The sequence below is a fragment of the Oryctolagus cuniculus genome, chromosome 6 (genome assembly GCF_964237555.1).
Source record: "Oryctolagus cuniculus chromosome 6, mOryCun1.1, whole genome shotgun sequence".
Taxonomy (NCBI): Eukaryota; Metazoa; Chordata; class Mammalia; order Lagomorpha; family Leporidae; genus Oryctolagus; species Oryctolagus cuniculus.
The window spans coordinates 51,623,859-51,695,947 of NC_091437.1; positions in this window are offsets into that span (position 1 = coordinate 51,623,859).

Below are 72,089 nucleotides of genomic sequence, written 5' to 3' on the forward strand. Positions count from 1 at the left end.
TGTTCCAGTTTTCCTTAAATTTGGTTTTGAGATTATATATATGAGTTGAATAATATGGTAAGTTGGATATTTTGACTTTTCTAGTAAATACATACAAAAACCTTTTGAAAAGTTTTCTTGTTCTACAAAGAGATCATTTTGTCCCCTTCCTCTAAGGTCATTTACCATTATTCATTGATTCTTCAGATAGGTTTCAGAACCAGCCATGTTTCAGGAATTGTGTGGCAAAAATGAAATGTTTTCTTCAAGCACCTTTTGACATTTCACTACATCTTAAAAACTTATGGGTAAATTTGAGTTATGAGAATGCAACCACATCAATCCTAGAGAGCTGAAGTGTAAACTAAACTTCAGAAACTCCTTTTCCAATTTTCAGCATTATTCAGAATATATGTCTAAATTCCCACTCATTGAAATAATTGCTCATCCATCTTTTCTTTTGACAGAAATTGAATTTATTTTTCTTCAAGTGATTTTTCCAACTATAAAGCAAAAAAAAAAAAATATCCTTGTCAAACATTCCTCATTCCTCCTCGAGCCCTAATTTCTCACTAGTTGCCAAGCCTAGGAAGTTACTAGGAATGGGGTTGGTTAATTGCAAAGGTAAATTTACCTTTAACTCTTGTACAGTATGGGAATTCTAACCCACAGATGTCACTTTTTATATTAAGCTATTTAATTTAAAAAAAAAAAAGCATTTCCACACAGCTTCTATTTTCCTTTGTCTTGTAATCTTGTTTGTACTGTGCTATTGACCTACTTTAAGATATTTAGCATATAGTTTAGCTCTCTTTAACTTTATACCTCTGTTTCCAGTCATTCATTAAAACATTGTTAATCATACTATGGTAAACAAAAACAGTTTTTTTTCCTAAGTCCCATATATGAACATAATAAAGACATTAATGGAAGATACGTTTCTGAAGATTTCATTTGCATTAAAAATAGGGGGGAAAGGGTCTGATGTGACATAGTGGGTTAAGCCACCACACTAGTCCCAGCTGCTCCACTTGCAGTCCAGTTCCCTGCTAATGTGCCTGGAAAAGCACTAGAAGATGGCCCCAGTGCTTGGGCCCTTGTACCCACATGGGAGGCCTGAACAAACTCCTGGTACTTGGCTTCTGCTTGGCCAACCCTGGCCATTGCAGCACTTTGGGAAATGAACCAGTAGATGGAATCTCTCTCTCTCTCTCTCTCTCTCTCTCTCTCTCGTCACTCTCTCTGCCTCCGTAACTCTGTCTTTCAAATAAATCAAATAAATCTTTTTTAAAAAATGGGGGAAAAGTTAAAAAGAAAAAAAATTGTGTGTCTTTACTCGCACTCTGTGAGAAGGAGAAAACAGTGAGAAGACTATGTGTTATTTGCATTAATGTTTGGTGGCAGGCATTCAGCATAGCAATTACAATGCCTGCCTCCTGTATCAGAGTATGTAGATGTGACACTTGGCTCACTGACACCACCTTCCTTGTGTTGCACACCTTGTGTGGCAACAGTGTTGGCTTAAGTAATGGGGTTCCTGCAACTCACCAGGAGACCTAGGTTGCAACTAGACTCCTGGCTTCACGGGTAGCCAGCACTGCTTGCCATTATAGGTATTTTGAGAGTGTACTAGCAATTAGGAGCATTCTTCCTGTCTGTTTCCTTATATGTCTCTTTTTCTCTCAAATTAATTAGTTAATTTCATAAAGTTATTTTTTGATTCTGCTTATGCCCCATAACACTGTGGGATGTTTGAATAACATATTCTAAGTTGGAATCTTTATACAGCTGTAAATTTGTGGTTAATATAGTGATCTCAGACTCTTAACTAGCCTGTTCCTGGTCCTTAACGCTAACGTGTGCACTAGGCTTGGACTACTGTTGTGTGACCCTGGTACTGGACAGTGCTCTGAAGTGCTATCAAACCTTGATGAAAGATCAATGCATGTGTTTGAAAGACTACTAATTGGTAAGCCAGAATAGAGAGGATGCAGTCAGAGTATCTGATTTATAAACGTGTATATTAATTTGGAATAAGGTAAAATACCTAGATTAGAATTATATGAGAAATGGAAATTGTGGACAACATTTCAAAGTAAAATTAATGCTCTAGCAAATAAAAAGTTCAAGAAATAAATAGTTAACAGAGATGGTACAGCTGGAATATAGGCTAAAGAAACAATGTTCAACGTTTTACATGAAACTTTAAGGGCAGCAGTTGAACTCTGTAGTCAACCCATGAGAGTAAGATCCGATGGGAAATGGAAGGCGGCCAGTAAGTGATTCCTGAGACCTAGTGGATTAAAGAAAGTCCAGTCAAAGGGAGAAGGATGATTCTGCAGGGCTTGACAGGAAGTGCAACTACATGGGAGATGAGATGCTTAGAAAACAAAAAAGGAAGCCTTGGAGCTTCACAGTGGCCAAAAAAAGAGAGGAAAACTCCAAATGGACATGGCTCAAAAGAAGGTAGACTGACAGACAAGTCAGAACTACTTCCATCAGTTAGTGTAAAGCTGCTACTTCGGTCAGAGTTTACTTTTTTCTGCCACACGTTTAATTTTTCATCTCTATGGTTTCATTTCTTTCATTTGAAATTCCTTCCTTTTTTCTTTCTATGTTACAGTTCTCTCCTTTTAAAAATATCTTTAAAAGCTTTTATCTTTTATAACTGTTATCATTGGCTAAAATTATTAGTGATCTATTCTGTCACCAAAACACCTTTTATCATACAAATTACATCGCTTTCTTCTTTAGCTGTCTTTCAGTAAAGAGTTTAGATAGAAAAGCTGGAATTTATGTTATTTATAAAAAAATTTCAATAATGTCTCTCTTTTCTTTTTGGAACCAAATATCTGACTCAACAGCATGAAATGTATCAAACACCATAATGCCAAATATGATGTTTTCTTACATTTATTTCCATGATATACCAGGGTACTTGAAAAAGTTCATGGAAGCTGGAATTCATGTTTATTTGGGGACTCTTTTTTTAAATCCATGGATATAGGAAGCCTTCAAAAAGTTCATAAAAAATTTAGTTATGAAAAAACTATGGATCTCCAAATATTTTCACCAAAATAAACTAAGCTTTTAATTCCATTTTTCCACAAACTTTATGAAGTCCATTTGTATATACAATGGAAATTTCACTGTAATCTAATATATTCAAGATGAAAATATTTAAGGGGAAAACTGACTGGACACATTTAAGCGGTGCTTGTTGATATGGAGTTAACCTTCACGTGTGCAAAAAAAAAAAAAAAAAAGTAGCCTCTAGTGATTTCTCAAGTGTTACACTGACCCAAATATAATCTTAAAGTAAGTTGGGAAGTGTGTGCAGTGAGAAAGGAGGTAGTGTGCGTGAGAAAAGCAAGATTGATTTTCTTTGAAGTAGTTTCAGAATGCTTTAACCGGTGAGGTTTTTCTTTGCTTCATTGATTGGTACAGATGGTTATCTCACATAATCGGGGCAATACCTGGCCCAGACAGTTAAGCATACCGCTCTCAAGTATGCTGTGCACTTCCTCAGTTGACTCCACAACTCCCTTTTGCTTTGTTGAAGCTTACAATGTTAGAATATAATTCCAACTTGAAAGCTTTTCCATTCTGGAACTGGGATATGTTCCATCATCTGATGAGTGATAGTAACGTGAGCTGGAAAAGGGAAAAGCATATCATCTCTACTCTTTAATCTTGAGACATTCCTTGTGGAAAATCTAGAAAAAAATTTAACCAAAAGTTGTAAATAACAGCAAACATAAAGGAACCCTATAAGAGAGATAACATGTGAACATGTTCTTAGAATCCAATTTGTGATAGTTAATTTAAGTTAGCCATTTATTAACTAGACTGAAGTAGGGGAATAACTTAGAGAAAAATCTGCCAACACTAATTTTTTTCATTTATTATATATTTGCACAGAGTTCCAGTATATGTGCATTTCTACCTTACTTTCACATAATTATGTTTGAATTTCAAATATTGACCAGCTGCAAGAAAATTTAGAACATTTTCTAGGGCATTTCCTTTTTTAATATTCTTAAAATTATTAACTCCAGACTCCTGTGATAATCATGCTACCTCATCCTATAAATTATTAAATTTTCAACCAGTTTACTGGTTTCAAACTATAAAGAGGTAACCTACCTGCCTCTTCCATCTTTGCTTAACCATGCCAAGTTATTCCAATTTCTAGGCATTTTTATATTTTATTTCCTCCAAAAGCATTACTTCTGTAATTCCAGCTTTCCATGGCTGTCTGCTTCTTGTCATTAGGTAAAAGCTCAGCTCTTTCCTCCTGACTTGTATATTGCATGTGAACACAAGCAAACATACATGCACAATATTTTTCTTTGTAATACTCATCCTTAGGTGAAAATATCATGCCTTCCTATTAGTACTAGTGGCAGGATTCTGTCTATTCAAAAGACATTTGTGCAGAGTAGTTGCCTCACTTGTCCTTGACTATACAAGATCATTGTCTACTTGTAGTGGGAACTCAGTAAGAATTTATTGAATGCATGTAAGCTTTTACCCAAGCAAAGGGCAAAACAGTATGTGCAGATCCACAAGAAATATTTAACATTTGTATCTTAACTGTTTTCATAATAGTTTGTTATTTTGTTTGGTGAATATTGCCATGCTTTGATTTGCTAGTATTACAGTAAACAGAACTTAAGTAGCCATATATCATTTCTATAGAGAGTAGCACCTGACAAAGATTATTATAGATACTTAACTAAGAGGGAAGCAAATTTGTGTTACAATGAGGTATATGCACTCTTTAACTCTTGAGTACTGTATGATTTGCACATTTGTTATTAACTTTAGCTTAATTCATTGTTGCTATTCAGTAAACATATTTAAATGAATTCCTAGATTTTTGTGACTGAAGATAAATGTTTATATACATGTACATAGCAGAGTTTTAGAGGGCAGAATATTTACTTCTGAATCACTCCATATTTAACTGTCAATGATTTGTATTTATAAAGCATTTATATTTAAATATGTTCTATATTAGACAACTACCAAATGCCTAAGCCCAACTGCATATTTTAAATTTCCCAAGGATGGTTGAAAGTGTAAGATGGTAATTATCTTTTTCTGATGTGTTGGTGCTATTAAAATCATATCATAAAAACTTATCATTTACATATCAATCTTGTTAAAATTTCAAAGCCCTCTGCTGAAAATATAAAAATAAGTATATTTAATATAATTGACATAAGATTGCTATTTTCCACAATTTTTCTGAAGGTAATAAGTGAGATCCACTTTTGCTTGCCTCTTCAAACAGCATTTTGAATTCTATCAACATCATACTCCTTTTATCCCCAGTAGTTGAAGTCCCAAAAGACTATCTCACCACAAAAATAACATCTGAAATATCAACTCTATGCATATAAATTCAGTTGGAAGGAGAAAACTCTTCATAACTTTGGAGATGTCAATTTTATTACAAAGTGTTTCTACTATACACAGCTTTCTGAGCATGTGAATATATGTGTGTATATTAGTGTATACTGCATTTCTTTCATTTGCTATTACAATGCACAGTCTAAAAATATATAAATGCAAATATACAATAAAATCATGAGACTATAAACCTGTTTACATGTAAATTCATTATATTCTAACTCCTAAATTTACTATGAAGAACTTAGGTTAACAAATAATATGAAGGTACACATCATCCCTATGGTATACCCTTATTTTTCTCGTTTTTCTCTTGAAATCTTCCAAGTCATTTAAGAAAATAAGATAAAAGTGAAATGTCCCTAATCCTCTCTGTTTTCCCTCCTTTACATCACATTCATATAGCATTCTTTTAATCAAGGTCTCTAATTACCTTGTATTTCTTTTTCTCTTAATTAAATTATCATTATATTCCTGATCATTCACATTTAAAGCCATGATTATATTTAGATTTGCTTTTGCTCTTACCTTACATACTCATTTTGTAACAGTAGTGATGGAATGCCCATCTATGGCAAGCACACATCCTCTGAGTCCCAATCTCAATATTATCCCCTGGATCAACACAATTTACCTGAATTGTTTTATCTGCTTTTCCTTTCTGTCATTCTATCTAATTCTGCTCCCTAGGAAAAAGAAAATAGAGGACAATCGTCATTACAACTTGCTTTTCCTTCTTGTCAGTCTATCCAATTCAGCTCCCTAGGAAAAAGAAAATAGAGGACAGTTGTCATTATAATACTTGTCACCCAACCACCTTTCTGTGATTCATAGTTACAGAAAAAAGACATGCTTTTTGAAGTCACACTTTTAAATCAGTCGGTCAATATTGCTGGTTGCATAAATGCAAAAGAGCCTAAAAAATACATAGGGAAGAGGATGAGAATCCCTCTTCACTGACATCGCCTTCACATCCTTCCCACTTACTAATAGTTAGCAGTGAGCATGGCATAATCCCGCTCTTGTTTTAAAGGTGTGTGTTTGTGAAAAATAGTTCATGACTGTATTTAAATAGAAACTGGATATGGTAAACTCACTCTCTTTTTTAATGACTTTATTTAATGTGTATCCATTTTTTCATCACAGAAGCAAGCGTAGTGTTTTGAACATAGAACCTTCTGGTAACTTGTTTAATTGAGTTTTTATATGTATAATTTACTTGAGTAAGGCCAAAATGTTATTAAAATATTTTCTTTAGTTTGTGAACTCTTAGATAGTTAAAAATGATTGAAATAGTTTTCATTAGTGTTTTAGTGATAGAATCAAACAAAATGTTAGAATTAATAAATCATAAATATTGAAATATGGATAAATTTATAATAATTTTAAAATATTTAATTTGAAAAATGCATTTCATAGAATAATCTTTTTTTAAAATTATGTATTTGTATTCAATTAAAAGTAGAATGAGAGAGAAAGACAGAACTTCTGTCTGATTGACTCCCAAGGCTAGAGCTGGGTCAGGCTGAAGCCAGAAACCTGGAACTCAGTGTCCGGTCTTCCACCTAGATGTGAATAACTCAAGTACTTGAACTATTATCTGCTGCCATCCAGGCTACACATTACCAGGAAACTGAAATCAGAAGCAGAGCCAGGACTTAAACCCAGGCACTCAGATGTGTAATATGGACATCCCATATGCCCTGTTAACTACTGTACCAAAACCTACCCCTCTCTTCATATTTTTATATAATTTTATTTATAGTATTGGACAAAATTATTTCCATTGCAATATATGCCAAATAGGAAAATGGCTTACTGGAAAAAATTGTTCACTATCTTCCTATAATGTCTTTTACCTTTCCTTTCTTATATTCTGATGTCTGCTACTAAAATTGAAATTTTTTCATAATGCAAACCCCCAAGTAATTCATGTACACAATTAATTTTAAAAACTACTACCATTCTTCTTTACACTGTTAATATTGTCAGTTTAAAGTATGAATTTCAGGTTCATTTCTAAACTATGCAGAATTTATAAAGGATACTTACATCCCAGCAATATTTTTATGGTAGATAATAACATTGAACTTCTTTTCCTTATTTATTGGTCATTCTCAAACACACACACACATATATATAAATTCATATTCTGTACCCATTTTTAATTTTGTAATTTGTTTTTTTCATTGTGGAATTTTTCCATTTCAACTTCTGTTACATAGTCTTTTCACATAATCTGTGTCTTCATTTTATATAGGCTATTTGTGAGTGTAGTGATGTTTTGATACTCTTAGAATCTTTTCTTTTTAAGATTTATATGTTCCTAAATGTGTATGTATGAATGCATGAAATGTGGATACCTTAAATAATTTTTAATTTTATTTATTTATTTATTTTTGACAAGCAGAGTGGACAGTGAGAGAGAGAGAGAGACAGAGAGAAAGGTCTTCCTTTTTCCGTTGGTTCACCTCACAATGGCCACTGGGGCCGGCACACCACGCTGATCCAAAGCCAGGAGTGAGGTGCTTCCTCCTGGTCTTCCATGCGGGTGCAGGGCCCAAGCACTTGGGCCATCCTCCACAGCCTTCCCGGGCCACAGCAGAGAGCTGGCCTGGAAGAGGGGCAACCGGGACAGAATCTGGCGCCCCGACCGGGACTAGAACCCCGGGGTGCCAGCGCTGCAAGCAGAGGATTAGCCTATTGAGCCGTGGCACTGGCCACCTTAAATTTTTAAAAAGAAAGGGGTAGCAGGGGAGAAGGAAGAAGAGAGGGAGAGGGAGAGGGAGAGGGAGAGGGAGAGGGAGAGGGAGAGGGAGAGGGAGAGGGAGGAGAGGGAGAAGGAGAGGAGAGAGAGAGATTTTCTGTTGGCTAATTTACCCCCAAAATGGTGTAACAGCCAGGGCTGGGATAGGGTGAAGTCAGGAACTCGGAACTCTATCCAGATCTCCTATGTGGAGCACATTATCAGGAAGTTGGTACAGAAGTGGGGCAGCCAGGACTCCAGCGGCACTGTACTGGAATGTCAGCATCTCAAGTGGTGGCTTAAGTGGCTGGCAGGTGATGCCCCCATGCCAGCCCTCCCTCAGATATTTTTAATTTAGGAAGATTAGTAGTAGTGTGTTTCCTTTCTTTTTGAAATCTAAAAGTTGAGTCCTTTTTTTTCTGATCACTATAGCTAATGATTGATGTTCAAACTTTTTACAAAGGAGACAGGAAAGGGAATAAGGAAATAATACATTAATTATGCCGTAAGTTCACCATTTTTGCCAAAGCCGCTTATCTTGAGAAAATACCTCTGAGATTTTTGTAGTTCTTTGGTTAGTTTTCTAACATTCATAAGCTCAATTTTGATAGTATTTTATTGTTCTTGTTGCAGTTATAGCACAGAAGATTCTTAAGCTCCTTATTTCCATTCCTCTTGAATCTAGTACAGTAGAATGAGATAGCTTTTTAAAGTAAATGCTAATTATTTCTGTGATAATTAAGCAACCACTGAAGCAACTTTTTTAGTTTATGAAAGATATTGAAATTATTTTGAGGTAGTAACACTTGATCTCAGGAATCATTCTAATTGTCATTAATTGAGAAGAATGAAACATTGGGTCACCATTGTGGTTCAGTAGGTTAAACCGCCTCTTAGGATACCAGCATCCCATAGCAGAATGCCAGTTAGAGTCCCAGCTACTCCGCTTCCTCTCCAGCTCCCAGCTAATGCACCTGAGAAAGCAGCATATGATAGCCCAAGGACTTGAGCCCCTCTACCCATGTGGGAGACCAGACTGGAAACCAGAATAGGCATCTAGTTTCAGATTAGTTCAGACTCGACTGCTGAGGGCACATTGGCAGTGAACCAGCTGCTAGAAGAACTCTAGTATCTCTATTATCTGTTTCTTCTGTGTTTAAAATAAATAAATAGTCTTTTTATGAATGGAACACCTTAAAACTAAATATATTTTTATCACAATGTCCCTTACCACATTGATTTCAGACATGTGCATAGAAATGCTGTAGTAATTCTTTAAAGGAATTTTTCCTCATGTCTTAAACATAATGTACACCTTAGTGAATGTTCAGCTATGCAGAGTAATTTCAATTAGTAAAAGTGAGAATATTTATTTGCATTTTATAATATGTAATTGATGACATTATACCAATACAACAATTATCTTTTCTCACTGATGACATAATAGAACATTATTGTGTAACTGCATCATTAAACCAAAAAAAAATCTTCAATAAAATTAAACATAATTTTGTTTATACCAAGATATAAAATGAAAAAACTGTATTTTACATGAGGAGTTTAAAATAGCCTCTGGAATGAATTTAAAGTATAACATTACTTATTTCCGAATTTGAAAGTAAAGCAACATATTTATGTTATTTCAAAATGATAAGCTACATTGTGAAACAGTATATAATCATGTTAAATATTTTAGTACTGAAGTGATAAGGATAAAATATTTTCCATTTAATACTATAGAAAAGGTTTCAGAATAAAACAAATGTCCCAATGAAAAAAATTTCTAAGCTAGAATAAAATTCCAAGCCCCGTTATTTGGATTCAAGGACATAAAACACTTGTATTCAATTTTTTCCTTTAACTATAATTACAACATTTTTGTGTAATGAAGTTTATTTTTGTACTTATGTCTGTCTGCACCAAACATCCATAGGATGATTCTTGTATTGTCTGTCTGATTTTGCTTATATGTGGAAATAATTGTCTTTTTTATTTATATTTTTAAGGTGAACAAATTTCATGTATTTCATATGTATAGATTTAGAAGTGTAATGATGATTCCCCACCTACCTTCCCTTCTTCCCTCTTCCTTCTTTCACCAGGTACAACTGTTTGATGTGTCATTTAGAGTTCTTGCCTTATGTGCAAAAGTATAGAAATCAACTTTAGTTTGTCTAAAATTTTTTTTTATTTATTTATTTTAAAGTCAAAGTTACAGAGAGAGAGAGAGAGACAGAGACAGAGAGTCTTATATCCACTGGTTCATTCCCCAGTTGGCCACAATGGATTGGTTGTGCCAATCTGAAGTCAGGAGCCAGGAGCTTCTTCCAGGTCTCCCACGTGGGTGCAGGGGCCCACGGACTTGGGCCTTCTTCTACTGCTTTCCCAGGCCATAGCAGAGAGCTGGATTGGAAGTGGAGCAGCCAAGTCTCGAACTGGTGCTCATATGGGATGCCGGTGCTTCAGTCCAGGGCGTTAACCCACTGAGCCACAGTGCCAGCCCCAGCTAGTCTAAAATTATTAAAAATACCTCTGGAAAATCAAAGACTAGACAAGAGTCAGGATTGTAGGCAATGCAGAAAAGGTGGAAAATCCAGACAAGTCTGGAGCTCAAAAGTCTAGGAGCTGATAAAAGAATCGTATTTACATGGGAAAGAATGAAAGGTAGGGGTGAGTACAGTAACTAGGAAATGCATCATATTCATCATTTGGGGTTAGGGTAAGTGATTACTTCTAATAAAAATATGAGAGTGAAATAGAACTATTTATAACTTGTCTAAAAAGTTGTATCCCTTTTAGTAAGTTTACAAAAGCTTGCATGGACTAAAAATAGTATTAATACTGGCTGGTGAAAAAATCAGTAATTTTGTCTTTGCTATTTTGTGTTTAAAAAAAATTAAAGTGCATGTTAAATATTTGCACTCTGTCTAGAAGAAATTGTCTTCCTATCTAAATTTTAATATTATTTGAATATGCTGTGAGTTTAACAGATACATGTTATAAATAAGAAATTATAGTAGTGTTCTCATCTGAGCAACTTTATTAATTTCAAGCATAACTTGGAAAATTGTGTTACACTTAGTTTCCTTTTGCATCACCTTTTGATTGGGAAAAGTAAAATAGTTTACAGTGTACTTTCTGATATTCAGGTACTAAAGAGAAAATTGATAGCTCATATTCTAGGACTTTCTCACTGTTTTTAAAAATATTTATTAGAAAGTTAAAGAGGAAGTGAGACAGAGAGAGAGAGAATGTGCTAGAGAGAACTATCTTCCATCCACTGGTTCACTCCCTAAATGGCCGCAATGACCAAGGCTGGGCCAGGCCGAAGCCAGGAACCAGAAACTTCTTCTGGGTCTCCTATGTGGGTGCAGGGTCCAAAGTATTTGGACCAAGTTCCACCACGTTCTCAGGCACATTAGCAGGTAGCTAGATCAGAAGTGGAGCATCTAGGTCTCAAACTGGTGCCCATATGTGAAGCCTACATCGCAGGCAGAAACTTTACACTGCATGCCACAACGCCAGTGCTGACTTGTGTTTTAGGAAAGATAGGGTAAGCTACTTTACTCCTTCATTTATTATGATGGAAATGTCAAAGAATATGCTGTTAATAATGCAAAGCACACACACACACAGAATGATACTTCGAAAAATTGAACAGAATAGATGTATAAAATAATTTATTTTGGCTCACAGTGTTTTGAAATTTATATATATTTCTTTGGATATTTCCTGGAGACATGTGGGAATGCTTGTGAGATGGCTGAGAAATGGAGTTGTACTCTGGGGAAACTGTAATGTAAATAGGAAGACCAAAGTGAGAAATCAATATCAGTTTACCTTGGAACTGCAAAGAACTATACCCTAAAAAACTATTGTTTTTATTTGAGGTAGGGCGGGTGATGAGAGAGAAACAAATAGATCATTAGGTACGGAGCTTCCATCTACTGGTTCACTTCCCAAATGCCAACAATATCCAGTGCTGAGCCAGGGCAAATCCAGAATCCAGGAATACAGTTTGGGTCTCTAACATGGACAGCAGAGACCCATTTATTTGAGTCATCACCTACTCTTCGCCAAGGTTCGTATAAGCTAGGAACTTGTAATCAGGAGTGGAGCTGGAATTCAAATCTATGTACTCAAATATGAGACAGCAAAGATTCATTGTGTTGATTAACCAACAGTTATTCTTGAAGAACAAAAGTCAGTGGCATTATTAGAGATGTGAAGACTCTCAAAGGGAAAATAAGAAAGTGAAAAGTAGAAAACTGATTAAAATTGTAGAGAAATAGTGTTGTAACCAGGAAAAAATAGAAAAGAAACAAAGGCAGGGCACCTTTGCACTGTGGGTAATATGGCTGTAATAAAGTTTTTGAAAATACCTTAAACTCCACAATATTTGGATGGATATAGGTGTTGCCAGAAATCCATCAATCAGTCAATAAAGGCAGTCCCTTTAGATAAACATAAAAAGGCTTGACAGATTAGCTGTACAAAGGTGTTAGATCAAAAGTTTCCTTTTCTTAATATTTAAACAATTACCTACTTTCCTGCTGCAACTACCAAAAAATAAGAAATGTTCAAAGCTGTTTACTTTATTTTGAAATTGTGTGATTCATAGTTAAAGAAGTTTTGAAGAAACACTTGTACCTTATGGAAACAGTGCTTGAGTTAAAGTTGTGTACTCTTGGGGGAAAAAACGAAAGAAATACAACCATGATTTAGACTTAATTATGCATATTTTTAAGATCTCTGTGTTTAAGCAACTGTACTATATTTCAAAGAAAGTGTGTTGATTTTAAGAATGGGGAAGCTCACAATGATTAGGTGCCATTACTAATATAAAAGGATAGATTAGGTTTTCAATGAATTAAAAAAACAATGGTAACAGCATTTATTGATAGGATACTTTGCAATTTAGAAGATGTTTTTAACATTCAAACCGTAAGGCAAATAATTCATGAGATATTTTAAAAATTATTAAAACATTATTTTTGCTTGAAAATAGTACATACAGTTTTCTTATCACCTCAATTTGTGAGGTGTATATGCTGTGACTGTATAATAGCTACACAGGAGTCGTTAGTCAGTTTTTAAAAAAGGATCAATAGCCAATTCCTAGATAAAACCATCTTTTTCTGAAGATGTGGTAGAGGATGTCAATTATAGTTAACTTGGTTTATTATAAGCTTATCAAAAACATAACGGATGGGAGCCAGCGCTGTGGCACAGTGGGTTAAAGCCCTGGCCTGAAGCGCTGGCATCCCATATGAGCGCCAGTTCTAGTCCCAGCTGCTCCTCTTCTGATCCAGCTCTCTGCTATAACCTGGGATAGCAGTAGAAGATGGCCCAAGTCCTTGGGCCCCTGCACCCACATGGGAGACCTGGAAGAAGCTCCTGGCTTCTGGTTTCAGATCTGTGCAGCTACAGCTGTTGCGGCCATCTGGGGAGTGAACCAGCAGATGGAAGAACTCCCTCTCTGTCTCTACGTCCCTCTGTAACTCTGTCTTTCCAATAAATAAAATAAATCCTTAAAATCATAATGGATGGCAACTTCAAACTGCTTTTTATGATTCCCACTCACAGGTGGCTGAGGTTTCATTAAAAGGATTACTTATGGTGTAGTAAAGTCTGTAGTTATTTGAGGAGCAGTGAACGAATGTATTAGAATCCATGATATGGCAGTTGCCCAGAAAAATAATGTAGGGAGTGTCCATGGCAAATATTGTTTCCTTACTTTATTTTTTTAAAGATTATTTATTTATTTGACAGGTAGAGTTACAGACAGTGAGAGGGAGAGACAGAGAGAAAGGTATTCCTTCCGTTGATTCACCCCCAAAATGGCCGCCACTGCCGGAGCTACGCCGATCCGAAGGCAGGAGCCAGGTGCTTCCTCCTGGTCTCCCACACGGGTGCAGGGCCCAAGCACTTGAGCCATCCTCCACTGTACTCCCGGGCCACAGCAGAGAGCTGGACTGGAAGAGGAGCAGCTGGGACAAGAACCCAGTGCCCATATGGGATGCTGGTGCCACAGGCGGAGGACTAGCCAAGTGAGCCATGGTGCCGGCCCCTTCCTTACTTTTGAAGTTATTTGGGAGTAATTATTTTAAATCATATGTATTAGCGACTGTATCAAGAAAATCAAAAAAGCTGCTATATAAAATTCTTTGTATTGTTCTAAAAACTGAAACTAAATTTTATTCATGACATCTAACATTTTAAGATGTTTAAGAAACGTGTGAATGGCTTTTCTAATTTCCATTATCATCCACAACCGCTTTATCTTTGAAAATCAGATTTACATACCACATGTGATGTTCTATTGGCTGGCACTGGCATGAAATATCTACATTCAAAATTAAGGAAAACTATTGCATAAATATAATTTGATATACAGCAGCAATTTTGGAATTCTAAATTAGGAGGAAAATATCTAGTGTACAAATATATCATTACAATGTTGTGCCAGACCACAAATGTTTCCTGTTTTATTCACACGTGATTAATACATACCCATTAGAACTGTCCTAATATATTCTTAAAACACAAATTTTGATTTTCAAATCATGGTTCTTGATCATTGGTTATGTACTTCATTAAATATGTCATATTTCATCAACAAAACACTTGTAAGTAAAACTGATTAAGAATTTGAAATTTTATTATGGCCATCAAATTATATGAACTTCTGTAAGAAAAAGTTTGCATAACTTAAATGAAGAGTAAATCTTTTTAGAGTTAGCATTATGTCAGGGATTTGCTATCAGTAAATATGCATGAACTCTAGGTTACTATTTAATTGTGTCATTCTAGATGTTTTAAAATAAATACAATTTTTTAGGAGAGGTCAATGCAGCAACCATTCATTCATTCCTCAAATATTTACTGAGTGTAGTTTATGAATCAGATGTTCTTCTAGGTATTGGAAGTACAGTTGTAAAAAAGACAAGTTACCTTTTCTCATGGAATTTTAATTGTGGAGAGAGAAAAATAATATGACTTGTTTTATAGGGTAGAAAACTTATACAGGTTTTTATTTTTCATTTTATTTACTTGAAAGGCAGGAAGACAGAGGCAAATGAACAGACAGAATCTCCTGCCCACTGGTTCAACTTCTCAAATGCCTGCAACAGTTTTAGGCTTGGCCAGGCCAAACCCAGAACTCAGTTTGGGTCTACTATGTGGGTGTCAGAAACACATTCACTTGAGCTGAAACCTACTGCCTCTCCAGGAATCACATTAGCAGGAAAGTGGAACTGGGGACAGAGTCAACATTTTAACCTATGAAACTCCAGTATGGGATTTGGCCAACACAAGCAACATATTGACTGCTGTGTCACATATCCAACTCAGTGAGATCACTTAGACAATGATAACTTCTAAGATAAAAATCTTGTACAATGATAGTGCCTATAGTTATGACCCTTTATATATCATGGTTAATAAAGTCCTCATTGAGATGTGAGAAATAAGAGAGCTAAAATCTATAATAGAAAAATGCAAACACTATTGAAATTTAGAGCAAAACTTCCTTGGCACAGTAAATGATTAAGTTCAAATGCCTCAAGGACCAAGCGTAGCACAGTGAACAACAAATTATCAGGCTAATTTTCGTTGAATCCTAAAAAGCAAGAAACAGAATGATTGATAGGATACAAGATCTAAGAAGTGGGCACGGACCCATTTGCAAAAACTTTTTGTGACATGGCAATGAGATTGAATAGTCTTCTCAATATAATGGGAAGGGAATTATATGATCTAAGGGACTTTTCACATATGCTTAGGTTTTGTATGAAGAATACCACCATACTTTTTTCCCCAGAAACCTTTTATTTAAGGAATATAAACTTCATACATTTCATAATTACAACTTTAGGAACATAGTGATTCTTCTCACCATACTCACCCTCCCACCCACTCTCCCACCCCTCTATCTCCTCCCTCTCCTATTCCCATTCTTATTTTTTACTAAAATCTATTTACAAGTAACTTTATACACATACGATTAACTGTATGTTAAGAGTTCAATAGTATGAAAAAGAATAACTCTTCCTCCACAGTTGAGACAAAGTCTGTTCAAAGTCATGGTTTCTCAAACAGTGAATTTCACTTCTGTAGATTGCCTTTTAGGTGCTCTAATAGTTATCACATCTAAGGGAGAATATACAGTATTTGTCCTTTTGGGACTGGCTTATTTAGTATGATGTTTTCTAGTTTCATCCATTTTGTTGCAAATGACTGGATTTCTTTTTATCAATTGCTCTGTAGTACTCCATTTGTATATATCTCATGATTTCTTTATCCAGTCTTCAGTTGACAGACATTTGGGTTGATTCCATATCTTAGCTATTGTGAATTGAGCTGTAATAAACATGAGGATACAGATAATTCTTTCACATACTGATTTCATCCCCAGAAATGGGATGGCTGGGCCATATGATAGGTCTATATTCAGATTTCTAAGATATCCATACTGTCTTCCATAGCGGGTTTACCAGTTTGCATTCCCACCAGTAGTAGATTAGGGTACCTTTTCCCCACCTCCTTGGCAGCATTTGTTGTTTGTAGTTTTCTGTGTGAAAGCCATTCTAACAGGGGTACAGTGAAACCTCAAATTTCATTGTGGTTTTGATTTGCATTTCCCTGACGGCTAGTGATCCTGTGCATGTTTTCATGTGTCTGTTGGCCATTAGATTTCCTCTTTTAAAAAATGCCTGTTTAATTCCTTTGCCCACTTCTTAACTAGTTTGTTTGGTTTGTTGTTTTTGAGTTTCTTGATCTCTTTATATATTCTGGTAATTAATCCTTTATCAGTTGCATAGTTTGCAAATAATTTCTCCCATTCTGTCAGTTGCCTCTTCAATTTGCTGAGTGTTTCTTTTGCAGTGCAGAAGCTTCTCAATTTGATATAATCCCATTTGACAATTTTGGCTTTGATTACTGTGCTTCTGGGGTCTTTTCCAGGAACTCTTTGCCTATGCAAATGTTTTGCAGGGTTTCCCCAATGGTCTCTAATTATTTAATGGTATTGGGTTGTAGATTTAGGTCTTTAATCTATTTTGGGTAGATTTTTGTGTAAGGTATAAGATAGGGGTCTTGCTTCATACTTTTAGCAACCACAATTAACAGATTATTATTCTGGTTTCTGCAAAACTTATCTTCAATAACTACAGATAACTGCAATTGTTTGAAGTTGGCTTTGCCAGAGACTGTTTTTCTGTGGGGGAGAAAAGCCTCAGGAGAGAGATTGATTTGAATATTTTTTGTTAAAAAATAATTTGAATGATACATTTAATCTATTATGTAACATTCTTTTGACATTAGCTTTTTAGCTTAACTCAAATGAAGCAAAAAGTAAAGCAGTATCATTTGACACATATTTCATCAATGTATTATGAGAAATAGTAACTTACAAAAGAAGCTTTAGTATAAGCTAAATTGTTTTATATTTGACTCATTTTAGAAAGAATAACAAGCTCTTAAGGAAAAAAAATTAACTTTTGCTTGTTATACCTAAGAATGTATTCTGTTCCTTCTCCCTCAGTCACAGCAAAACCTAACCCTTAGCTAATGCATCTTCTTCAACTGGGTGAGAATGGTCAGAGCTCCTCAGACATGGACAAAGACTATTAACAGCTGTACTTCACAGACAGACTCTCATGCCCACTTAGGTTTAGTAGGTTGAGCTTTAAATTAAGTGACCCACATCACTGTGTTTCTTTTTTCAAAATAAGAAAAACTTCCCATTATTTGCATATGGGATAGCTTTCACTTTCCTGCAGTTTGCTACCCAGCCAAATCTAGCAGAACACCATTAGAGAAAGCATGTGATTCAAATAAACATTTTAGGCATAACCTTTCTTGGAAACACTGAGATTTTATTGTTCTTAGATTTGCACAGGTATTATGTGCAATAATCTAACCATGGCTAAGATAAACATTAGTGTCCGTTTTCTACACATGACTGTGTGGGAACTATTTGTAGTTGCCTAAAGAATATACTTTCTGTTTTTGCTCAGTAGGAAGCACAAACTTCAAATTTTCACTATTCTATAGCAGGCATGCAATCAGCATGCTTCTATTAGTTCTTCTCCATCTAAAATGTGAAGCCTGGTATGCTAAATAAATAATCAAAATGCTCCTATACCGATCTTCTCTGCATGTGGTTAGCATAATGACTGCTTTGGAGCTTCCTTGATTATCTAGTTGCTGTGAGGGTTTTCCCTGTGGGCTGCCAGGACTGACTAATCCTGGTTCAGAAGAGTTTAGGTTCAGTGTTGCTTCACAATAGGAGATTGGTTAAGGGCACTTTCCTGTTTTTAGGGGGTCCATGAATACTTTTAATAGCAATTTTGTTACTATTTACCATGCTAATTTGACTTCTTATCACATGATTTTATTCATACCATAATTTTATACAATTTTGGCATTAGTCTGAGACAAATTGTTAAAAAAAATGGACAGCTATGCTGTATAACTAGTTCTACTTCTAACTCAACAAGAAATGGATCCTTTTATATTAATCAAAAATAAATTGCAGCCCAAATGACTGATAAGTGTATAGTCAACAAGTAGATTCACAGTCACTCATTAAGAGCTTTTTGGGATTGGCAGTGTTCGTAGGGTTTGTGGAAGGAAACGTTGTGTAATACTTTGGGCAGTCAGACAAATGTGCTGTGTATGTATGGGAAGTGGAACTGTATCACAATATGGTGAATATAATTGTCATGATTTTTAAATAATACTTTTGGACATTCTCTGATGAAATTTTTCTGCCTTGGAAAGCAGCTGGTATTTGAAGATTTTGTGTACCTGTGTTCTCAGTTCTTTACTGGGTCTCAGAAATTTTCCCCAAAATTGACTGTTCTGCTACTACTAAGTACTTTTGAAACTTGGTACCCTCCAGATACTTTCAGGTACAATTTCTTAATTTTATTATAACTAGAAAAATAGATAAACAGGAATGCTTAGTTTGGATACCCATTGAAGTATTAATTGAGAACCCATTGATCTGCTTTTTGTGGACCTTTGTTTTGTTTTCAACTTTGCAACCATAGAATAGCTTCATGGGAATATGACTGGACTTTAATTTCCTCTTCAGACTTTACTTAGCCTTTGATAATTTTTTTTAAAGTATAAGTAAAGTATATCACATTATCTTTTCTCTGCTCTTTCATATTCAGTTTCAGTTCAGAAGTGAAATACTTTTCAGTTTTATCCCACGGAGGAAATCACCTGTAAGAAGAAAGTAAAATAATCTTAAAAACTTCATTGCATTATGTGTTATTATCAGGATATGGCCTAATCATGCACTCGGCTTTGCCTTAGTAAGTCTATCACTGATACAGGATCCCATTGCTCTGTGCAATGCCTTGTCTCTTTGTGTTAATATTCAGTGACTCTTTTTCCTGAAGGCACCATTCAAAATTATAACATATGAATCACAGACATTAGGGATGGAAATGATATAATACTGTAGGTCATCTAATACCCTCCAGAGGACAAGCCCCCTTGCTATATTATCCAGTGCACTTCATGGGTTATTTTAAATACCTCCAGAAATGAAGATTTGCCCTCTGCATATTATACAACCCATTTTCCCCATGGAATTCACTTTGCTATGATACTATAACCAGTTGCTAACAAGCAAACCATTTCTTGACACATGTAAAATTGCACAGACTTGTAATACCTCCGGCACATTGTGCTCTTTAACACTGTTATTAATATGGTAACAGGTGGAAAGTTATTATCATCTGACTGCTTGGAGTGTGAAATGTCTTATATTCATTTCATTTTCAATTCTGTATAGTTTATGGTTACACTTGATTAAAGGTGGTATTGTGACTGTTTGGAGTTGTTTTAATTCGAGATAAAAATGCTGCAGACTACATTCAGTAATATATTAGATATTGATTCTCATGTGGCCTTAGTACTTGTCTAATCTGAATGCAATGCAAAATATATTAAAGCATAACCAAACTATAATCAAAATTAGTAAAGTGAGTTCTGTGTAAGAGCTATGGGATAGTAACAGGGAAATACTAGAAAACAATATAATATGTTGATATAAAAATTCTAATACAGAATTTCAGAAGATTAATGATGGTCACTATTCTTTATCAGATTATAGCTTACCTGCATTGCTTTGATATTTTCAAACTAAATATGTCCTGAGAAACTGATGACTTTAGGAGTACATGTGTAAATGAAGTTATCAGTGCCTAACATGTTACTAGTCTACATTTTAAAGTGTTTTGTGGTTTTCATTTTTATTTGAAAGGTAGAGAGATATCAACCATTCCCTGTTCAATCTCTAAATGCCTACAACAGGCAGGACTGGTCCTGGCCAAAGCCAGGAGCCAGAATCTCCATCTGCCTGGATCACCTACTTGGGTGTCAGTGACACAAACAGTTAAATCGTCACTTGCTACCTTGCAGGGTACACATTAGCAGAAAGCTAAGGAAGAAGTAGAGTACTGGGAACTCAAATCAGTCACTCTTTAAAAAAAATATTGATTTATCTGAAAGGCAGAGTTACAGAGAGAGAGAATGAGAGACAGAATTATTCCATTTGCTGGTTCACTCCCCCAAATGGCCACAAAAGCCGGGACTGAGCCAGGCCAAAGCCAGGAACCAGAAGCCTCTTCCATATGGGTGCAGGGTCCCAAGCATTTGGACACATTATCATGGAGCTGGATCAGAAGTGGAGCAGCAAAGTCAACCAGTGCCCATATGGGATTCTGGTGCTGAAAACTGGGCCTTTAATCCACCAAGCCACAGCACTGGCCCAGTCACTCTTAACTGGGATGAAAGTATCTAAAGTGGCAGCTTAATCCCACTTTCATGGTTGTCCCTTTAGTCTACATTTTATAGCATATTATTTCCTGCTACATGTTTGTTGGCATGTTCCAAAATAAATAAATTGGGCATTCAAACTTCACCAGCAACAGTACTTTGGGATAAACATGGTAACAGTATCCTAAGTGATGTTAAGAGGAAGATTATCCTAAGGCAAAAAAGATTCCTGATTCTGAATATAAATTGGAAGTTGATATAGAGTGTGTCACCACTAGAAGCTTGAATCTTTGATAGTATGGCAAGAAGGTAGTGAAAATTTTTTCTGGCCTGGTAAGGATTTTCACCTGGCCTTTTTAATTAAGTTGACATGTAACAAATAAGCAAGACCAAAGTACACATGTTTGTTTCATTCAAGTTTGACATGATACAGCAGCCATCACAGAAAATGAAGACTCAGGGCTCACTTGGCTAATCCTCTGCCTGCGGCGCTGGCACCCAGTGTCCTAGTCCTGGTTGGGGCGCCGGATTCTGTCCCTGTTGCTCCTCTTCCGGTCCAGCTCTCTGCTGTGGCCTGGGAGTGAAGTGGAGGATGGCCCAAGTGCTTGGGCCCTGCACCCGCGTGGGAGACCAGGAAGAAGCACCTGGCTCCTGGCCTCGGATCGGCGCAGCGCCGACTATAGCAGCCATTTTGGGGGTGAACCAATGGAAAAGGAAGACCTTTCTCTCTGTCTCTCTCTCTCTCTCTCACTAACTCTGCCTGTCGAAAGAAAGAAAGAAAGAAAGAAAGAAAGAAAGAAAGAAAGAGAGAGAGAGAGAGAGAGAGAAAGAAAGAGAGAGAGTGAGAAAGAAAGAGAGAGAGAGAGAGAGAAAGAGAGAGAGAGAGAGAGAAAGAAAGAGAGAGAGAGAGAGAAAGAAAGAAAGAAAGAAAGAGAAAGAAAGAAAGAAAGAAAGAAAGAAAGAAAGACAGACAATACATTGTGGCAACAAGTAGGCAGGGAGGCTTGGGCTGGGTCAGATAATCATTGAGGACTGACTAGAAAGAGTTTATTTACAGATTTTTCTTAGTTCCTCCTCCCTTTTTTTTTGGTAATAATTGTGACAGTTTACTCCAGCTATTGGGGAGACATCTTCTCTATGGGGATTTTGTCTCTTATTTTCAGGAAGACGAAGCAGAGTGCCATTCTCCTACATGTTGTTTGTCAACTGACTTTGGCTCAAAATAATCCTATGCCAAAGTACCATATTATGGCATGACATATTAACTGCTGCTTCCTTGTGTTACCAAATAGTGTTTGTCCCCTATCTTTGGGAGTAAAATTATATTCTCTAATGGGTCCAACCTGATTTCATTGAATTTACTAGCATTTTTTGTTACCGGAGAAGCAAAAGGGTCCCTGTCTTTGCGCAAGAAAGACTTCAGGTGTGAGACAGAGTAGTGGAAAGCAACATAGCAAGGTTTATTAGTGTAGGGACATCTGTAAGAACGGATGGGCACCTCTCCAGACAGGACCTGAGAGACAGTGCGCAGTTCACATTTAGGCTGGGGTTTTTAAGGGGATGGGTCTTGCCTTCCCTCCCCCTCTCCTTCTCCTCCTCCTGAACAAAGGACTTGTTGGATGTAAATCTGAAAAACTCCTTTCTGAGTTTTTCCCATTGAAGTTATCGGACAGGGGAAGCCTGGCTAGCGTCTCCTGGCCTTAGAGGAAGAATGTTTATCAGGCCAGGTAGAAGGGTCAGGACCCCCTGGAAGGTCATCAGGATCCAGGCGGGGCTTTGAAGTACAGATACTAGGCTGCATATGGAAGGGTATCAAGTAGAAGGGGCAGGACCCCCTGGAAGGTCATCAGGATCCAGGCGGGACCTTAAAGTGTAAGATACTGGGCTCCTGGAGCTTCCACTGTGGGTGCTGGTCTTCAGGCCTTTCTCATACACACATAGGCTCAATTTCTGACTTCCTACCTAGCAGTATTCAAGGATGAAGGTGAAATCTAGCAGAGGGACTGTTAGCAAATACAGTAAATCACACCACATTTCACCCCAAAAACCCTAATCCCCTGGAAGCTGATGGCCTGGTGCAGTGGATGTGATGTTGTGAGGAATCAAGATGGGTTAATAAGGCAGTCAGGGGATCCCAGTGCAATTTGGAGTATAAAATATTTGCTTCCTTCCCCTTCCCCTGTTTTGTTCTTGCTAGAAACAAAACAGGCCGCCCACCTTCCTTCAGAATCTCCGAATTTACATGAGAATAGCAAGGGAGCTCTTCCTGAGCTCACAGTTTATTGAGAAAACAAGTTACCTATCCCACCCTTAGCAGGCCAGACAAGATGGAGAATTAATTGTAAATCAGGCCTTTTGATTGGTTTTTGTCCCTGCCTGGTAACTGAATGCCAATCTGATGTCAAGTTTTTTTTTTTTCTTTTTCTTCGAAATTGTTACTTAAAAACCTCACTACCACCAGTCCTTTTGGTTTCTTTCCTCTCTTGGAAGCCCCCCTCCATGCTGCTCTGGCTGGGGGTCTTTTGATTCTAATAAATACTTTTAAATCTCTTTGCCATCCACTTGGAAATTCTTCCATATGAGACAAAGAACTGAGGTAACAGTAATTTCTCCACTGTTGTTTTCCCGTAATAATGTCTTACCTTCATGTCCCTAAGTCATGTTCTCAAGGTTATTTCCTCTGATTTTTCCAAGGAAAGAGTATTGGACTGAAAGTGAGACAGCTATATATTGTCTCCATAAGCTAAGGAGAAACATAATGTGATCTGGTTAGTTTTCTTATTGTTGAGAGTTGAGCAGTCTTCCACCAAACCTGCACATCAAGAGAATTCCCAAAAAATAAAGATGTGATTATAGAAATGGTTGGAAGAAGGGCAGGCAATTCCATATTAGGGTGCATGCTTTTGAGTCTGGCTCCATTTCCAATTCCAGCTTCTTGCTGATGTGCATACTGGGAGATGTGATCATGGTTCAAGTACTTGGATTCTTGCCACCCATGTGGGAGACTCAGATGGAATTGCTGACTTTAGCCTAGCATAAGCAGACATTTGGGAGTCTGAAGACATATATTTCTCTGACTCTGCTTCTCTGTCCCTCTTTCTCTCTTTCTGCCTTTCAAGTAAAATGAAAATAAATTTAATAATTTTAATTATACAATATAAATAAAATTCATTGATGTACATAAAGAAGCTACAAGAAATCAAAAGTGAAAAATAACCCTGAAAGTACTTGTTTATTAAGCTAGTTTTAGAAAGAACTGAAATGGAAAAAGACAAAGTCTTCCTATATGAAATAATGAACTGTCAAAATACATTTTGAAGAACTAACATGTTTGAAATATGGTCATAATCTGAAGATATTTAATAATTCCATTTCTCTACAAAACAATTATTAACTTCATTATTAGTAAAAAAAATGAGGACAGCAAAAAATTTACCTCAGAATTTTGTCAAATATGACAGGTAATCAAATGTAATCTCAATTTTTTCTAATAGATGAAGATCATTAACATTTGTAATTTATAAAGTGTTTTAAAGATTAAATGAGGTAATAACTGTTTACTGCACAGTCCATTTACTTCCTAAGCACTCCATACATGTTACGTCTTTTTCAGACTCTAAAAGCATGTGGGACTATTGTTGCTTCTCCCATCATAACTACATCTGTACTCTTGAGGCACATTGGTTTTTCTACTGAAAAAGTGACATTAGTATTAATAACAATGACGGTATTTTGATTTTATTTCACATAGTACGCTAGTTGTGTGAGGTTGCACAGATTATGAAACAAAATGTCATGATCTGTACTTAGGTACTGTCTGTATTCATCTATTAAACTTTTTTTTAGATTTAATTATTTATTTGAAAGGTAGAGTTACAGAGAGGCAGGAGCACGGAGAGAGAGAGAGGTCTTTGATCAGCTGGTTCACTCCCCAGGTTACGGCAATGGCCAGCGCTGTGCTGATCTGAAGCTAGGAGCCAGGAGCTTCTTCCAGGTCTCCCATGCAGGTGCAGGGGCCCAAGGAGTTGGGCCGTCTTCCACTGCTTTCCCAGGCCACAGCAGAGAGCTGGATAAGAAGTGGAGGAGCCGGGAGTCAAACCAGCACCCATATGGGATGCCAGCACTATAGGCAGCAGCTTTATCCACTATTCCATAGAACCAGCCCATATTAAACTTCTATTTAGATACAGAGATCCATGGTGTAATTGCCAAAAGCATAAAATTTATTCTCAAAGATTTGAATTATGGATATACCCATACATAATCAATACTCATACTTAGATCCACACTATGACTATTTGTACTAAGTATTTGTGGGCTTATCTATCCCATTTGCCTATCTATTGAGGAATGTAATGACAATGAAGACAGATGTGTATTTAATGTTTCCTGTGGTGTATCCAGTCTTCACCAGGGTCTGTCATGTGATGACTGCTTAATCATATGGATTCTCCAGCAGCAGCCATTCAGTTTTCTCTTCTCCAGCTCTCCTAAACATTTTTAAACATGTAGTTTGGCAATCAGACCACGCATACACAGGCATGTGCACTCAGACTCAGTCACACATATGCGTATTCCCCAGGATTTAAAACAAGTATCTATAGGAAAGAGATCATGTGTTTTAGTGCTTACTTAAACTTAGAAAACTTACGTGTATATTACTTTCAATATAGGCCAGGTGTATAAAATCAGTCACTAGTCTTGTTGATTGTTTCCTAGTAGGGAACTTACATTTTTTCTCTTTTTAGTTTGATTTTCATGAACTTAGTTGAAACAGAAGTTTCTCCACTAATTTCTTTAACTCCAATCTCTTTAAGTTATAGTCTACACTCTTTCTTGAGAATTCATACAGTCTTAAAAAGGACAGTGTTCTCCAATGAGTTTTCTACTCATTCCCTTTTTGTTCTTTAAACTCATTAACAAAATGTGGTAGGAAAGCATTAGAGCTTGAGAAACAACATGAGAAAAGACTGTGTCATCAAAATGAGTACTAGATTTTAAAGGGCATAGAGAACAACATTGGAATATAATCAAATGTATACTCAGAAGGACCATGGATTCAGTGATCCATTTACAACTACCAAGGTATGAGAAGTCTTCAAAAAAATTAATGGAAAATGGGTATTGTAAAAAACAAATATGTATTTTTCAAGTTTTTGCACTAAAATGAATATATCTTTATTATTTTACTGTATTATTTTGAGAGGGAGAGGAAGGGGAGAAAAGGAGGGAGGAAAGGGGAGAGAGAGAGAGAATAGGAAAGAGACAGACAGAAAATGTCAGTGTACACTCTAAAGGCCTGCACTAACTGGAGATGGTCCAGGGCCAAAGCTGGAAGCTGGGAATGCAATTCAGAATCCAACCACTTGATCCATCAGTGGTGCGTCCCAGGGTCTGCATTATCAGGAAGTTGAAGTCAGGAACTGAACTGAGGTTCTATTGTTGGGCATAGGTATCTTAAATTTTGTGCTAAGTGCCCATTCCTAAAACCTTATATTTTAATTTGATTTTCCATGAACTTTGCTTTGTATTTATAGCAGTGTTAAGAATCACATTTTATGTCTCCTCATTTATAGCAGAGAAAACTGATACTAAGACAAGGGAAATGTCTGGAGTGAAAAAGGTCAAGGGTAGCAGGACATATGACTGAACTCTGTCTTTCTGATACTCAAGCTTGAGTGCCTGACCATATACTGCACCTGTACCCTGGTACTGTAATACATGAGATAATTTAATCAATAGAGATATATCATAGAAAGTCAGTTATGGAAAGAGAGGAGGCAGATAAATTAACCAAAAAAGAATATTGTATCTCTCCCTACTTGAGCATTATGAAGTATAAAAAAAGCTATTTGCAGCCGGCGCTGTGGCTCACTAGGCTAATCCTCCGCCTTGCGGCGCCAGCACACCGGATTCTGTCCTGGTTGCCCCTCTTCCAGGCCAGCTCTCTGCTGTGGCCCGGGAGTGCAGTGGAGGATGGCCCAAGTGCTTGGATCCTGCACCCCATGGGAGACCAGGAGAAGCACCTGGCTCCTGGCTTCGGATCAGTGTGGTGCACCAGCTGCAGTGCACCAGCCGTGGCGGCCATTGGAGGGTGAACCAACGGAAAAGGAAGACCTTTCTCTCTATCTCTCTTTCTCACTGTCCAGTCTGCCTGTCAAAAAAAAAATTAAAAAAAAAAAAGCTGTTTGCAATGGGTTGAATAAAACCCACTGGTACCTTGGAAAGTTAATCCATGTTTGACAATATGAAACTAGTACATGGTTAGGGGTGGTGGAGAAATGCCAGGGGGTTCTATTAAATTAGGGCCTGCTCTTGCACGTTTTACAGTGGTAGAGTTAACATGTACTGAAGTTACTGGGAAATGGATTGGAGAAATGGCTACAGTCTGAATGGAATTTTGCCCACTTAGTAAAGTCAGGTTCTTTGTTATACAGCCTTTTCTATCCGAAGTCACTGTATGCTTTCATAGTCTTTCTTTCTCAGACTATTCCACCAGAAATCAAAATATATTTTATTTATCTTGTCAAGATAAGTAAAGAAAAGATGAAAAAAGTACAACTAGATAAGAAGTTCTCTATGATAATATCTATGATAAATATTTCAATTTTAGCCTTGGGTAAATGTTAAATTATACAGAAATGTGAGCTCTTTAAGTCGGTAATAATGACAAATTGAAGAGTGCTGTATAGTTTAGGCTGGGGAATGATGTTATGAGAAATCTAATCTTTATACTTAGTAGTAAATACCTTAATAATGATTATAGACCAAGAAATAAAGCTGTTCACATTCATTTCTCATGCTGTTATTAAACAAGCAGCTGACCATTCACACAGGACAGAAGGGAATTGACCTGTCATATGAAAAGCAGTATAGTTTAATTAAAAATGGCTTGAATATTTTTAGAAGAAATAAGTTGAATATGTGAATGGCGTTTAAAGTGGGATTTCAAAGGGAAAGTAAAATAGCCCATAAATTGAACTAGCTTATCTCAATCTTAAAGTCTTAGATATTTAATTCTATATAATCAAAGGTGATTGCAAAAAACTAAGTCAAACAACACCTAAAATAATATTTAATTAATCATTCCTTCTTAAATCTTTTTGTGAAAACTAAATTTTTCTTATTTTTGTGATAAGATAAGCATTATCAGAAGGGCAAAAGACTTATAAGGCTTACCGAGTCCTCACAGATGACATGTCATTTTTTTCCTTTTGTCTTTCTGTTACTTGCTCTTTCTGGGAAGTTCTATGGAAATTATTGGGTTCATGTGCTATTAGAAAAGACCTGTATGCCCTATAAAGAAAACCTAATGAGCAGAACCCACGCTATGGTGATCTAATCATTAGTTTCCATTTCTGTGTTATGACTGTATGCATATAAGTCTGATTTGCCTTGAATGTATTTATAAAGAACTTGATTCTAAAAACTTTTATTTTCAGCTAGGAATACATTGAGCATCTTGCTTCCAATATTGCATTTTATTAACTCATTTATATATTTACTTAGTAGATGAAGAAGCAGGACAGTTTAAATTGTGTAAAATCACAGAGCTCTTAAGTGATTGTCTCAAGATTTGAGTTCAGTGTACAGTGACTCATCACAAAGCATCATTTCAGACAATGACAAATTGCGTTTAGGGCAGTGGTCTCATAAGATTTTAATGCAGCTGAAAAATTCCTTCACTTAATGACATTGCTGTAGCCATCAGAGTGTAGTGTAGAAGACATCACATATTTTTGTGGTGATGTTGATTCAAAAAAACCTATGCTGCTGCCAGTTGCATAAAGGTATAGCCTAGAGCCAGGCATTGTGAGCAGCTGTTTAAACTGGCATTTGTGACTCTGGCATTTTATATTAGAACAACAGTTCAAGTCCCTGCTGCTCCACTTCTGATCCAGGTCCCTGCTAATGCACTTGGGAAGAAAGTAGAGTATGGGCCCCACCATCCACGCAAAAACCCTGGATGAATTTCAAAGCTCTTGGATTTAGCTGGCCCAGACATGGATGTGGAAGCCACTTGGGGAGTGAACCTTGAACGAGGGGATGAATGATCTCTTTCTCTCCTTCCCACCCTCTGCCTCCCTTTTTCCTTCCCTTCTTTCCTTCTTCTTTCCTTCCTCTCCTCCTCCCTCTCTCTAGACCTTTCAAGTAAATAAATAAAATCTTAAAAATATATGGTCATACAAGTATACAGTACATATACTCGATAATGTCAATTCAAGACTTACTGGCAGAAATATTTACTGTATATTTCATCATTACTTTAGATAGACTCATTTCACTTAAGAACAGAAGTTTACGGTAAAACACTTTGCTGTGTTACACTATAGGAAGTTCATGCATTTCATGTTTACCACATCTCTTGATAGCATCAAGAGGCCACGTTATGTACTTGACTCTCACTCTCTACGCTTGTTTAAGTATATTTGGTGGTACTCACACTATGATGAAATCACCTATGATGCACTTTTCAGAACACAGCCCCATTGTTAAGTCATACATGATTATGGAGGAATACAGCATAAACCTTTTGACTATAGGAATAGCTTTTATGCATATATCTTGGCCTGTTGATTCTCTAAGGTGTTAAGGTTCTCACAAGCATAATAAATATATTTTCTTCAGTTTTTTTACATGACCCTTTTATGCCATGAATACTAATAAATAATTCTTGCCCTGATGAATATTGTATTATCAGACATTTAAAATGTACACAGAGGCAGTATAAATCATAGAGCTCAGTCAGAGTTTGTGCTGGTCAGTGACTCTTAGAAAATAATTTTCAAGGCCAACTTGAATGATAGTATCATTACAATTTTTCAATTTAAAAAATATCTTTGCTTTCTGTTATAAAAAAGGACAATGAAATGATATACCTGAAAATTAAGCATTGGCTTCCATTTTTGTATTTACTCCTGTGGCATCATTAGGTGTAGCAAGCATATCTTCATGCGTTTCTCTAACCAAGAAATATCCACAAACTTTAATAAGTTTTCCAACATCATATTTTTCTGGGCTCTTGAAAAGTAAATCATAATTCCCCCTAGTCAGAAGTCAGTTGATATATATGTATATGATAGGGATATATATCCCTATCGTGTATTTGAAAAGCAAAGTTACAGAGAGAGAGGAGAAAAAGAGAGAGAGGTCTTTGGCCACAATGGTCAGGGTTGGGGCAGGCCAATCCAGGAACAAGGAGTTACAACCCAGTCTCCCACATGGGTGCCAGGGCCCAAGCATTTGGGGCATCCTCTGCTGCTTTTCCAGGTGCATTAGCAGGGAGCTGGTTTGGAAGCAGAGCAGCTGGGACTCCAATTGACAGTCTGATATGGGATGTCAGTCTTACAGGTGGTGCCTTTACCTGTGATGCCACAAAGCCACCCCCCCCATGTATTTAACTGTTATTAATACTAAATGCTATGGTAAATGTCACGTATTGACTGACTTTGTTGTTCATTCATTGATGATATGTGAAGCTTGGCATTTGCAGATAATTGTATGGGTACAGTCAGCTTTTCATTACTAGAATGAAATTCCTGAGCGAGGTGAATTTTCTAAAAAAAGGAATTCTTTTCAGTGACATGGTGCTGGGACAAGCTCAGTTATGGAAATTGTCTTCTTGGTGGCAGAGTCCTAAGACAGCACATGTCATCAAGTGACAAGAGACCAGGACTGTGTGTCTCTGTTTCTCTGTGTCTGTCTGGTCTCTTTCTCTTCTTTAAAACAACCGGATTCCCATCATGGGACATCTAGCCTACAAAATCCAGTCACTTTCGAAATGCTGTACTTCTGAACACCATAGTCAGATTAAGTTTTCACCATCTTAATACCATTACTGTGTAATGTTGGAGATTAAACTCCTGGATGAAGTCAAGGACATAAATCACATTCAAACCATGGCAACAATCTTCTTGCACTGAAAATACAGCAGTGAAAGGGAAACAAACATTCTTGCCTTCATGTGATAGAGATTCTAGAGAGCCTGTTTTGGCATGCTGGATAAATTTGCCTGTGAAGCTGTCCTCCCATCTTGGCACTGGTTCTAGCTACTCCATTTCCAATTCAGTTCTATCGTAATGGCCTGGGAAAGCAGCAGCAGATTACTCAAGTACTTGAACCACTGCTACCCACATGGGAGACCTGGAAGAAGCTTCTGGCTCTTGGCTTTTGTCTCAGCTGTGGCGACCATCCATGGAATGAACCAGTGGATGGAAGCGTGCATGCTCTCTCTCTCTCTCTCTCCCTCTCTCTTTCTCCCCCCACCACCTTCCTTCTTCCTTCCCTCCCCCTCTTCTTCTCCCTCATCCCTTCCCTCCCTCCCTCTCTCTCTCTCTCTTACCTATCTCCTGCTCTCTCACTATAACTCTGACTTTCAAATAAATTAATAAATCTTGAAGGAAGGATTCTGCTGAGCCTTAGTGAGATAGGTACTTTTTTATCCCAATTTTGTTCATAGGAACTCTTAAGTTATCAAGAAGTAAGCTACAGGTCTAGATGATTGTTCAAAGCCAGCATTCATCACATCTTTATCTTACTGCCAATTCCACACACATTAACCTTCTATTAAATTTCAAATAAATTAGCAGAGTAGGTTAAGACACTACATTAAGACTTTACTTATTCAAAAATATCTAAAGAACTAAAATATTATCAAAATATTTCATGAATCACTGCTGTGTCTTTTGAATTATGCTTTAAACTTTTCAGCTCTAGGTATTCAATTCTGTTAGGCATCACATACATTTCCCTTAGAATAGTATGGAGACTCCCTATTGTGCTGCCTTGAATGATAAAATATATTAAGCACTAGGATTATGATACAGTGAATAATATTTGGGGTTATAAGTGGACCCATTAGAAAAATTTCTATAAACATGTGCATTTAAAATATAATCAAAGTTTCTAATAAGTGAATATGCTTTTGGTGAATATTAACCAAAGGATTGTTAAAAAATTAAATACAGATACTGTATAATTGTACTTTATATCATGGTAACCATCATGTGATAGCACTTTCAAGATAAGAGAAGGAAATTACTTTGAGATTGTTCAGTAGTAGGAAGGGTACATGAGTTAACTATCTGTCTGTCTATCTGTCTATCTATCTATCTATCTATACATAATACATACAAACAAAAGCTTACTGCTTCAATCTCACAAACTACTGAACCAATTTCAAAATCAGGAAAAAGATCCTACATTTGTGTTCTTCATTCTCTACTGATTACAACATCAAGAATGTAACTAACATACATAGCAAAGTATTTTTGAGTATATGGCTTTTGTGTCATGGACTTCAAAGCATAATCACCAACTTCCTGCAACAAAGAGTTAGTGGGTTAGACTATTATTGGGAATGAAAATGGACCCTAGGCCTTAATGAAGCAACTTGAACACTTTATTTACTTGTGGTCTACTTATACCAGAATTAATAGACTTCAAGTAATTTGATACACCTATGCTGTCAAAGAAATACTATTACACTGGAAAATATAGATGTAGATCAAAGCATGCATGCATATTCTATTAATTTAACTAAGTTACTTAAAGTGAATTATCTATGATCTAAGACAGACATTTGAAGAATTTTCTTTTAAAACCCCTGACTCCTGGCTTCAGTCTGGCCCAACTCTGCCCATTGTGGCCATTAGGGGAGTTAACCAGCAGATGAAAGACCTCTCTCTCTCTCTAACTCTAACTCTAACTCTAACTCTAACTCTGGATGTGAGTGTGCGTGTGTGTGTTTGTGTGTGTGTGTTTCTCTGTCTCTGTAATAGTGCCTTTCAAATAAATAAATCTTTTAAAAAAAAGTTATTTTTGAATACCACTGTACTTTTACAAACTGTCTAATATTTGCTGGACATAATATACTAATATTTCTTATGTTAAACACTTATTTAATAACCTCATATTTTTATATGTGCTTGTATTTATATTTTGACTTGTAATCATCTCTCTCTCTCTGTACTTTCCTTACCTATTTCTTTCTACTCTGCGTGACATCTATTACTTTTCAAATCACCTGATCTTTTTTTATATCTCCAGATAATGTTCCCCATGTTATGCCCTTCATTCCTTCTGATTTAACACTACCGGCTTAAAATTCACTCTTTCAAATATTTTTTTTTTTTTTTTTAAACTTTTATTTAATGCATATAATTTTCCAAAGTACGACTTATGGATTACAATGGCTTCCCCCCTATACCGTCCCTCCCACCCACAACCCTCCCCTTTCCCACTCCCTCTCCCCTTCCATTCACATCATGATTCATTTTCGATTATCTTAATATACAGAAGATCAGCTTAGTATACATTAAGTATGGATTTCAACAGTTTGCTCCCACACAGAAACATAAAGTGAAAAATAATAGATGATTTTTTTAAATGATGATGAAATCAGAGCAGACCTATTGTCATGTTTAATCCCAGTGAGAGTCAAGTTGGGAATTGATAATTTCTTTTTTTTTTTTTTTTTTTTTTTTTTTTTTTTTTACAGAGGATCAGTTTAGTATGCATTAAGTAAGGATTTCAACAGTTTGCACCCCCATAGAAACACAAAGTAAAATATATTGTTTGAGTACTCGTTATAGCATTAAATCTCAATGTACAGCACATTAAGGATAGAGATCCTACATGAGGAGTAAGTGCACAGTGACTCCTGTTGTTGACTTTACCAATTGACACTCCTGTCTATGGCATCTTTCAAATATTTTAATAGAAAATCATTTGACTGTAATTTAATATGAAAACATTTAACCATATTCTGTGCAGTGTATTTTAAGTTAGTAGAATTCAGCTTTTTTCTTTTTCTAATCAGAGAAGGTAAATGAAATTTTGAAGTTCATGAGAAATCTTATTTGGGGGCAGTGTTATGGTGCAGTAGTTTTAGCTGCTGCCTGTGACACCAGCGTCTCATACAAGTACCTGTTTGTCATGGCTGCTCCTCTTCCTATCCAGTTCTCTATTAATATGCATGGGAAAGGAGAGGGAAATTGGCCCAAGTACTTGGGTGGGTGTCACCTTCATGGGAGACCAAGATGAAGCTCCTGGCTCCTGGCTTTGGTCTGGTCCAGACCTAGCCATTGAGACCATTTAGGGAGTGAACCAGCAGAAGGAAGTTTCTCTCTCTTTCTCTTTCTCTCTCTTTCTCTCTCTCTCAAACCCTGCCTTTGAAATAAATAAATCAGTATTTATAAAAGAGAAATCTTATTTACATTTCTGTTTTTGATATTTGGGTTTCCTGGCACAGAGAAGAGTTGTTTAATTAAAGTGAGTGTAATAGGCTCAACTGAGAAATTTTCCTTTTCTACACCAACATTATTCACAGTTTCTATAACACCTACATTTACTTATTGCTGCCTTATGGTTCTTTTGGAGTGATGCCAGTGTCATAAACTAAAATACAAAAAAAGTACAGTGAGCTTCAAGTCATTATTGCATAGATAATTCAGATTAAGATTTCTTGCTGAGAACAACTAGAAAAATTGGACTGGAGAAATGTAATTGAAAGTAACAGAAGTTGTCAAAGGGAGGAGTCAAAGCAAAATATTTTTCTCTACAGGTATGTTCTAGTTCATCAGTGGTCTGAAAAGTTTTTTGAGTAGTATCTTAGAGCTAAGGTAAGAGTGGCAGGTGTCCAGTGTGGCAACATAGAAGTATAAACAAACAGTAGTACCTGGCAGAAACTGCAGTTCAGTTTTGTATCCTGTAAATACTTAGAACTGATTTGAGAGTACCTGGAGAATGCTAGGGCTTCCAGGTGGTTGGGAGGAGTAAATATAAAAACTCTCTAGGGTATGTTCTTATTATCTGAAGAGTCAAATATTTCCGCAGATTTTTTTCAAAACAAAATCTAGCACCTGATAAAAACAATCACTACTATGATTAGGCAAAATATGAAGAAAGGCAGGAAATTAAACAAGGAAGTAAGAATAAAATAAGAGGTAAAAATTTGGGAATATTTAGATGTATTTTGATTTCATTAACCAATATTAATGATATAGGCCCTAGCATAGCATGTGGTTTATATATGTAAGGGGTTCAATAAATTAAAGGATAAAGTGTATAACTTTAGAACTAGAAGAGGGAAAAATTAAATAATAAAAACTTTGAAACAAATGAACCTGAGTAACAGAAATGAGAAAATGAAACTAATACTATAATTAGAAAAGATTGAAAATCTAAATATATCAGTATTTATATTAAATATAAATATATTACATTCTTCAAAGTAAAAGGCAAAGATTTCCACACTGGATGAAAGTAACAAAGCACTATATGCAATAACATGTCAAAAATAGAAAAACATGTCATTAGAGTTGGTGAATTATGTGTTATGTTCATTGGAGTGCATACTGGTTTCCCACCAAAATGTATATCCTGAAGTTGAAATGACCAAAATGGTGATATTATGTGATGAGATTTTGTGGAGTATATGATGGCATACCTCTCATAAATGGATTTAGTGCTTTTTTAAAGGAGACTACAGAGAGATGCTTTGCCCCTCCAATCATGAGAAAACAGAAGAAAAATTATGTCCATTTATGAACAAGGAAAAGGGACTTTGCAGGCACTGTATGTTCCATTGCTAGTATCTTGGACTTCAAAGATTTCTGACTCAGAAACAAATCTTTGTTGTTTACAAGTCACCAGGTCTACAGTATTTTTCTTATAACAACTGAAATGGACTAAGATATCAACAAAATTATTTTTTAGTTAAGTTGTTCAAAAATAAAAACATATCATAAAAAGGCAAAGTAGGCTACACAAATACTGATTTTATGGAACATTCTTAGAGCTATATTAATTTTGGAAACTAGAAAACAACAGTAAAAATAAAGAAGATACTCCATGAAAATTTGAACTTACCAGGGAGATATGGTATTTTTAATATTATATATGATGAGGAGGCAAAATAAATTCATAAATAAAATGGAAAATTTATTAAAATCTTCCTCAGAGAGTCATAGAAAAACAGGTTAAAAAAATCAGTAGGCCGGCACCACAGCTCACTAGGCTAATCCTCTGTTTTGCGGCGCCAGCACACCCGGTTCTAGTCCTGATCGGGGTGCCGGATTCTGTCCTGGTTGCCCCTCTTCCAGGCCAGCTCTCTGCTGTGGCCCGGGAGTGCAGTGGAGGATGGCTCAAATGCTTGGGCCCTGCACCCCATGGGAGACCAGGAGAAGCGCCTGGCTCCTGCCTTCAGATCAGCGCCGTGCGCCGGCCTCAGTGCGCTGGCCGCGCCGACCATTGGAGGGTGAACCAACGGCAAAAGGAAGACCTTTCTCTCTGTCCCTCTCTCAAACTGCCCACTCTGCCTGTCAAAAAAAAAATCAGTAAATATATAAAATATTTCAAAAGCATAATTAGCACATTTGACCTAAAGTGTGTGCTTTACAGAACATTACACTAAGCGATTACAGAAAAAAATTATTTTCAAGCACAAATAAATAGGAAAAATTGGATAAGTGCTTTATCTTTAAACAAGCTTCAATTAATGTAAAAAGATAAATTATAGGGTGAGAAAAGTTTAATCCTATACAAGTGATCTAAGAAAAAATATTTAAGTAACTCAAAGATTGAGAGAATCATAATATAGTACATATTTGTATTAGTCTTGGTTGCCCAGAGAACTAATAAATCAACAGAATGGAGAGAGAGGGAGAGATAGAGACAAGAATGGATGATGGATGATAAGAAACTAGGTTAGGGATCAGCATTGTGGTTGCAGTGGGTTAAGCTATGCCTGGGATGCTGACATGCCAAATGGGCACTGGTTTGTCCTGGCTGCTCTGCTTCAAATCCACCTCCCTGCTAATGTGCTTGGGAGAGCATTAGAAAATGACCCAAATGCTTTAGCCCCTGACACCCTTATGGGAGACTTGGAGGGAGTTCTAGGCCACTGGCTTCAGCCTAGCCTGACCCCAAACATTGTAACCTTTTGAGGAATGAACAAACAAATGTAAAATTAATCTCACTGTCTCTCCTTCTCTTTCTCTCTCTGTAACTCTGCTTTCAAATAATGAATACACCTTAAAAAATAAAAAAAATAAAAAACTGAATTACGTGAGTACAGAAGCAGACAAGTCTTGTGCTCTGCCATGAGAAGCAAGAATGCAGTGGTTAATTCATTGAGAATAAGGGGATCCCTTCCTTTGTGCTGGTCTGTATCCCAGTCTAAAGATCCAAACACCTGACACTCTAATGCCTAAGGGCAGGTGAGAGTAGATGTCTAGAGTGGAGCAGAGCAAATGAATTCTCTCTTCTTCTCCATTGTTCTTTGGTTTTGGCCCTGCAATTATTGGTAGATGCCCACCCATATTGGTGATAGTAATCTTCTTTGCTAAGACTCCTGCTTATTGTTGTTTGGCTTTGTTTTATATAAAGGTAATGCATTTCATGTATATCATATATACAGTTTTGAGAACATAATGATACTTCCCACCCTACCCTACTCCCTCTCTTGTTTCCACAATCTCTCCTCTTTCCTTTCTTAGTTTTCTTTTAATTTTTACAATGACATACTTTCAGTTTATTTTATAATCAGAATTTTAATCCTTCACTATAAAATGCTATCCTTCACTATAAAATGCTAATCTTATTTCTTTGGGCATTTCTTAGCCCAGTTAATGTGACACATAAAATTAAACAACAAAATGTTTAGATCTGCTTACTAATGAAAATGACATACCAAAATATGTGGTTGGAGGTGGTGAAATCTTAGGGAGAATTTGGAGTTTGAACAGTATATGTTTAAAATGAATACAGACTGAAAATTGCTGAGCCAAGCATCCCTAGTAAGAATATATACAACAAGATATTTAAAAAGTAGAATTAAAATAAAACAAAAGCAAAGTCAATAAAACTGATGGAATAAGGAACCAAAAGACGAATAAAACTGACAGTTTGAATGTAAAAGACAGAGCAAGCACAGATGATCAATATGAAGAATAAAAGATGACTCTAAAAATCTAAAAATTTAGATGAGGAGTGTACTACATACTATTCAAAATGACCTGACAATTTGGAAGACATAGTTTAAATAGAAATTTTAGTAGTTTTGTAAAAATTCACTAAATTGAATTCCTACTTAAAAGTATCTCTTCAAATGAATTCTTAAAAGTTTAAACAAAATATCACAATGCAATGCAAATATAAAATGTAGACCTAAGTACTAAAATTAGTGAACATTTTCATATATTTTTGCAGTCAATAATTGTCATGTACAAATGCTTCTGTACAGTACTGAATAAGAAAGCATAAAGCTACCCATTCCCTGTTTTGATAAGACATTTCAAGGGAAGATGTTGGTATACTTTTCTTAAAAGGTGAAGATAGAAGTCAAAATCCCAATATAATTCTGGCAAGCTTAATTCAGTAATATAAAATGGGGTTTTATCCAAGAAATGTCTGGTGAGCTTAGCATTAGAAAATCAATTAATGTACTATAACATATTAACAAGAAAAAAAACTTTCAAAAATGTTGCATAGGAAGATCTGATAACATTGAATTTTTTTGTGATTTCAAAAATATTAGGAAACAGGAAAATGGGAGGAATTGCCTCAGTTCAATAAATACATGTATTTTTTTTAAAGTCTCAAAGCAAAAAAATAGTGCTCAGTCTGGGCATTTTCAAAGATTTCTGTATAAAAGGAAGACCTATCTGGTTGCTGTCACCATCTTCAACATTTTATGAGAAGCCTTAACAGCACTGTAAGCAAAGAAAAAGAAATAAAAGGAATGTAGACCAAAAAGGAGGAAATAAAAGTCTTCATTATTCACATAAGAAAACACATGGTTAAAAAAAGTGTTCCCATAAAATATTAATATCACTGAAGTGCTTTGGCTAGTTTTCTGGATACAAGTCCAAGGGTAAAAACTAATTACATTTCTTTATAGCTACAAACAACAGAAAATTAAAGTTTAAAACTGTGTCATTTAAAATGCCATCAAAATTATCAAGCAATAAATCCAGCTCAGAGTGTAATACCTCCCTGCCAAAAAGCACAACATATATGCTGGAAGAAATTAAAGAAAACTTAGGAATATTGATGTGTATGCCATGTTTATGGTATGAGATCCTAACTCTATAAATTTATCTTTATGTTCACTGAAATTCTCATAAAAAAAAACAATAGAAGTTTTGTTGAGACATGATGGACTGACACTAACATTAATATGAAGGAGCAATATGCTACTAATAAGCCATTGTATTCTGCCTTGAAGAAGAGTAAATGGAGAGAATTCGATATATAAGGTATCAAAAGTTAATATCACACTATATTAAAAAAGCCAGTGTGCTGTTTGTGCAAGCATTGATCAATAGAAAATGGGGCATAAACGTAAGTATATATATGGATGGTTAAACATAAGTGACAATGCAGAGAATTAGAAAATGTTACTCTCTTTATCAAGGGATGCTAGAATAATTGATTAGCCACACTGAAAATCATGTGACTTGATCACTACCTCACACTCTGCATTGCATTCCTGAGAATTAAAAATTTCAGTGAGAATGTAGTTATGATGCTCTGGGGGCAGTGTTTCTTTAATAGGATACATTAAGCACTTACCCAAAAAGGAAGCTGTTGATAGGAAGGACTGTCAATTTAAGAATTTCCCCAAAGACTACATTAAGAGAATGACAAAGTATATCACAAACTGGAAGGAATATATTTCTAATTCATCAATAACTAAAAGACTCATGACTGGAACATAAAAAGAACACTTACTAATCAATAAGAAAAAGCCAAAGTATCCTAAGAGAAGAAAGTTGTCAGGCTTACTGAGAGTCAGGGAAAGTGCCTGATAAGGAAGCTTCAAGGATCATTTTATTTATATATAATCATCATGTATCTTTAGGGAAGCAGGCATGAAAAATTTTAACCGTTTTTTTAAGATTTATTCTATTTATTTGAAAGGCAGAGTTACGTAGAGAGGTTGAGCCAGAGACAAAGAGTGTCTTCCATTCGCTGTTTCGCTCCTCAGTTGGCCACAACGGCCAGAGCTAAGCTAATCCGAAGCCAGGAGACAGGAGCTTCCTTTGGGTCTCCCACGTGGGCGCAGAGGCCCAAGCACTTGGGCCATTTTCTACTTCTTTCCCAGGCCAAAGCAGAGAGCTGGATCAGAAGTGGAGCAGCCAGGACTCGAACTAGCACCCATATGGGATGCCAGCACTACAGGCCAGGGCCTTAACACACTGCACCACAGCGCTAGCCCCTTTACCGTGTTTTACATGACATAAGAGCTTACTGAAGGATGATCCAACAACCCAGAGTGTACTTTTGTAAAATTTTTTATGTTTGAGAGAATATGCTTTTAATTTACACTATAGTCAAAAGTTTAATGCTCTCCTAACTAAAGAGTTCAACAACTGAAACTTTAAATGATCATGGCTCAGCAGGTATATATACAAGTATTATAAACTGCAGTCAAATAAATAATGTTGATTTTACACATATACAGTAAATTTTAAAATAATCACAGATCATTAAAACTATTCTAGTATCTGATTCTTAACAAATTGTCCAGAAGTTAATCCATGTACATGCAATCAATACATTGGAAAAATGATAATCTCTTCAAAAATGATGCTGTCAAATTATAGTTAGATAGATAGATAGGTAGATATGTTTATTTATATTTATATATTAATATAGAGAATATATCATAAACTAAAAAAAATCCTGAGTAATACAAAACAACCAGTCTGATTAAGAAATGGACAAAGGAACTCAATATATAGTTTTCAGAAGAAGAAATACAAACAGCCAACAATACATGAAAAATAGCTCAACATCACTAGCCACCAGGGAAATGCATATCAAAGTCACAGTGAGTTTTTACCTCACCCCTGTCAGAATGACTGTCTTCAAAAAATAACAAGTGCTGGTGAGGATATAGACAAAGTGGAATGTTTTTAAAAAATTATTTAAGTTACACAAGTTTCATTTATTTCATGTATACAGATTCAGGAACATAGTGGCAATCCCACCCCCCCAACCCACGCTCCAACCCTTCCTCCCTCTCCCTCTCAGATTCTTATTCTTAATTTTTACAATTATCTAATTTCAGTATACTTAATGATTATATATTTAATCCTACTCTAAGTAAAAGAGTTCAACATAGTATGAAGAGAAGACAAACAAAACCAAAAAAACACTGTTCCTCAATAGAAGAGACAAGGACTATAAACAATCATCAGTTCTCAAAATGTCTATTTGATTCCAAAACATTACATTTCAAGTTCTCTGTTATTTCAAATCAGGGTAAGCATATGATATCTATCTTTTGGGGACTGGCTTATTTCACTAAACATAATGATTTCTAGTTGTGATCATCTTGTTGCAAAAGACAGGGTTTCATTTTCTTTTCTTTCTTTCTTTTTTTTTTTTTCTTTCTTTTTTTTTTTTTTACAGCTGAGTGGTACTCCATAGTATATTTATATACTATAATTTCTTTATCCAGTCAACAGTTGATGGACATCTGGGTTGATTCTATATCTTAGCTATTGTGAGTTGTGCTGCAATGAACATGGCGGTACAGGTAACTTTCATATATTGATTTCTTTGGGTTTGGATTAATTCCCAGACGTGGGATGGCTGAATCTTATGGTAGGTCTATAATCAGATTTCTGCGATATCTGCATACTGTCTTCTGCAGTGGCAGTGGTTGCATCAGTTTCCATTCCCACCAACAGTGGACCAAGGTACCTTTTGCCTCACATCCTCACCAGCATTTGCCATTTGTTGATTTCTATATAACAGCCGTTCTGACTGGAGTGAGGTGAAACCTCATCATGGCTTTGATTTGCCTTTCTCTGATGGCAAGTGAACCTGAATATTTTCTCAAGTGTCTGTTGGCCATTTGAATTTCCTCTCTTGAAAAATGCCTGTTGAAGTCTTTTGTCCGTTTCTTAACTGGGTTGTTTTGTTGCTGTTGAATTTCTTGAGCACTTTATAGATTCTGGATGTTAACCCTTTATCAGTTGCATAGTTTGCAAATACTTTTTCTCATTCTGTTAGTTGGGTGGTCACTTTGCTGAGTGTTACTTTTTCAGTACACAAGCTTCTCATTTTGGTGTAATCCCATTTGTTAATTTTGGCTTTGATTGACTTTGCTTCTGGGGTCTTTTCCAAGAGGACTTTGCCTGTGCCAATGCCTTGCAGAGTTTCCCCAATGTTCTCTAATGATTTGATGGTATCAGGTTGTAGATTTAGGTCTTTGATCCATTTTGTGTGGATTTTTGATTAAGGTGTAAGGTAGGCATCTGGTTTCATATTTCTGCATTTGGAGATCCAGTTTCCCCAGCACCATTAGAGTGTCCTTGCTCCAGGGATTCATTTTGGCTCCTTTGTCAAAAATAAGTTAGTTGTAGATGCATAGATTGATTTATGGAGTTTCTATTATGTTCTATTGATCTATCCCTCTATTTTTGTACCAGTACCATGTTATTTTGATTATAACTGCCTTGTAGTATGTCTTGAAATCAGGTATTGTGATACCTCCAGCTGTTCTGTTGTATAAGATTGCTTTAGCTATTCAGAGAGTCCTGTGTTTCCATATGAATTTCAGCATCATTTTTTCTAGATCTGCAAAGAATGCCATTGGTATTTTGATTGGCATCACATTGAATCTGTAAATTGCTTTTGGTAGTATGGACATTTTAACGATATTGATTCTTCCAATTCATGAACATGGAAGATTTCGTCATTCTTTATTTTTTTTTCTATTTCTTTCTTTAGTGGTTTTTAATTTTTATTGTAGAGATCTTTGACATCCTTGATTAAATTTATTCCAAGGCACTTGTATTTTGGTGACTGTTGTGAATGGGACTGATCTTACAAGTTCTTTCTCAGACATGACATCATCTTTGTATACAAAGACTATTGATCTTTTCATGTTGATTTTAGATCCTGCCACTTTACAAAACTCTTCTATGAGTTACAATAGTCTTTCAGAGTTTTTTGTATATATAGTATATGTATATATATATACATATATACAGTATATATGTATATGTATAAAATCATGTCATCTGCAAATAGGAATAGTTTGATTTCCTCTTTTGGCATTTGTATCCCTTTCATTACTTTTTCTTGCCTAATGGCTCTGGTTAAAACTTCCAGGACTATATTACATAGCAGTGGTGAGAATCAGCATCCTTGTCTGGTTCTGGAACTTAGGGGTATGCTTGCAGCTTTTCCTCATTCAGTAGGATGCTGGCCATGGGTTTGTCATACATAGCCTTAATTGTTTTGAGAAATGTTCCTTCTATACCCAGTTTGCTTAAGGTTTTCATCATGAAAGGATGTTTTGTTTTATCAAATGCTTTCCCTGTATCTATTGAGATAACCACATGGTTTTTGTTCCTCAATTTGTTGATGTGATGTATCACATTGTTTGATTTGCAAATGCTGAAATATCCTTGGATATCAGGGATAAATCCTACTTGGTCCAGGTGAATGATCTCTCTGATGTGTTGTTGGATTTCGTTAGCTAATATTTTATTGAGGATTTTTTACATCTATGTTCATCGGGGATATTGGTCTATAGTTCTCTTTCTCTGTTGTTTCTTTTTCTGGCTTAGGAATTAAGGTGATGCAGGCTTCATAGAAGGACTTTGGGAGGATGCCCTCCTTTTCAATTGTTTTGAGGAGCTTGAGAAGGAATTAATTCTTTAAATGTCTGATAGAATTCAGCAGTGAAGCTGTCCGGTCCTTGGCTTTTCTTTGTTGGAAGGATCTTTATTACTGATTCAATTTCTGTCTTAGTTATTGGTTGTTTAGATTTTCTATGTCTTCATTACACAATTTTGATAAATTGTATGTGTCCAGGAATCTATCCATTTCTTCTAGGTTTCCTAAGGGGAATTCTTACACACTATTGGTTGCAGTGTAATTTAGGGCAGCTACTGTGTGAAACAGTATGGATATTTCTTCAAAAACTAGAATAGACTAGCCATATGATCCAGCAGTACCACTACTGGGTATCCCCAAATGATGTGAACAAACTGTGTAAAAGAGATGCCTGTACCACCATGTTTATAACAGCACTGTTCACAATAACCAGAATATGGAATCAAGCAAGCTTCCATCACCAGATGAACAGATACAGAAGGGGTGCATACATGATACACACACACACACACACATACATACATATATACACATACATACTATGGAATATTACCCAGCAATAATAAAGAATGAAAGTCTACCATTTGTATCAAAATCATTGCAACTGCAAGATACTATATTAAATGAAATAAGTTCAGACCCAGAAAGACAGTTACTACATGTTCTCGCTTATATGTGGGAAATAAAATTAATAAAAAAGCAAAAAAATACAAAGAAAAGCCTATGTGTAACAGTGTTTTTGCAAATAAATAGTTTTGTCAAATATTGATTTATTTCATTGTCAAAGAATCACTAAAAGTCAAAGGGCTGAAAATTCCAAGTATTGATTAAAATGTAAAATGCTGAGTTATCTTGCACTGCAGTAGAGACACTAACTTTGAGAATCAGTTTGTCCCTGTGGCTTAAATATAAATTTGTGCATATTCCATATATTAGCAGTTACACTCTTAGGTATATAGCCAAAGGAATATGCCAACAAATATTATATAATATAATTAAGTAAATTGATCTGTCATATATACAAATAATGGTGTACGTCGCATTAATGAAAATGAAAGGACCATAGCTGTTACACAGATTTGGTTGAGTCCTACAGATATAATATTGAGTAGATGATAGCAAATTTAACAGACTATGTATTATATTGTAATATTTATAAAGATATTTTAAATTAATGGAACAGTATGTAGGGGTTATACTTAATTGCTAACTAATAAGAAGGAAACAGAGATGTTGACCATCATGAAATTCATGGCTTTTTTAGAAATTGAAAGTAAGTCATTTTGCGGAGGGAGCATAAGGACTGGATTTGTTCATTGCTAGCAGTCACCTTTTTCCTAATCTAGATAATTACTAAGGCATTCATGATAAATTATTGTGATGTACGTTTGTGATTGTATGTGAGATATTTCACAGTAAAAAGGATTAAAGAAAAATAATGGGTTTCAGTATCTTCTTTTAGAAGTGCCTGGTAGATTGCTGGGGTGGGAAGGAGCCAGGAAGACCATACTTACCAGGATTCCAGACCTCAGGTGGAACGTTCTTGCAGGAGTGGCAATGTAGTGCACGGGGGCAAATGACTAGAATCAGGATGTGTCCGTCAGGTGTGCACTTCTGCAGAAACATTCACAGCAGCAACTCTCTCAGCACTGCTGCTCTGGACGGAACTAAGTTTTTTAAAAGGTACAAAGAGAGCAAGCGACTAAGTGAATGAAGGAAGTTTGATCTTTACATTCTGGCAGGGGACTTCCTTACACAGGTACGTGCCCCTGTTTGCCACCTGATCTCTCCAAGTGTCCTCTCTGCTGCATCATTTGTAGCAACAAATAGAGCTTTCAAAAGTAGGATTAATTGAGCTGGTTATAAAAAACAAGAAGTGCAGCCAGCGCCCCAGCTCACTAGGCTAATCCTCCGCCTGCGGCGCTGGTACCCCGGGTTCTAGTCCCGGTCGGGGCGCCGGCGTCTGTCCCAGTTGCTCCTCTTCCAGGCCAGCTCTCTGCTGTGGCCCGGGAGGGCAGTGGAGGATGGCCCAAGTACTTGGGCCCTGCACCCCATGGGAGACCAGAATAAGCACCTGGCTCCTGGCTTTAGATCAACGTGGTACACCGGCCGCAGCGCGCCAGCCGCAGCAGCCACTGGGGGGTGAACCAATGGAAAAAGGAAGACCTTTCTCTCTCTCTCTCTCTCTCTCTCTCTCTCACTGTCCAACTTGCCTGCCCCCCCCCCAAAAAAAAGTAAGATTAATTGACCTTCGTGGCTAGTGCTACTTGATCAAGAAGACTGTGCCCAGGGTGGGGTGGTGATGATTAAATTACTTTCTAAGCAATAGGAAAAGTTTCACTGCTTGTTAGCCACACTTAACAATAAAAGTGCTGTGGAGCCAAAGAAATAAACAGATTTATTTCAAGTCGCATACAATCATCCTTTTTTTATTATTGTTTAGAATGTTTGAAAAAAATTGTGCTTTTAGCAGAGTTTCTGCCTCAAATTTCGGCTCTTGAGAAGGCTTTAATTTAAATTTTATAAACAAGTATTTCTGAAATATTTGCCATTAAGTCTAATAAGCGTAGTAGAATGCATGTTAGACTTCTCACTAAAAAGTGTCCAGTGAAGTCAGCTCTCCAGTATCAACCTTACGAATATTAAGTCAGCCTTATATTTGGGCTCCGCTTTTCTACTAACGGAGGCTCTCCTGTTGCTGTGACAATGTATCTTTCTCTATTTTATCTTTTAAGCTTTAAACATCTCAAAATGATATCCTACATACAAATAATCGATTTTGACAATTGATAGTTTCTGCTCAACTTTTTGCTTTCCGTTTTCTCAAATTTATGTTTATCTTTAGTGTAAGAGATTCTTTCTTATAGGAATGAAAGCACAAGTTGGGCAATAACTGAATACTGCTTAAATACTCTTTCTTCTATCTAATTGTTTTTTCTGATATTAGAACATTTTCTGTTTCACTGATTTGTGGACACTTGTATTTTGTCTTAGATTTTCTGAATTACTATCCATACTGTCCTTGAGTCTCAGTCACTCCATGATTCTAATTATCATGTATTATTAATATAGTTCAAGTGAATATTTACATTCAATATACGTTTCATAAACAACAGACTCATTTTAACACTATCCCCATCGTGCCATCCCAGAACTTGGAGACTGGTGGGGCAGCCTCTTTGATTGACTCATCCGGCGTTTCTTGAGCACTGTGTATTGCTGGAAGACATTTTCTGCATTATTACAGCAATGAACTTACAGTAGGAAAAAAGAGTTACACAGGGGAAGAAATAACTCCAAGTAAATGATTTGAAAAACTCAGAAGTCCCAAACTCACTGGTATCTGCCCAACATCACAAATCAGATCAAATAAAGGTGAACATTTGGCCTAGTAGTTAAGATGTCAGTTAAGACAGGCGTGCTCATCTTAGAGTGCCTACATTCATGCCCACCTCTGCCTTCTATGTCCGACTGCCTTCCTGTGTAGACCTTCGGAGGCACAGGTAATGACTCAAGTTATTGGCTTTTTGCCACCAGGTTGGGAGCTTGGGCTCCTGCCTGCAGGTTGGCCCTACTCCACACATTGTGGATGTTTAAGGAGTCTGCCTCTTTGCCTCTCAGATGAATAATTTTTTAAAAAATAAGAAAAAAATGAATACTTTAAAAATCTTTATTTATTTAATTTAAAAGAAAAAGAAAATGGAGAGATAGAGCAAGAGAGCTTCCAGCCACTGGTTTACTCCCCAGATGTCTGCAATGGCCAGGGCTGGGCCATGCCAAAATCAGTGACCAGAAGCTTCATCCTGGTCTTTCTTCTGGTTGGTAGGGCCATCTTCTGCTTTCCCTAAACCATTAGCAGGAAGCTGATAGGAAGCAGAATAGCTAGGACACAAAACAGCGTCCAAATGGGATGCCAGTGTTTCAGATGGCAACATATTACCTGCTATGCTACAACACTGGCCCCAGAAGAGATTATTTTTTTAAAAAGCCAAATGTTTATGAATTTTCTGGCATTTTATTAAATTTTTTTCTCAGTTATATTCACCTGGAAAATTCATTTTTCCCAATGTATGAGTCATTATTCTATTTATTAAAAACTGCTGGAATAATAAATCTTGCAGGCCAATATCCTTTTACCAATATAATTTTATGATTATTATGAAAGATGAAAAATTACATTACAATTTCAATGTCCTGAATACCAAAATAGAAACAAAAAGACAATCTTTCTCCCTGTGAAAATGGTATGTATTTGTACCTTCTCAAACATTTCTCAAAGTTTTTTTTAAGCTATGGGTTATTAAATGTTACTGCATAATAAATACTAAATTTTAGAAGTCTGGAAATTAGAGTTTACAGCAGAGTTCACTTCTCTGAGAATTATTTAAACATGTTGCAAGTAAAAGGTAGGCATTTGGCCTACTCTGTAGGTTGCTGCTTGGGGTGACTGCATTAATTATCAGAGTGCATTGGTTTGAGTCCTGGCTAACTCTGCTTCTGAGACAGCTTCCCGCAGATACACACCTTGGGAGGCAGCAAGTTATGTCTCAGTTCCCTGGATTCCTATCACCCGCAAACACTACCCATACAGCATTCCGGTCCCCTAGCTTCAGCCTGGGCCAGCCCTATTGTAGGCATTTGGGGAGTGAACCAGTGGCTGAAATATTCTTTATCTCTCTTTCTCTCTCAAATAAAATGAAAATAAATTAATATTTTTAAAATATAAAAATATAAAAGTTCTATTCATACTCAGGTTCAAATGGAAATGTTGATGTAATATACTGGTTTTACAAATTTTTGCTTATTTTACTCATTTGTTTTAAAGGCAGAGAGACAGAGAGTCACAGATATCTTCTACCTGCTGATTCACTCCCCAAATACCCACAGTATTGAGAACTGTACCAGGTCGAAGCCAAAAACCTGGGATTCAATTCAAGTCTACCATGTCAGGGTCACAGGGACCAAAGAACTTGAATCATCTCCTTTGCTCCTACAGTAGTAGGAAGCTGAAATCAGAAGCAGAGCCTGAACTCAGTGTCAGGGATTCTGAAGTGGGAATCAAGCATTCAATCATTGCTTGACTTCTCTGCCAAACATGTGCCCTAGTTTCCTAAATTCTTGGACTTTAGCATACCAGCATGTTCTAAACATTTTCTTTCTTTTTTAAAAAAAAATATATTTTATTTGAAAGACAGAATTACAGAGAGAAGCAGAGAGAGAGAGAGAGAGAGAGAGAGAGGTCTTTCATCCACTGGTTCACTCCCCAAATGGCGACAATGGCCGGAGCTGCGTCAATCTGAAGCCAGGAGCCAGGAGCTTCCTCCGGGTTTCCCACATGGGTGCAGGGGCCCAAAGACTTGGGCCATCCTCTACTGCTTTCCCAGGCCATAGCAGAGAGCTGGATGGGAAGTGGAGCAGGCGGGACTAGAACCTGTGCCCATATGGGATGCCGGGGCTTCAGGCCAGGGCTTTAACCCGCTGTGCCACAGCGCTGGCCCCTAAACATTTTCTAACATATTTCTTGGTTGTACACAACCCTTTCCCCTCAGCAGGAGACCCTATTGCACGAAACTAGGTGTTCTCAAACTTGAGTGAGCATCATTTTTTTTTTTTTTTTTTCTGGGCAGTTTGTTTGTTCCTGAGCATTTGTTTCGTTGCTCTGGGCTGCCTGAGAATTTGTGTTTCTAGCAATTTCCTTATTGACGCTGCTCAGAAGACAATACAGGAGACATGAACACATGTTACTGATAACAGTTTCACACTTTTTGAAAGCATTCTACATGTTTGATATGCTACATTTGTAGATTCTTGAATAAATTAATTGTGGACATTGATTTAGGATTTATATAACGCTGTCTCTTTTACAAAATTCCTGTTTAAACCTTGACCAGGCTATTTGCACATTTAAGATAAATCATTTACACCAAACTTTGGGGACTGATGTTTTGCATTAATTTCTAGAGCAACATGCTTACTGAAATATCACAAATGTTCAGGTCTCCTTACTGGAAGCAACACTTTGCAAAGGACAACTTATTTGGAGAACTATTTCAGAGAGAACTCCAGCATCATGAGTGATTATTATGCACAGCAGGTGTAAATGAATAATTTATCAAATATGTTTTCATTATTTCTCAGTGAAAACACTGAAGATCTTCCTTCCAAGCACTTAGTTTCAACAATCATTTGTACACAGAGCAGGTCTTTACTTAGACAAATATTTATGGATATGCGTTCGTATAAAAAATGAAAGCGCTATTACAAACACAAATACTGTGCCATATTTTGAAAGCATAAAGTGAATAATTAGTAAATAATTATGCCATTTGATAAACAATTTTCTTCATTGCTCACTTTATTTTTTTATTTTAACATATGGCATGTTTTCAAGGGTTTATTATGCACCCCTTTCTCAGAATAAAAATATTAATTTAAAAATTGCAAGCTGTTATACAAGTTAGAACCATTGGTATTGCATTGATGAGCTTGATATTTTCAGCCATGTGTAAGGAACAAGTATGCTCAGAAAATAAGAACTGTAACCACTTTTATTGAGGTTTTACATACATATATGGAATAATACAAAGTATATTAGTTTACATACAATGTAGTAAGGATATGTGTGTGTGAGTGTACACATATAAAACCATATGCAAAAATGCCTGCACATAACACACAGCAACACAAACACACACACACAGATTCTGCCGGTACAACAGAACCTACAAAGAAGCCAAAATTTTATCATACAGTGGACCTAAATTCAGTAGAGCTCAGCTTTTAAAATTCAAAGAGTCAAATTACCCTGTGGAATTTTATCCACCCAGTGCCAAGTGGTTAATTTACAAAATGAGTATTTTCCAAGGAAAAGTTGTAAAGAAAAGTTACATAAGGTTTTAATGAATATGACAGATCAATTTAGTTCATAGGCTAACTTCAATAGTCCCATTAATGAATCCGAAGATGTAAAATAAAATAAATCAAATATGTTACCATTTTTCAATGGTGCATTTTCAATGGGCATAGTTATCTTTGAAAATGCATTTGCATGAATCCATTTGCCTATTTATTAGTCTGGGTAATGGATGGACTGAATGTTATGTCTTTTCAAAAATTCATGTCAAAGGCCTCACCTACAATTTGATGGCATTTAGGGGCATTATCCCTTATAGAGGTTAGTTGAGTTTAGATCATTGTGAGGGTGGAGTCCCCATGAATGGACTAGTATATCTCTTAAGTGGAAGAAGAGACACTGAGTATTTCTATTTCTGTCATTGGGATACATAGAAGGTAGCTAACTGGAAACTGGAAAAAACACCCTTACTAAGAATCAAATCTGGTTGTACCTTGTTCTTGAACTTTCCAACCTCCAGAAATGTCAGAAATCAAAGTCAGTTGTTTAAGCCACCCAGCATATGGTGTTTTATTATATAAGCCTGATCTGAGGAAGACAGGCTATATATGTGCCTTTTCTCTCCATGGAAACAACTCTTCATATCAGTAGAAAGATCAGTGTAGCCTTGATAGTATGTATTTATTTTGCAAATGATTCACTGTTCAAATTGTTTATTGATATTTATAAGTATCATATACTTTACAAAAGCAATCTAAGGCTAATATGAGAAGAACTTTATTATAAAGAGGAAAAATATTGGTTTTATGCCATTCTAAGTCAATTTTTGTATGCTTCCCAAAGAAAAACAATTAGTAAAATTAAATTAAATTAGCTTTAATCAAATCTAGGTACTTGGGGCCGGTGCTGTGGCATAGCAGGTAAAGCCACTGCCTGCAGTGCTGGTTCAAGTCCAATTCCAATCTAGCTCTCTGCTATGGCCTGGGAAAGCAGTGGAACTTGGCCCAAGTCTTTGGGCCCCTGCACCCACGTGGGTAGACTCAGATGGAGCTCCTGACTCCTGGCTTCGGGTAAGTGCAGCTCCAGCTGTTGCGGCCAATTGGGGAGTGAACCAACGAATGGAAAACCTTGCTCTCACGTGCGCTCTCTCTCTCTCTTTCTCTCTCTCTGCCTCTCTTTCTCTCTTTGTATAATTCTGACTTTCAAATAAATATAAATTCTTTAAAAAAAAAATCCAGTTGCTGCCTAATACAACCAAATTCCTCTTGAAATTTTGTTATTTATTGGAAGAGGTTACTGATGACCCACTTTTAGGCTAACCGTGTATAATCAAGTTGTTAATGGGCATAATTATAGTTGGATAATCTGGTTTCATATGTTCATAGTTTTATAACAGTAAATGAAGCATTATTGCTATTGTTTGTGAAGTGAAGAAGTCATTTTTGGAAATTTTTTTTAGATTATATGGTTAATTTAGGGCAACAAGGGCATGAGTTGAAAATTACATCTTTTTTTTCATATTGAAGTTTTCTAAGTAACAAGAAAAGAGAACAAGAACTGCACATCATCTTGCAGTCACTGTTCCCTTTTTAAAATCATGAGTGCTTATTAGAACTACTTTCAACTAAATTGAATACATTATTTTGAATAGGCTCTGAGATTTTGCTAACCACTGAATTTCATTTTATGGTGATTTCAAGTATTGAAAATTACTATACAGGTTATGTAATAAATTCCTAAATTGAGAAATATTTTATTATAAGTGACAAATAATGAGATTCCATTACTTTTTATGTTGGGCTATATAACTTAAAGAATTTTAATACGTTGAAAATTCAAAGCAAACATAGATGTATCATGACTTTAAAAACTGGATGTCTCTGAAATGAAGAAAAACAATGTTGTATTCTAGGAAAGAGAAGCCAGAGCTCACTTAAAGATCCAGGGAAATTGTGTGATCTCAAAAATACCTGTCTTTTCTGCAAACATGAGTGAGTTCCAGCTTGTGGTTTTGAAGAAAATAAGAGTTTTTTGAAAGTAAGAATAATTATATTTTGTCATTAGAAAAAATGTTGAATTTCTTCCAAGAGGGCAACCCCTTTACCAGTCTTTAAAAGTGGGGAAATAGAACTCATCTTCTCATACACAGCCCTGAATATACATAGGATAGCAGAGAGACCTTGGATTATAAAAAACAGACACAGTGTCAGTTTTAGGCCACCAGTCATAAACTTCTTAACTGGTTATTTTCTTTGCTGAACCAGTTTCCTCTGCTATAAAGTGGGAATAAGATAATATTTGTCATAGGAACAAAATACTTTTTTTAAAATTATCAGAAGTCCTAGCATAGAGATCAATACTGGAGTACTCAATAACGGTTCTTCTATCCCTTCCTTCATGTTCTTGTCACAATCTAAAACTCAAATCTACACATTTTTAATTCCAATCCTTTTCGGACGATGTATTCATTACACATGTTAAGTTACTTTTGCATATTCCTAATGCAACAGATACTATCAGCTTCATGTTTTCTATTTGAATTATATGTATACTTACATTCTTTTTAAATGGAAAGAAAACAAAGCAGTAATAACAACACAAAGAAATGAGCAGTTGTGGGATTTTCTAACTATCTGTTTTCTTACATGGGCTTTAAGTGAGGAGACCGGCAAATTTAAAAGGTGGAAGAGAGAATGAAATTCAGCCATTTTCTCTCAAGTAAATTAGTTGTCCCAAGGTCAAAATACAGTAATAGAGAACTTCTTCCTTTTCAATTCATTAGGTTGCTTGTTACTTTAAAGCATAAAATCCAGCTGTCATACTAATTGACCTTCTGTGGTTTAAAGTTCTAATGAACAGTAAAGTTAAAAGCAGAGTCTGAGGAAATCTGACAGATACTATGTGTCAGGAGTTGCCATGATTACTAGTCCTGCATGGTTCAACTCTCCATCAGCCAACAGAGAGGGTTTGAACAAGGTAATGGTATTTCTTTAGAGAGTTATTTTGGACATTAAGTAACTACCTTGTTGGAATTATTGGTTTAAAAAATTCTTCACTGACAATATACTAGCTGTTTGTTTCACTGAATGCAAAGGATAATTAATTTAGTAAAAGTGAAGAAAATATTCTTCATATCTAGAATGTGCTTTATATTTTTTTCCTTAGGAATAGCGATAGTGACACATGGTTTTTTAGTTACAAGTAAAGAAACAGATATCTTTAGTTACAAGTAAAGAAACAGATAATTAATTAATGTCTGTAGTATTAAAAAGGGGAAAGGAAACATGTTGGCAGGTTAAGCATAAGAAGTGTGTTTATTTCACAGTGGCAGGCTTTAATCTTAGTAAGTAGATAAGGGAATCAATTCCAAGAGACGCTTCTGTCTGCTGGCTTTTTTGCATCAGCTGAAATTCTGGTAACTATGTAAAGACTGTCATTTTTATAGCAACTTAAAAATGTTGTGTATTTAACTGTCTTGTTGTTGTTGATCACTTGTGTGTGGTGCTACAGAAGATGCTGGAGATTCTAAAAATTTGTGGCTCAAATAAGAAACACTTCCAATATCACTGTCATTTGAATCTCGCCACCTGAGAGAAGACAATTAAAGTAAATTGGAGACATATTCCAGAGTTGTAACAACTGACAAGATATGCTGTAAAAACCTCACAAATGGAATTTGACACTTGATCAGCTATTTCGCTGAGGAAGGTGGGATAAAAGTCAGCAATGTGAGAGAAAAAACTCTTTGCCCAAACATTATGGAGATTTTGTTCTTTCTCGAGAGTAGCTGGAGATGAAAACTGGATCAAGATTAATCCTCAATCTGAAAAAAGCATTCCACACAGTTAAATTTCTTTTTAAAAAGCAAAACCAAACAAACATAAAACAGACTAACAGAAGGGAAACAGACAAGTGTTCAAAAGTGCTAAATGAGAAACCTAGTATTTTCGATAACCTGAATCAAAACAGTTTAACCAACAGTAAAAAAAAAAAAAAAAAAAGAAAAAAAAAAAAAAAAAGTTGGTGCCGCGGCTCAATAGGCTAATCCTCCGCTTTGCGGCGCCGGCACACCGGGTTCTAGTCCCAGTCTGGGCGCCGGATTCTGTCCTGGTTGCCCCTCTTCCAGGCCAGTTCTCTGCTGTGGCCAGGGAGTGCAGTGGAGGATGGCCCAAGTACTTGGGCCCTGCACCCGCATGGGAGACCAGGAGAAGTACCTGGCTCCTGCCTTCAGATCAGATCGGCCACCTGTTGCGGCAGCCATTGGAGGGTGAACCAATGGCAAAGGAAGACTTTTCTCTCTGTCTCTCTCTCTCACTGTCCACTCTGCCTGTCAAAAAACAAAAACAAAAACAAAAACAAAAACAAAAACAAAACAAAAAAAACACTGATGGGAGTTTTCATGCCTGTTATTCCCTGAGGAACATGTAAAAAATTTTTACTTGATCATAAAAATCATTTCAGATATACAAAATGAATGTATGAAATAGTTAAAATCTTCTTTTTTTTTTTTTTTTTTTTTGACAGGCAGAGTGGACAGTGAGAGAGAGAGACAGAGAGAAAGGTCTTCCTTTGCTGTTGGTTCACCCTCCAATGGCCGCCGCAGCTGGCGCGCTGCGGCCGGCGCACCGCGCTGATCCGATGGCAGGAGCAAGGTGCTTTTCCTGGTCTCCCATGGGGTGCAGGGCCCAAGCACCTGGGCCATCCTCCACTGCACTCCCGGGCCACAGCAGAGAGCTGGCCTGGAAGAGGGGCAACCGGGACAGAATCCGGCGCCCCGACCGGGACTAGAACCCGGTGTGCCGGCGCCGCTAGGCGGAGGATTAGCCTAGTGAGCCGCGGCGCCGGCCTGAAATAGTTAAAATCTAAAAAACAGTAACCAAGATATGAATTTTCAGTGACCCAGATTCAATGTTACCAGCAAAGTGCACAAGAGGATGGTCATTGTGTGCATGAATTTATTAAGGTTTTTTTGTTTGTTTGTTTCTTTTCCCTTAAAGTTAAAGAATTTGGACAGCATTTAGCTGTGAAAGTTTGACAAGTATCTATTTTGATCTTTTTATTCTTTTCTGAACTTAAGTGTGTGTAAAAACTTTTAAAACTTTTAAAAAGAGTATAAGTAAATTAACATCTTGAACATGCAAGCAATGAAATCATTGCGAATTTCTTTTTTGAAAGAAGGGAATTATTTGCACATGTAATTAGAAAGTTTATGGATTGTGCTGGTTTCAAATATGGATTAATTCAGGGTCTCAGCATATGTTACCAGGGTCTCTCTGTAGATCTTTTTATTGTTCTTTAATGGTTCAATTTTTTTTTTTTTTTAGGCATGCTTTCTCTGTAGGTTAGTTAGGTGACTTACAAGCTTAAAACATTTCATCCTCAATTTAAATTGGAATGGTAGGAGCATAGTAATTTCCCTTTATCTGCTGAGGATATATTCCAGGGTCCACCATGGATTCCTGAAACTGCAGGCTGTACCAAATTAAATACATACTGTGTTTTTTTCTATATGTTCACAATTACAATAAAGTCTTTTTTTTTTTTTTTTTTTTTTTTTTTTGACAGGCAGAGTGGACAATGAGAGAGAGACAGAGAGAAAGGTCTTCCTCTTTTGCCATTGGTTCACCCTCCAACGGCTGGCGCACTGCGCTGATCCGACGAAGGCAGGAGCCAGGTGCTTCTCCTGGTCTCCCATGGGGTGCAGGGCCCAAGCACTTGGGCCATCCTCCACTGCACTCCCTGGCCACAGCAGAGAACTGGCCTGGAAGAGGGGCAACCGGGACAGAATCTGGCGCCCCGACCGGGACAAGAACCTGGTGTGCCGGCACCGCAAGGCGGAGGATTAGCCTATTGAGCCACGGCGCCGGCCTACAATAAAGTCTTACTTATGAATTAGATACCATAATAGATTACCAATAATCACTAATAACAAGGTATAATAATTATAACAGTATAGTGTAATAAGATTAAGAAAGTCACTACTCATACTTTGGGTCCATTGTTGCTTGGTCTGATAATTGCAATAGCTACTAAGTGACTAGTGGGGAAGTAGTGTACATATTGTGGACATGTTAGACTAAGGGTGATCCATGTACCAGGTTGGATGGAACATGATAGAGATTTCATCAAACTACTGAGAGTGACATGTACTTTAGAACTTAAAAAATACTTATTGCTGTAATTTCATATTCAGTATTATTGTAGAGTGGTTGACTGAAGATAATTAAGACTGTGGCAATACTACTGTAAATACGATTGGCAGTTGAAATCATTTACACATTTCATGGTATGTGTGGCAGTTAATGATTGGCCTAGGTCTAGGTCACATGCCTCCCCCTTGATCTAAGGGTTGAATCAGCCTTGTCTAAATTATGTCCAATAACAGTGGAGAACTTTATGTCTTAAGGTTAATATTTACTAGTGTTATAAAAATGATGATGTAAATTGAGGAAGAAACAGCAACAATAAAATTCTATGGTGATGGGTGCTTCTGTGAATAATGGGGACATGAGAATGTTCCACAAGAAATTCAAAACCTAAAAATTAAAGACAAACACTGTATGTTTTCCCTGATTTGTGGTAACTAACATCATACTTAAAAAGTAATATATATGAATGAAATTGACATTTGAGACTCTATGATTGTTTACAGCCCTTGTCTCAACTGTTGAGGAACAGTGTTTTTTTCTTCACACTATTTGTTGAACTCTTTAGTGTAGGGTTAATCTTATGAGTATAAAATAAATTGAAATAGGTCTTTGTAAAAATTAAGAAAGAAAGAAGAGTGGGGGAGGAAAAAGGGTAGGAGTGTGGGCAGGAGGGAGGGTGGAGTGAAAAGTATCACTATGTTCCTGAATTTGTAGGAAATAAATGAAATTTTTATACCATAAATAAAATTTGGAAAAACTCATTAACAAAAATTTAATAAATATTTCAAATAATATAGAAAAGTATAAAGAAGAGTTAAATGAGCATACATTAAATAATTTTTGACATTTGCCATATTTGTTTTATATGTAAATATATTTATATTTACACACACACATACACAAGCATGGTATTTTCCTTGAAAGCAGAATTGGCTATATTAATATCATAGAATGTGGGGTATAAATCAGTGAAGACAACATTTATAAATTTGTATATACCACCAAAATATGGCATCCACACATAATTTATATATATATATATGTGTGTGTGTGTGTGTGTGTGTGTGTGTGAACTTCAAATATATGAGAGGAAATATATGGTTAAAAAACCTCAGGAATTAATGATACTGTTTTATGAGACCATTGGCTCTTATTTTACTAAAATGATTTTTTAAATTATAATTTCTTTTTACAATATTAAGTAAACTTGAGTTGACTTGTCTTTGAGAAAAGGGAAGAGTTAGTATCAGCTTTGGAAAATCCAGCCTCTAGTTGTGACAGCTTTTGTGCTTACTCTCTGCATTGAAAGGTACATACAAATGTACTCTTACTCAGCCACATGCTTTAAACCTAATTTATTTTTCTAAAACTGTCTGTCTCCTTTTTGACAACACAGTGATCTGATTCTGACATTTCTTATGCTTGTCTTTACTAAAATACTATTGATTTTCCAGCAAATCGTATTGTTACAAGAAAAACTTGGCTTTAATAATAGCAATCAGTGTTCAAAAAGACTACAGTTTCACTAAAATGTTGGTAAATGTACTTAGGAAATCAAGAGAAAGCTGTGGATGAGGAAACATTGCCATGTTTTTGCTGAATGTTGAGTTGTCTTCATTGGAATAATAACTGTACAGCTTTTGAGTAGCCACAAAACACATGGATGACCATATTCCTTGCATCAAATGCACACTCATTGCTATTCCTAAGATTATTCCAATATATACAGGTTTCTTAGAGAATCTAGCATGGCAGCACTCTGCTTTACATTTTAAATACATGAGTAGAAAGTAGAACCCATCACTTATAAAAAGTGATCATTCATAAAATTTGGTACATCAGTAACAAAATACACCGTGCACATCTCACGACCCTGTAATAATAATTAATTATGTGGTGTGACCGTTGCATGCCAAATTTTGTTTTAATAGAGTTGTTATCCATGACACATCTCATTGCTGTAATTCTTGATAGATTGTAAGTAACTAAAGGGAAACCAAGGTGGTTTTATGAAAAAATTCTCTGGGCTAACATGTCACTCATGGAATAATCACCTGGAGAGGATGACAGTTCTCACACCAGCTGCTTGACATCTGAACAGCTGCCAATGCCCTAGGAAATGTCACACCATCAGATATAGACTCCGAGTGTGTGCGGAGCAAAAATGTATCTGGTAGAGGCCAGCACCCCAGGCCATGACTAGCACCCCAGGCCCATCATCCCATAAGCTTGAAGCCTGGGTTGAGCTGTCAGTTTAATAAATGAATAGCCTCTTTGTTTTGATCAGCATTGTCAAGGCTTATTTCAAAAAGGGACTGGGATTCCTCTCACAGTCTAGCCCAGCCAAAGTCAATTGGTACAATTTCAAGGTGAATTTATTCATTCTTTATAAAGTTCTGTGCACGAATATATCAAGACAGTTGAATAAATTGAAATAAATAGACTTGGAGTTACATATTCTCACAGTAATTGAAATAGTTTCCCCCCAATATATTTATAGTAATAATTCTACCTTTATGAAACCTGGTCTAGATACAGAAAGGAAAGCATAGAATTACCATTTTGATAACATATTTGGAAAATGCAATTGGGGCTAATATGTTGATAAGGGCACCTGAAAGTTGTCCTTGCTTTTAACCATTCCATGTTAAACTTACAGTACAGCTTCACTCCTTGATAAAGATGCCTGATTAGCCCGCATTGATGTGCAAATATTTACCTTGAATTTGGTCACTTTTAAATAGAGATATTCAGACACTCCCTGTCTCTGTATGCATAACGGTATTTTGACCTTGAGTTACACACAGGACCCTGAGCTAAAAAGATGATATCAAAGCTTGTGATATCTGAAATGAGAAATCTAACTAATTTGATTAAAGAATGGATTTAATTGATCACCTCCGGGACTACCCTTATGTTTTTTGTAACAATAGTCTTGAATTGTGGCACCAAGGATCATTTTTCTTTTAACTTTTTTTCCCTTTACTTTGCAAACAGGCTGATTTCTGGGTCACAGTCAGAAAGGGTTACTCTGACAGAAAGCTCTCCTGTTAAAGTAGAAAAACTTCACCAAATTTATCTGCATGTGATAGAGAAAGAATTACTCTCAAACACTTACTGCATGCTGTTCTTAAAAGCATTTTCCATGTATAAAATACCTTATCTAAAAAGTTTGTTTCCCCTTAAAACCATCAATAAGCCTTGGGAAATACAGCAATCTGAGGTTTGGGAAGAAAAATGCTTTGACTTGATAATAAGGGACATCTGGGAGTGATTGGCGTTTGCTAACAGAAAAGTCAAATAATTGAGGTATAATGGTAAGAAGGGGTTTAGGGAACAACTTACTCCAATGCTTATCCTTTGAAGAGTTGAAGCAGCATCTGATTTTTTTCTTGACTGATAAGCAATCTATAAAAGTAATCAAACTGATCGGCTGAGAATGCCATTTCTCTTCCTTTGTCTCCTTTTATCTCATTCTTTTAAAGCAAATTTAAACTCCATCTCTTATCCCTCAGTGTGTATATAATCTCTGATGTGTGACCTACAAGCCAATAAGCATTTCCTAGCCACTGTCTGGAAGATTATTATTTCATAAAACATAATAAATATGTTTCATTCTGACAGGATATGTATGGTTTAAATAATAGAAAATTTAAAAGAATATTTTTACATCTAAGTCCTTAGTTTAAAATATGACCAAGTTGCAATTCATGAAAAATCTTCTTTCACTTCTTTCATATCATTTCATTAATGAAGAAGCTAGAAATCCGAGCTCTGATTTGGGGAGACACCTGCTCACTCCCAAAACATCCTCAAAAGAGTACTTTTGCTAGCAGTGAGCAGAGTTCACCTTAAGTTCACCTTGGGGAGAACAGACGTGTTGCTTTTGAGGTGGAGCCTGTGCTGATGGTTAAAACTGTAGGGTATGCCCCACAGAAGGATGTTTAAGGCAGCATGTACCAGAGGCACATGGTTGTCTCTTAAGATTATATCAACCAGACAGACTATAGTCATCATAGTTTGTGTTGGTACATTGCCTGGTATTTGCACAGTGAGAAAATTTTCTAAAGTCTCATCTCTTCGAATGTATACCAATCATGAAATGCCTTGTGACTGTACTTAATTGTCAGTATTTAATACAGGAATTTCTGCATAGGCAGTAGTGATTGCAAAGTCTAAGAACTCATCAAGGACATAGAAATTACAGTCACTTTCCCTTTTGAGAATCTGAATTTTATACCAGCAAAAAGTCACCCCTTGAATACATACTTCCAGTAGGATTCCCTCAGGAGACCAGGTCTGACAAGGCATAGAAATTTCTTACTGTCCATTCTTCTTTCTTCATCTTAACCCGCGAGTAAGTCATTATTCTTCCCAAGCAGCTTTTTCAGGGAGTTTTCATATAAAAATTCTATTTCTTTCCTTTCCACACAAAGGACTTCTAGTACTGTGCAGACCTGATACTGAAAGTTATTCAATTTCTCTGTAATGCTTTTAGAATCATCCTGCTCCCCTGTTATTGGGACCTTTCCTAGAGAACTCAGGAACAAGGCTCAGCAAGCTTTCTTTAGAGAAGCTGGACTTTAAGTAAGTCCGTCTTTGTGGTCATTGTTGCCGCTTTTTTTTGTTTGTTTGTTTGTTTGTTTGTTTGTTTTGACAGGCAGAGTGGACAGTGAGAGAGAGAGAGAGAAAGGTCTTCCTTTTGCGTTGGTTCACCCTCCAGTGGCCGCCGCTGGCGGCGCGCTGCAGCTGGTGCACCACGCTGATCTGAAGCCAGGAGCCAGGTGCTTCTCCTGGTCTCCCATGGGGTGCAGGGCCCAAGCACTTGGCCATCCTCCACTGCACTCCCTGGCCACAGCAGAGAGCTGGCCTGGAAGAGGGGCAACCGGGACAGAATCCGGCACCCTGACTGGGACTAGAACCCGGTGTGCCGGCGCCGCAAGGCGGAGGATTAGCCTAGTGAGCCACGGCGCCGGCCATTTTTTTGTTGTTGTTGTTGCCGCTTTGAACTGACATATTGTAGTGTAAAAAGTCAGAGACACTATGTAATAATTGAGGTTGTGTTTGATAAAGCTTTATTTGTAGAAATTGGTGATAGACTAGAATTGACCTCTGGGAAATTGTAGCATATGAAATATCTATTGTTGTAGCTCACATCAATAAATAAATACAGGGGCAGGCATTTAGATGGGTGGGTAAGATGCCATATTACACCTATGAGTCTTATTTCAATTTGTGACAAGTATTTTCTAAGAGGAAAATTAAGATGCTGAGATTGAGAATAATTTTGTTGAGGGTATATTTTCATGTAATGGTTTGGGAGCCTCTTACATTTTTCTTTAAGATGCAGAGGTAAAGTTGGGGCGGGTGCTGTGGCCCAGCAGGTTAATGCCCTGGCCTGAAGCACTGGCATCCCATATGGCGCCGGTTCAAGTCTCAGCTGCTCCACTTCCGATTCGGCTCTCTGCTATGGCCTGGGAAAGCAGTAGAGGATGGTCCAGGTCCTTGGACGCCTGCACCCGCATGGGAGACCTGGAAGAAACTCCTGGCTCCTGGCTTCAGATTGATGCAGCTCCGGCCATTGTGGCCAACTGGGGAGTGAACCATCAGATGGAAGACCTCTCTCTCCACCTCTCCTCTCTCTGTATAACTCTGACTTTCAAATAAATAAGTAATAATTTTAAAAAGATACAGAGGTGAAGTAAGGTACATTCTGAACATAATTTCAATATCAGAAGCAGACTGTTAAACCCATTTATTTAGATTTGGTTATCTTTCAGATATCTTGTTTTTCTACTTCCCACTCATACCCTATATATGCAAAAGCCAAAATAAAATGTGTGCCCGATGAAAGTAATTAAATTAGGATATTTTCAGCAATAACTAATTTGCTCAGTAAGTACATGTCACAGAATTCAAGACAGTAGGAGAGAGTAAAATTAAATTTTGGTTTGAATAGATTCCTGACTACTTAGTTTCTGTCCGTAGAGAAAGTGCTATTACCACTTTGCTTATTCATTTCATACATATGAATACATATATACATGTATATTAAATATCTGCAAATATATATTTAAGAATTAAATATATCAATTTCCTACCTCTATTATATATTCATATATCAATATATATAAGGCTGGCTGGCGCCGCGGCTCACTAGGCTAATCCTCCGCCTGTGGCGCCGGCACCCCGGGTTCTAGTTCCGGTTGGGGTGCCGGATTTTGTCCTTGTTGCTCCTCTTCCAGTCCAGCTCTCTGCTGTGGCCTGGGAGTTCAGTGGAGGATGGCCCAGGTCCTTGGGCCCTGCACCAGCATTGGAGACCAGGAGGAAGCACCTGGCTCCTGGCTTTGAATCGGTGCAGTGCCAGCCGTGGCGGCCATTTGGGGGGTGAACCAATGGAAGGAAGACCTTTCTCTCAGTCTCTCTCTTTCTCACTGTCTAACTCTGCCTATCAAAAAAAAATATATATATATACATATATATATAAGGCCATTAGTGTCTTGAGTTTTAATTATAGGTACTTTGTATATTCCTAATTGTTTACTATTATATAGAGCTACATCATGAATATTTGTAATTTTGTTGTGACATCTGTGTTGAGGCAGTCCTCTGTAAATTTGTAAATTTTTTCTGTATTCTGTAAACAAGAGCACTAGTTGCTATTGTAATTTGGCTGGACTCCCTTATGAAGGATATTACATGGAACCCTTAGGGAGTTAGAGATGATTTCTCCCTCTGGAAAGAAAGCAGGTGTATTTACTAGTAGGTGGAACAGATACAGAGCTCCTAAGCTCAGGGTTCTTTAGCTTTGAATAAACCCAATATTCGTTGCAGCCCCTCTGTGTTGACCCCAAGAGACTTGAAGAGTTGTGAGTAATTGTAAACATTTGGGTGATGCAGCTGGCTGTTGCAGGGCCAATACTATTCCTTCTTTATTTCTGGCCCATGAATCTGTTAATGGTGTCAGACACCCAAGAAAATGTGACAGGCTAATTGTTAGCTAAAGGGAAAAATCTCGGATCCTTCATAGTCTGTTATTATCTATAGAATCAGCTCCTAGAATTGCAGAGGCTAAGATCAAATGTGTTACAAATATCTTTTGGTAATTTTATCAGTATCAGCATGTATACATATGCTTGTTTCCCATCTTCCCATATCACTAACAAGTTGTGTTGCATGACTTTTGATATGGGTTAACTTGCTAAATGAAAGTGATATCTGATTGTATTTTTAATTTTCATTTCACAAGGACTGATTCTAAATGTTAATTATAGTAGTTAGTAGATGTTTATAAATACACTTCTCTGGAATTGTCTTTTTTAAAGATTTACTTAACTGTTTGAAAGGCAGAGTGACAGAGAGAGAGAGAGACAGAGAGAAAAAGAAAGCTTCCATCTGTAGTTTCACTCTTCAAATAGTTGCAACATCCGAGTTTCTGAGAGGCAGAAGCCAGGCGCCAGGAGCTCCGTCTGAGTCTCCCACATGGGTGATAGGGGCCCACGTATTGGAACCATCATCCACTGTCTCCTACGGTGCTTTAGTCAGGAGGTAGATCAGCGTCTGACTATAGGACACAAACTGGTCAGGATTCCCACCAGCACTTTGATATGGAATGCCAAGGTCACAGGCTGCTGCTTTACCTGTTGTGCCACGGCACTGGCCCTAAAATTGTCTTTCTATCCTTCATTTATTATTTAGAGCTCCTGAAGTTTTAAAAAGTTAGACTTCGGGCCATCATGCATGTTATGTATATTTTCTTACCATTTTCAGTTGCCTTTTTTTCTTTTATGTAAGGTGGTTCTTATGAATGGGATATTTCCTTAATTTTAATTAATATTCCTTAATTTTAATTAATGACAGATTTGTCATTACTCTCTTTTATAACTCCTTGCTTTATGTGATATTAACTTGTCTGATGCTCAAAATGCTAGGAACATTTGTTTGTGTACTTTTCGAATTTTGTTTTTTACAGACAATACTTGGACCCATCCACAGTGTATATTTGAGCCAGGATTAAGATATTGATCCATCTTACTTATTTTTCTGGATTAGGGTACTTTTGAAATAACCCATGTTAGAAATCTTAATTGAGTTTTTGAACAAAAAAGAATTTCCTCTAGAATAACTTAATCACACACTTGAGATAAACTATTAGCTGAATTTACTAAACCGTTAAATTAAACATTCCAGCTAATTACCAATATCCTATTGAATTGTAGAATTTGCTTTGGCCACCAGGTCTTCCTCACCGAGGGAGAGAACCCAGACATATTTCCAATGGAGGTCATGATCACAACCGTTACTGGGATTTTTCTTCCCTTTATTCCCTATCTCCTCTCCCTCAACTGCCTCTAAGTCTTCTTCCTCCTTGCTTTAAAATCTGACAAATATCACTCGCAGATAAGTTACTGTTGATAATACTGCTAATATTTTCCATGTATATGTCTTTCTGTCTTGTCTTTCTCAGGGTTTCATGAAGTTTTCCTGCTCATTGTCAACTTCTCCCCCTCACCTTCTCACACATGTTCCCTCTGTGTGACACTTAATACTGTCGCCTTCTTCAGAAAAACTTTTATACATTCCTGCTTTCTGAGTTCTCCTTAGTCTTTTGGGTTACTGTTGAATAGTAATTTATTTCTCACTAAAACATTTTGGAACGTTTCTTTGGGGGAAAAATACTATAAGGGTTGTAATTCATGTGAATTTATAGGGATATTATAGAAAACTGGTAAACAAATACTACGAATATATTTGTTCTAAGTAGAGTTCTGTCACATAAGTGACTCTGGGCTCAGTGAAATTGGACTCGGTCAATCAGGAAAATAAACAGGCTTGGCAAGAACTCTAGGTTTGGGTTAAGCTGTCAAGAATCCCAGTGTTCATTGTCTCTGATCAGATAGGCATTCTGACTGGTGGACTGTTCTGCCTTTGGTACATAACTTACATACTGTGCGTTGGGTTAGATTGATCAGAAAATTATGGCAGATAATAATAAGTGGTTTGATAACAAAATCAGCATCTTTTGCAAGCTCTCAGCCAATAGTTTCAAGTGTGTTGAGGAAGGACAGTCTTTCAGATATGTGCAGAACCTCAGTCTGGGCCAGCAGAATTCCTACTTAGTCTCAGAAGGTGAAATGGGGAGGGGCAAGAGATTCCTGAACATCTATTTCCACAAATCTCTGCGTTCTTTCTCTCTCTCACTCTCTCTCTGTGTACGTGTGGTGTATGAAATTATTGTAAATCTAAATTTGAACAAAGGATTCTATTAAAAAAGGAAAGAAATACATTTTTGAGAATTCCTAGGCTACCTAATCAGTAATGCCATTTCTGTTTCTACAAATCTTTGATTATATGACTCAATGCTAACAAGAAAATCTACATTTTAGCCAAATCATTGTATATAAAATGCATCTAAGATACATATATATATAGATAGGTAGATAGATAGAGATATTGATATAAATATATAATTCAAACAAGTATGTAGGATTGTTACAGGACATTCTATTCCTCAGGCAGTTAGCATTCAATAAGCACTAAATTATTGTAGAAGATACTGTAATACAAGAATGAATATACAGTGAGAGTTCTGATTTCCAAAGACATTCAATGTTTCTCCATATATGTAGACTTCACTTTTTTAAAAAAAATTATTTATGTATTTGAAAGTCAGATTTACACAGAGAAGGAGAGGCAGAGAGAGAGAGAGAGAGAGAGAGAGGGAGGGAGGGAGAGAGAGTCTTCCAAACTCTGGTTCACTCCCCAGTTGGCCACAATAGCTAAAGCAGAACTGATCTGAAGCCAGGAGCCCGGAGCTTCTTCCAGGTCTCCCACATAGGTGCAGGGGCCCAAGAACTTGAGCCATCTTCTACTGCTTTCCCAGACCATAGCAGAAAGCTGGATCAGAAGTGGAACAGCCAGGACTTGAAGCCAGCGCCCATATGGGAAGTTGGCACTGCAGGTGGCGGCTTTACCCACTATGCCACAGCACCAACCATAGACTCTCTTTTTAATATGCTCACATTGAAATTAAAATACATTCTTCTACATGCAAAATTTTATTATATTATTAAGTGTATTGATGACACTAGCCTTTATATGCATTAGCTTAAAGTTCTGGTGAATTTGTCATAATTGAACTAAAATTGTACCATGTCATAATTAAAGGAAATTATTGCTGCATTTTGTTTTCAAATATTTCAAATGCATATTCAAATATGCATTCTTTCTGCTTTTCAGCTATATGTAAAAATAGACCAAATCAGATGTTTACTTTGACTGCGATTGTTTAAAAAATTCCATACCTATAACTGAAAACAGACAAAAACTCATAGAACAAAAATGAGGTTTTACAACTTTTACAGTATTGAATCTTGAGCAGGATGATTCTCTGGGGAAGGACGATGTCTTGTACATTGCAGGATGTGTAGCAGCCTTCCTAGGTGTCAATAGACCTTCTAGTCATTAGGCACAAATATCTTTTGACATTGTCAAATATCAGCTAAATATCTGCTGAGGAGTAAAATCATTCCCAAAGGGGAGATGCTGAAGTGGAAATAAAAAGTGAGTTTTATAAACTTCTCCTGGTACTAATGGTATGTTGCTGCACTTTGACAAAAATATTATTTCTACCAATTAATTCTGGTACAGTTCTTCCTCCACGATTCTTCTTTCTCTGATCAGCACCACGCGACAAATGTCTGCGACCCAACTAAAAAGTATTTTCATGGAAGAAGTTTTAAGAAAAATAAAACAGTTGATTCTGTTGGCAAATCTTAACTGTTTACTTAAAATCCAAGCATGGCCATGCATTGTCACCAATTGTTTTAGGTACTTGATCCATTTACCATGCCCCAAGGTTTACAACTTCCAGAATGTGGCATGGAAATTGATGACTTGGTTATCAGTGGCTTAATTTACCCATAACAGATTATGGTTGTGTATCTATCCATTTTCCTGACCCTCATGTCTTAAGTTACAGTACCTTCTTTTCTAAGGAGGAACAAATTTCTTTTATAGCTGACTCCCATGAGTTATTGGTGTCTGTCTCATGCGTGGTTCTATTTCTTCATTTTGCCCTTTGCTTTCATGGCAGGTAGAGGTTGTGGTTGATGTTGGCAGTAGTTCCAAGTGAGGCAGGCAAGCCAAGCACACTTTCAAGCCTGAGCTGCGTCTTGGGGAGCTGTGCAGCAATCTGTATTATTAAGGACAAGAGATAAACTGAGCACAGATAGAATTAGCCATGATTTTAGCATTCCATTAGTGAACATCCTCACTATCCCAACAAATCATGCAAATAAACAAACAAAACAAAAATTCCATGTTTTGTTTGACCTTCACCCATCTATGAGGTTAAATTTTTTTTCATCTCTAGGTGGGTGAACTGCTTCTATATATTTTGTTTGTTAACTGGAAAAGCTACATAAGAGGGTTTGAAAAGTTAGATTAAAAGACCAAGTTCATCATGTGAATTTAAAGAGAAGAATGTGTTTGTATATGTGTGTGTGTGTGTGTGTATGTGTTTTACATTTTCCAAGAGTTGAAACATGGATAAATAAAAATATAAAACAAAGATAGTGGGTAGTCTGCAAAGGCTGAAATATTTTGTCAGCCTTTGTCCTTTCAAAAGTGTTTCAGACAGGATGGACTTTAAGCTGGCCCTTAAGATAAGTGAATCCCTTGCTGGAAGATCAAGATTCAGTACCCAACATTAGCTTCTGACTTCAACTTCCTTCCATTGTAGACCCTGGCTGGCAGAGTTGTTGGCTCAAGTATTGGGACCTGTCAGTTTCCCTTAAACAGTTCTCTTAGCCAAATTCCAAAAAAGTTAATAAATTGTGTTTTGATTTTATTTAAATTCAAATCATGTTGCTATACATTTCCCTTTAATTCATGGGTTGCATAGAAGTGTTATTTAGTGGACGGCGCTGCGGCTCAATAGGCTAATTCTCCGCCTGTGGTGCCGGCACACTGGGTTCTAGTCCTGGTCGGGGGGCCGGATTCTGTCCCAGTTGCCCCTCTTCCAGCCCAGCTCTCTGCTGTGGCCTGGGAGAGCAGTGGAGAATGGCCCAAGTATTTGGGCCCTGCACCTGCATGGGAGACCAGGAGAAGCACCTGGCTCCTGCCTTCGGATCAGCGTGGTGTGACGGCTTCAGTGGCCATTGGGGGGTGAACCAATGGAAAAGGGAGACCTTTCTCTCTGTCTCTCTCTCTCTCACTGTCCACTCTGCCTGTCAAAAAAAAAAGTGTTATTTAGTTACAATAGATTTGGAAATTTTCTAAGTGTTTTTAGTATTCTAGTTCAGCGTTTCTCATCTAGTATTGATTTCTGACTTCCATTGACTGAATCAAATTGGTCATTCGTTTTTTTTTTTTTCTTTAGTTTCCTATTCAGTATTAGGAATCCAATACTTTACGTAAGTTTGAAATCATGTTCTGTACCATTGCTGAATGCTTGACCTATTGCTAAGAATGCATTGAAAGTATATATTAATTTTCATGAAATTGTGATAGATACATTCAGGTGTGTCCACTTCGCTACTTCTCAAAGACTGGTTCCTTATTTTCAAGAGTGTAGCTCTGGTTTATAAGATCTCCTTATTGTGTGTACCTGACTAAACCAAAGATTACTGACTGGGTAACTGGTTACATTAATTAAATCTCAGGAATTTGGTATTCCCATTCACTGGCATTAATTGTTCTCATTATGGATTGATTACAATGAATCAGGTAAAAAAGTAAGTTGACAAAGTTAGTGTGGGAAAAGTGAAGTGAGAAAGAGGCAGAACAAGGATGGGGAGTGTATGTCAATGGCAACAGCAGAATAAAGGAGACAGCGATGAAAGAAAAGATAGAATAAAAGCTCAGAAAACAAGGAAGCAGAAAGAAGTGAGAAGAGGAGTAGAAGAGGAATCTGGCATTGTGGTGTAATGGGCAAAGACTCTGCCTGTGATGCCAGCATACCGTATGGATGTTAGTTTATGTCCCAGCTGCTCTACTTCCAATCCACCTTCCTGCTAATGACGTGGGAAAAGCACTGGAAGATGGTCCAAGTGCCAGGGCCCTTGCTACCCATGTAGGAGACATGAATGAAGCTCCTGGCTTCAGCCTAACCCAGTCCTGGCCATTGCAGCCATCTGGGGAGTGACACAGTAGATGGAAGATCTCTCTCTCTCTCTCCCTCTTCCTCTCTCCCTCTGTGTCTGTTTGCTGTCTCTGTCCCTCCATCTTTCTATAACTCTGATTTTCAAATAAAACAATCTTTAAAAAAAAGAACGGAGTTGTGGTTATGGCACAGCTGGTCCAACCACTGCCTGAGATACTTGCATCATGTATGAAAGTGCCTGGGATCTAGTCCTGTCTCATCTTCTGATCCAGCTTATTGCTAATGTGTATTCTGTAGGGAGTAGAGGATGTCTCAAGGACTTGGGTTACTGCTACACACATGGGAGACTGAGATGGAATTGTGGGTTCCTAGCTTTGGCCTGGCCTGGCCCAACCCTGCAAGTTGCAGGCATTTGGAGAGTGAATCAACACATGGAGGATCTCTTTCTCTGTCTCTGTCTCTCTCTCTCTGAATCTCTCCTCTCTTTCTCTCTCTCTCTCTCTCTCTCTCTCTCACACACACACACACACACACACACACTGCTTTCAAAGAAATAGAGAAGTTAGAAGAAAATAAAGTCTGAGATATTTTGGAAAGACAGAAAGAGAGTACCCAATACTCTCTAAATACTTGCAAGAGCTGGAGGAGGGTTGGGGTGAGCTGAAGTCAGGAGGCAGAAATCTACCATGTGGGTGGCAGGAACACAACTAATTGACCTATCACTGCTGTCTCCCAGCATCTTCAGTCCAAGAAGCTGGGCTTCAGAGTTGGAGGTGGGAATCAAGGCCAGGTACTCTGATATGGGACATGGGTGTCCCAACCAGAGGTTCAGTCACAAAGTCAAATGTCCACCCCAAGGTGGAGGGTTTTGAACAAAACCTTGCTCTTAATTATGATATCTTCCCTACCTTCCTTTAAACATCCTGGAACCCTCAAAAATTTTTTCTCTATTGATTAAGCTAAGTCTCAATAAGTATAGTGAAAGAATCCCCCCTTATATAAGGCTTAAAAGGAATTATAAAAACATGGTCACTGAGTTCAAAAGTTGTTGTCTGGAAATATAAATGGATCTTCAGTGCTATGATACAGACTGGTACAGACAGTTGGAATTAGAAGGAGCAGAAGAACATTGGTATTTAAATTAGCTAAGGAAGACTTGAAGGATACTATCCTTGATATTTAAGATCAATTTCACTAAGAGAAAAGGAGCCATGTGGTCATTTCAGAAAGGGAAAATATCTTAAATAGACTCATGGAGGGAAAAAATACAGTAAGGTGAGGAAAGAGCACTAGATGGTGTAGATGTGGGTTCTGAGGTGAACTCGCATTTTTATGTGTGTGTGTGGCACAAAGGAGGTTTGTAAAATCTCGCATTAGGGTGCAGATGACCTTGTTAGGAGTCACGTTTTTTACTACCTGTTTTTAAATAGTCAGTGATATATGAAGTATACTTCCAGGAAGATTGTCTAATAAGAAAATACCCAATTAATTGAAGAGCCCAGAGCCTGGTTAGAGGAGATGGATTTGGAGGATGTATCAATAAAGAAACTTATAGTAGGGGCTGGCGCTGTGGCGTAGTGGGTTAAGGCATCATTCTAAGTGCTGGCACACTTTATAGGCACCAATTCTAGTTCTGGCTATTCTGCTTCTGATACAGCTCTCTGCTAATGTACCTGGGAAAGCAGCAGAAGATGGCTCAACTGCTTGGGCTCCTAAACCCATGTGGTAGATCCAGATAAAGCTCCTGGATTTGGCTTTGCCCTAGCCCAGCCCTGGGTGTTGTGGCCATTTGAGGAATGAACAAAGGGATGGATGACCTTGCTCTGTCTTCCTCTGCCTTTCTCTGTCTATAACTCTGATTTTCAAATAAATACATTCATCTTTTAAAAAAAGGTGAAAGAATTTTCTATCATTATGTCACTGAAAAAAAAAAAAAAACAACTCTGATTGAGGGAAGGCTGGAGATGGAAAATTGGTCATGTATATCAAGTACACATGTAAAAAATTCATGGCCGGCACCACGGCTCACTAGGCTAATCCTCCGCCTTGCAGCACTGGCACACTGGGTTCTAGTCCCAGTCGGGGTGCCAAATTCTGTTCCGGTTACCCCTCTTCCAGGCCAGCTCTCTGCTGTGGCCAGGGAGTGCAGTGGAGGATGGCCTAAGTACTTGGGCCCTGCACCCCATGGAAGACCAGGAGAAGTACCTGGCTCCTGCCATCGGATCAGCGCAGTGAGCCGGCCGTGGCGGCCATTGGAAGGTGAACCAACGGCAAAGGAAGACCTTTCTCTCTCTCTCTCTCTCTCACTGTCCACTCTGCCTGTCAAAAAAAAAAAAAAAATTCATAGAACTGAATTCAGAAAGTAATAGCATTTGTGGCTACAATGATATCATTAGAGCA